We start from the raw sequence: 71,412 nt of genomic DNA, 5'->3' as shown, positions 1-71,412 counted from the left end.
GGCAAAAACTGACAAACTGACAAGCTTTTCTGGGGATACAAACACAGCCTCCACTGACAAGATGCACCAGTGTGCTGGCCAGCTGTCCCAGCAGTCTTGGGAGCTGGCGCTGATAAATTCACACAGGTGTGTTCACTTGTTCTTTGTTCTCTTTAATGTTTTTTTTCCAGTTACTCAAAGCTGGGAATGCCTCTGCTGCCCTTGGCTGATTCTCCTCCCTTAGCTGTTACACTCCTTTATGTCTACAAGGGATTTTTTCCTTGAGTTTTCCTTAGGGGGCCTTAAAAATCCCACAATGACGGCTACTCTCTGTTTGGGTGAGGGAAGATTCCCTCTCAGATTCCTTACATTAACCCTCACACATGCCACCTACAGACTGCTGGTACACAATGTGTACCTAAGAAAACCCCCAGTGATAAATCTCCTCAAGTTCATGGCACTTGCCAAAGTGGTGAACCTGGTGCACGAACATAACTTTGATTTTGCATTTCATATGTAATTGGCCAAACACAGAGGTCAATATCTTCATAAAGAGAGCTCACCTCATCATTTGTAAACAAAACAGGGCATTAAAAACAGCAGGTCCAGCATGTGCGCACATTCCCATTATTTTTTATTTGGAAAATCTGCAATTTATCCAGTCTGGGCAAGCTTGAATCAAACCTAGCAAGAAGTTTGTGGCACCGCTTTGCTGCCCTCACCATGTCTGTAATCACTTTGATGGCCATCTCAGTCCCAGTCTGTCACAGGTGTCCTGATAGAAAGCTCTTCTTTCTGCACCCATTTTTGAGGCTGCTAGTAGATGCACCTCAATGTAAGAACCTTAAAGCAGCAGTTCTTAATCAAACAAAATATGAATACACTAAGATGGAATCCTCTCACAATACCAGCACCTGCTGTGTTGTGAAGAATGTGCATCTCCAACATCATAAACCACTGGGAGAGGGGGAAGATTTAATACTTCACATCCAAACCAAGGGCTGCCATTGTCTGCTTGGAAAGCACTTCACTTAACTTTCTGCAGTGTTAACAAGCAATCTTCTCCAGGCTACAAAAACTGCATGTGTTGATGGAGCTGAAATGCTTGGAATAGTTTCCTGTCAAATGGGCTTGAAGAAGAGTGAGGCAGCAAACTGCTCTCCTTGTTTATTTCTCTTTTAGCAGCTCCTCAGAGCATTGGTGCTGTCTGCATATAAGTGATTGATGTATCACCAAAAGTTTTTTCAGTGCAGGTGAAAATGGTAGATCAATACCTAAGTTTAAGAAACAATCTTCAGTGGGCAGCCACAATTCTTCAAATGCCTTTATTAAACTTACTTCTTTCTATTTAGATGGCAGTTTTGCTCAGCGTAAATGAATTTCTAAAAAAGTGTGTGTAAATTCATTTCTAAAATGAATTTCTATAAAAGCTGCTGGGTAGGTACAGCATTCCTTTCAGCACTGCAATTCCAAGAGAAATGCAAAGGCCAAGACTAGCTGGAGCTTGCTGCAAAATGGAAAAACAGTTCAGTACCTCTCCTTACTCTGTCATTCCCACCAGGGTTTTTTCACTGCTTAACGCCAATTGAGAAAGCTTGGTCATTTCAACTATTTAAGCATCGTGGGCTTTTTAGAGACAAAATACTTTTAACAATAAAAGCATGGGGACTTTTAAAACTGATATATTGGTCTTGTCAAAACAAAACCAAAAATAAAGGAAAGGTGATTGTTAAATCACTAGCCAGCTGAAGTTCAAAGTCATCAAAGACTGAAATTGCTCTGATGTTGTAAAAAAATGGAGCCAAGGCTTGATATGGTAGTGTTTATGAACTATTACAGATATTTTGAAATGCAAGATGGTTTTTTATACCTTCTGTCTACATTCAGGCAGTTTTATTTTAATAGTGATGTAGTAAATGGTGCCTTGTCATTTATATCAACCTGCAGTTACTTTGTTTCTTTCCCTTTTCCTTGAAATACAGTCACATTGACCATTTTGTACATTTCATTGCTTTACACATTTTCAAGACAGACAAATCTTTTTCTGAAGATTTCTCCCAAATTACCAACTTTTAGTTATTGAACTGTCTGCAGGATGGAGACAGTATGGCATAAAAAGAGTTCTCAGATTTCAAAAAAATCTGTAATAGCTCAGAAACTGCTGAAATAATACACAGAATGCTGATTGGAAGAAACCTTTGGAATCCACCTCCTGCTCAAAGCAGGACTGTCACCAGCACCAGATCAGGTTAGGCAGGGCCATGTCACAGTCATATTTTCTGGAAAAATCCCTTGGCCCAGGATTTGCTCCTGGGAAGCTGAGAGGCCTCAGAGAAAAAGGAAAACAAATTCTTATCTCATTTGCTTCTCCTGTGTTTTGCTGCTTTGGAATGTGTTTGGAGATTGTTTACCAACAGGTGGTTGTTTCATTGGTTTCATGTGAATTGCTTTGACTCTTTGGCCAATCAGTGCCAAGCTGTGTCAGGACTCTGAAAAGAGTCATGGGTCTTCATTATTATCTTTTTAGCCTTCCGTAAGTATCCTTTCTGTATTCTTTAGTATAGTTTAGTGTAGCATTCTTTAATATAATATAGTATCAAAAAACAATAAATTAGCCTTCTGAGAACATGGAGTCAGATTCATCATTCCTTCCTGCCACGGGGCTCCCTGCAAATACAACAGAGCCACACTCCAAAATCCTCCAGTGATGGAGTTCCAGCAACCAGCCAGCTTCCCCTCTTTGTCCTTCTGCATACATTCATACTTTGCTTGTGAGCACAGTGATCTCCAACCCTGCACACTTCTAAGCAAATGTGCTGCATGGCACAAGCACGAGGAGGATACAGCAATGTGCCTGTCAGCTGTAGTGTTTTGGAAATTGATGGGGTTGTGTTTTCCCTTTCATTCTGCTTCAGTATTCCCATCTTATTTTGTTGACGACTGTTTCTCCATCTGTACACAGCCACGGAGCCTAATGAGCCTGTATCAGTCATCACTTCTCCAACAGAAAAGGTCTTTAATGCAAATTGGTATTTTAACTTTAACAAACAAAGCCTCGGCAGGACAGCACTGAACGCTGTTCATGTCTCACTGCAGTTCCCATACAATTCGGGGTACACTGTGACTAAGGTTGCTGACTAATTCACATTGTTTCTGCCCTGCTAACAATAGCTTGAAGTGAAAAGGGAATCTGGAGGCTTTTACAGTATTTTTCTCTTCATTGCCAGGAAAGATTTTCACATTCCTGAAAAAACAATCCTTTCTTTGCCATCCTGTGGGTCCTTAACTCATGGCCAGCCTGTTTTGTACCACTGCTAAGCACAAACTAGGCACTTGGATGTTTTAGCTCCTAGAAAGGCTGGGTAATTTTCTGTATTGTAAGCTGTGAGCAAAACCATCACCCATAAATGCAGTGTATTCATCAGTTGGGATACCGGGGCCAAGGTGAAAAACAAATCTTTTTTTACAGCTTCAGGAAATCCATCTGCTGTCTCATGCCTGTGGCCACAGGGTGGCTTCCTCTGTCTGCAAACCTGCTCACGGTGCTCGGGTAAGGTGGCAGGGAAACCCAAGCGTTACATGCCAAGCAAACCCTTTTCCATGTCACCTAATGTGTAGGGAGAACTTCTCCAGCATCAGCATGGGAGGAACTCAAGCAAACACACCCAAGCTCTCACATCTTCCCCCACATTTCATGGAAACACGCAGAGTCAAATTATTTCTTCCCTCCAGGTATGTGTTAGCTGGAGAAATTAGGAAGAGCAGGCAGCACAGTGTAAAAACATGTGTACATTTCCTTCCACTGGGGAAACTCCACATAAGACAAATAATTCCAGAACAGTGACTTCCCATTTCATCTCCCACCTCGCACAGCACGGTGGGAGACACACAAGGAACTCCTGTGTGCCCTGCTTTCCACCACTGATTAAGTGCTATCCCCCCCATCAGCTGCTTTCCTTTCTGCCCTGAAGTTAAGCCTGGCAGTGAGATGTCACAGCTCCTGCTTGCTCCGTGCTGTAAACCCAGCTGGAAATGAAGCATCACAGAACCTCTCACTCAACCCCCTCTCTCTCCTCTTCAGCCCAGTGAAGTGGGGAGCAGAATCAGAAGTAAAACTTTTAGGTTGAAATAAGAACAGTTTCATGATTGAAAATGAAGTAAAATGTAATAATAATGGTAAATAATAATCATAATATAAAGGAAAAGGGGAAAAAAAACCAAAAACAAAAAGAGTGAGCACAATGCAATTGTTCAGCACCCCCTTCCTGAACCCAGATTGGTCCCACTTCCAAGTAACACCCCAGTTTATACACTGGCCATGAGTTCTGTGGTGTGGAATATCCCTCCAACCAGTTCCAGTCACCCATCCCAGCAGGGCTCCCTCAGAGTTTTCTTTCATGCAGCTCCTCACTGGCAGAGCATCACACACACACACATTATCATATTATCTAATCACATATTTTCATTATTATCTTTTCAGTATTCTGTAAGTATCCTTTCTGTATTCTTTAGTTAGTTACTATAGTATTCTTTAATATAATACAGTATCATAAAATAATAAATTAGCCTTCTAAGAACATGGAGTCAGATTCATCATTCCTTCCTTCACCAGGGATCCTGGCAAATACAATCAGTGTGGAGCTCTGCACTGGGATGAGTCCCAAAACCTCCACACCTCACTCCAGCCATGGCAGGAATACAGGCCTGAGTGTCAGAACAGAAATTGAGTAGCCAAGGTAAAGAGCATCCATTGTAGGACCCAGATGCAAAAATAGGCTATGACAACAATAAAGCCAAAGCCCTGGGAACAGTATTATGCATTTGCAAAGCCTCTGTGGAGTTCCAGATTGGGTACCCTCCATGCCTTGTCTTAGTAAAGCTGTGGGCATTGCCTACAGGAACCTCACACACACAGATGATCTCCCTGTTTTGGTTTTCACGTTCAAGCACTAACTCTACACCCAAGGCTATGCTTCTGCTAGTAACAGATGAAATCCCTGCAGGAGTGTCCCCTCTGTTGTGCCCTCCTTTCACGGAGACATGGCTGTGATCCTGGCAAAGGAGGAAGTTTTTTCTTCTTCCTGACTACCCTGTTCTATAGAAGTTACCTGCTTCCTGCCACAGCAAATCTGAGCATTGCAGCAGTGTGCCAGTGGCAGCCCGAACTAGGAATTTTTGCAGGGTCAGAAGGGAACTCTTCCTTCTACCCTGCCTCTCTGCTGAGATGCTCCCCAGGGCAACAATTGTTGGGCATTTGTCAGGTGCTGGTATCACCTCTGAAATACTGATGGATTTGCTCTCCAAAGTTCCTGTTTGCTGACAGCTTTCAGAGCAAAACCCTCCTGTTTCTGGTGAGCTGCCCAGGGGGAAATATCTGTGTTTGGACAGGGTTCTGACTGCAGCTCTGGAGCAGGGGCTGCCCATCTGGTGCACCTTGCAGCATGGAAATAGCTTGGAGAGGCAAAATCCTGGGAGCTGCAGGGCTGCAGAAAGCCACCTCCCTTTATATATCAGCTTGGAGCTGCTGGAAACAATCCATCTGCACAGGTGGCCCACTTCAGCATTCAGCAAATATTTGAAGTAGGGACTCAGATTAAGGTGGTTTTTTAAATTATTTTTGCTAAAGCTTTCATTTTGCTCATCTGTTTATGTTTTCCTTCATGATTCTGCAGCTCACAATTGCAGCCTTTCTCTTTTGCTTGCTCACTTTCCTTCTGTCCAGCTTTGCCATGGAGAATAAAAGATTTCAAGACTGGTGGCTTTGCAATCCCTGGCATCTGAGGTACAAAACTGTCCTGTTCACCTGAGCTGTCTCCTTGGTTCTGACACTATCCAATCCCTTATTCCCACAGTTAAATAGCTGGTGGTGGATGGAGGGGTCTGGACACCCATCAGTTTGCAGTGTTTTGCCCACCTGTCCAGTGAGTCAGTTCCATCTGGAGCTTGAGCGGTTCTGCAGCATCTTTGAAGTGATGAAAACAAGTAACTCTAAAGATTAAAAGCAGTAATGTCTTAAAAGCTTTAAAAATATTCCCATGAGTGATCTCAGCTTTAGCTGTGGTACACACCACTCCCTGCTCCTAGATTTATCCCCCCAGCATCTCTTTCCTGCTATCTTTGATTCTTACCTTTTAAAATAAAATGGGATCTTTCTTACCATTATATTTTCCCTGTCTTCTGCTTTTTTTTTCCTGCAGCAGCTGCTAATGCCAGCCCTCTTGATTCTAACTGCTGCTGCTTACTGTTTGGCTGGTTTTGGCCTCAAAATAGTAAATACTGACAGACAAATTCTTGTCTTGGGTGTTGATGGCATTTGCAAGGGCAGCCTGCCCAACAGTTGCATTCATGGTGGCTGTTGGAGCTCAGTAGGGATGCCAGGCTGGGAAGTGACAGAATCCAGCAAGAGTAGACAAGACATCAAATTGGGGGGGGGGGGGGGGAGTTTAGGCTTTTCTGCCTCCGACTGAGAGTCTTGGAGGAGAAAGAAGAGATAGCAAATACAAAAATCAGGTTTTGGTGTCTAAGAAGTAAACTTCTACTTAAAATACTTTTAGGAGAGTAATAAGACTTTTGGCTGTCATTATTGAAGAAGTAAGTGTGGCTGGGTTTTGCTCTTTTCTGACACATTTTCAAGTATCTATGATTACTGTCAACCAGTTCTGAGCCCAGCACATCTGGTGCATGTTCTGACATGCCTCAGTAGTACACAAGATGCCCATAAATGTTTGTTGCTTGGTTGACTCCATTTCTTTAAGTAACCACTCTATTTGTTCCCAATATTCAGCAGGGGCAGTAGATTTTGAGACCTCTTGCTGAATGTTCAACTAAGATTGCTTTTGTTTGCTCCTGCAGGAAGGGTTCCTGGTTGCTGAACCTGATGGAACTGCACAGATGGACCAAGGAGAAGAGCAAGAATACAAAGCCTTGGAGGAGACACACGTGGGTGAGGAATAAGCTATGTAAGTTTACAAACACAGAGCAAGCAAAATGCTCTCTGGGCTGCCTCAGTGCTATTTGAGCCACTCTGCTTTATGCAGGTCACATTGAGACTTTGCTCTTTCCCCCTCAGGGAAGGCAGGCTGCTTGCCTTTGTCAGCTTGCAGGTAAGGGTGTGCAGGAAAAGGGAATATCAGGAATGTGTGAAGGTTTTTTGGGGATAGGGAGACACCTGTAGCATTGCCCTTGGCTCTGCTGTTCATGGTACCTTCAAGGACAGAGAGAACCAAGACATGTTCGGAGGATCATGTGTTCCGAGTGTCTTTTTCTGTTATTTCTAGAGATGAGTGATTTTTATCCCAGTAAAAACCAGCTAAAAATTGTACCTGTTTCCTGTACCAGCTGCCTGTGTTTTCCCTCACAGTAAGGTCACAGCCTGGGATGATTGCTTCCAGTAGAATCCACATCTCCCACATGCCAGTACGTGGTATTTTTGGGGTTTCTAGGATGAAGGAGGAATTCGGAATTTGATTCTATGTTTTTAGAAGGTTAATTTATTACTTTATGTACTTATATTAAAGAAATGTTATACTAAAACTATATTAAGGATTATAGAAAGGATACTTACAGAAGGCTTAACAAGATACTCATTAAAAACCTCTTCCAGAGTCCTGACACAGCTGGATTAATTGGTCATTAAGTTAAAACAATTCACATTGTTTTAACTTAATGTTAAACAATTTCTAAACTACATTCCAAAGCAGCAAACACAGGAGAAGCAATCAGATAATTATTGTTTTCATTTTTCTCTGAGGCTTTTCAGCTTCCCAGGAGAAGAAATCTTGGCAAAGGAATTTTTCCAGAAAATATGACAATGACACCAGTAGTCTTGGTTTTAGATGATGTTTGCATCTATTTATTTCAAACCCCCACAATGCTGTGCTGGGTGCCTCTGTGTGCATATTGTGGGTCCAGCTGATGCTGTTCTGGGGCCATGGCTGTGGAACAGTGTGTTTGCTGGGTTGTTTCATTGTTAAATTGACAATTCCACAAATCACGCTGCTGTCTGACAGCTTAGTCCTAAGCAGCAGTTAACTAAACTAAAATCCTAATAGGTGTTTCTCTCAGAGTTTTGTTTAGGTGTTTTTGTGGGTGGCACTTTATGAATGTTTTTATAAGTCTTTAAAAAGTATTTAGGATGACTTTTTCAATTCTAATCTTTTAATTGTCTGATGAACTGAAAATGAACAGGAAAATGATGAACAGAAGAATGATGGCACTTGAAAAATAAGCTGTGTCAAACTGATTTTCTATTAAATGTTCAACATTTTCTCTTGGATAAAACTTTTGAATTCAAATACCATGGTTTTGCATTGTTAATGACTACAAAGAGGTAATTACGATTTCTTGACTGACTCCGTGCATTTCTGTGATGTTTCTGTGAGTGGTTTTGGCAGTTTTAATAATTACTTTCTAAGGAACATGAAGGATGCAGGATTCTGAGAAAGCAGAAGGATCTGACCTCTGAAGGGATCTTCTTCACTTTGAGGAGAATGCTACTACTGGAAGTGTGTCCTTAACAGGAATTCTAGCTCAGGCAACCGCTTGGTACGGGGGAGGAGGAGGGAACTGGCAGTAATAACAAAGATGTTAATATATCTAGCATGGAAGAACTCCCTGTAATGAGTGTGGCAGTATAGACTGAAATGCCTGTTCCACCCACGAAGACAAACAGGGGAAGAAATCACAGTGTGCTTCAGGCAAGAAAGCGAAGCCATCGAATCTGTTGTGCTGCAGAATTTTTATTTTCAGCACCGCACACAGGCCTAGTGCAAACAGTGATCTTTCACACAGGGGTTGGCTCCCAAACAGGGGAGATCATTCCTCAGCATGAGGAGCACAGGATCCCTAGGAAGCAAGGAGGCTGTGACCAGAATATGACTGGAATATCAGTCTGAGTAATGTGGATACTTCCATGCCTTCCTTAGCCACCAGCTGCTGCCACAAAGGGCACAACTTCTTGCTCCACTGGCAGCAGATCTGGTTTAAGTCATTTGGTCTCTACTCCCACCTTCTCCCTGAGAGCCTGAATAATACAGTTGTGCTGAGTAAGTGCTCAAATGGCTGTGCTCTTAAGATCCATGAGATGATCCAGGCTTTTTAAATGACACACTTCTCAGAGTTCAATTAGCCCAATTTGGACCACAAGCTCACGAGGAGCAGGGTATGTATCACTGAGAGGTTTGGAGTCAGAGAAAAGACTGGTCAAAAAAAAAAGAAATAAATAATGTGGCCAGTATTGCTGTTAGTTCCCAAAAAATACATATTTTAAGAGGTTTGTTGCTTTTCTTCCTCTTTTTTTTTTTTATTTCCAAGAAGGGCTAGACCTGAAAAATCCTGTCACATTGTCTTTGTTTCTGCTTTCCCAGACCCATCAGAAAGTCCATTGCCACCAGAAGATGGAAACTACAATTCATTTTGGTGCTGTCCTTGCTGCATAAGCTGTTACCAAACCATTTATTTATTCTGAATGGTAATTCTGCCCCCATAAAGCAGCTGAAATGATGTCTCTTGCCTCAGAGCTGGAGTTGCAACCAATTGTGTACATTTGTGGAAGGGACAAAGCAAGGCCAAGGGGATGACGCTTACAGAGTAAAAGGTGCCAGGGGCACAGAAGCCAAGCAGTATTAACCCAGGTGAACTCTTCTGCTATAAAATTGTTTCTGTTCAATTTTCAAATGAGCCCACAGCATCCAATTCAGCTTCATTGCATGGTTAATTCAGGTTCTCTTAGCTGGGAGCCAGGCAGAGTGGGAGAGCTATGAACAGCTGAGGATATTTTCTGTGCCACACTTTTCATGTTCTCTCTTAGTCATTCATTGAGGTACAGGAAGAACAGGCAGAGGGACATTTTGGGATCAGCCTCTTTCTAGAGATGATGGCAAACAAAACTGCTGTGAGGACTTGCCTGACTGCATGACTTCTCAGAGAGATGGCTGTCATGTTCTAAAAATGCCAGGTTGCCACCCAACTGGTTGTGGCTTGAACAACATGTTGGCTTTGGTGCACCTTGTGCCCCCATGGACAGCCTGGCAATGAGAGTGACTGAATGCGGGCTGTGGCAAACAATTTTACTCCAAAATATACCATACATAGAGAATATAGTACACTAATACCTCATGCAGAGCAGATGGGCAGGGACAGCACCCAGGTTCACTCCTTGGGGCTGCATTACACAGGGTGAAACAACATAAGAGTCCTGATCAGCTGAGTGTGATGATCAATGCTCATGCAGCATTTTTGTGTTGCCACTTGATGTCTGAAGCACACCAGCATGTTACCCTTCCCTGTGTTTGAATTTAGTGCTCATCTGCAGGCAGCTGTTTTCCTTTTCCAGACTCTCCCTGCTGGCTGCTTCACAAACGCCAGTGTTCTCTCTCACTCCCCTAAACTGTTTGTCCTGTATTTTGACCACGACTTTTTTTGTTTTCCCATTAATCTGAACTAGTTTAATCATGAAATCAAGTGTAATTGAGATGCTCAAACAGGAAATCAGTTAAGCTTATCTGCAAGGGCAGCTTTTCAATTGATTTTCTTGCAAGTGAGGTTGAGCTTTTCACAGAAGTGTGTGGATCTCAGATGTTCCCAGCAATACTTGGGATGCTATCCACACTCTGCCTTTCAAAGATCTGTGAAGCAGTACAAACTAGGCTTCTGCTCTTCAAAAACATTTTGAAATGTGTTCTCTGCATGCTGCGCATGCTTCAGTGTTGAACTTTTAGACTTATAACTCTCTTGAAATCCTCTTAAGCCGCTTGTTGTTGGGAGCTCTGTAACTCCAGGCTCATTGATATGACGAGGGAAGTTGGGACACAGGAATGTTTCATCTACAATGCAGCATCTTCTCTTAATTAAGAAGTGTCTCTCATCAGGATGACAGTCTGTCCATGGAGACCTCTTGATTACAGAGCTCTGCTACAGCAACTTTCCTTTTACAGCTATTCACAAGAACCAGCCTGGGTTGCATTTTACTGAAACTGGGGAGAGAGATTTTTCATGCAGGCACATTACTGGCCTGAACAGAAGGCAGCCTCAGATCTCTCTTCTGAGGAGTGAAGACAAATTTATATGTATAAATATGTATTTCTATTTAAAGAGGAAAAAAAAAGAAGGAAAAAAAATCCAAACACAGACAGACTGGTCCTTAAGAAGGACAAAGCAGTGGGCAGTGTATCTTTACACCTTTTACACACTTTACACATCTCTTACACACTTTACACAAGGTAAAGCTTTTAGCTTTTTGTGCTACTGCTTTACCTGATCTCCACCCTACTGGATGTTAAAACTCCTTGCCAATACTTTAATTCCAAGGTGAGCAGGCCTGAGGCCTGTAGAAACGCACATTCTGGTTTTGCCAGGAAGCAAAGAACTTTCAAAGACTAAATTAATTAATGATTTAGAAGGCTCTTGACTGTGAAATGCAACCAGTTGGAGCCCTGCCTCTCACTACCCTGGAGTACCTATTCAGAGACAAGTGCACTGAGTGATTTGTTGCTCCAAGAGAAGATCTGATAACTGGGACATGAAAATCACTCCCACCTGCTCTGGAGAGGCTGATGGAAACAACATGACATGTAAGCAGAAAGGATTTCTGTCACATAGCAAGGACTAAATGAAAACACTACACCTGCTGTAATAGGTGGTCCTGTGCCATTTGAAGCAATTTTTTCAGACTCCTTTCTCTAATTCAGAAATGGCCCTGAATCACAAACCTGTACCTACAGCCAAGTGCTTATGGATATGTGTACAAGCTGTAACCAGGAATTGCAGTGGGAGCTGCAGGGCACCTCTCCTTGGCTGGCACAGACACTTTCCCATCCAAAGTGATTTCCTGCAGAGCTCTGAGCTGGGTGAAGCTCTGAAGCTCTGTTGTCAGGTCTTCCTCACCCTCATTAGTCTTTAATGTACGGACACCTTTCCTGCTCCATGTTGGCTTGGAGACTTCTGCAGAGGGGGAGCATTGAGGGATGGACAGAGGAGTGATAAAGAAGCCCAAAGAAACACTGAGCACTTTCACAGGGGGTAAAATAAAGGATGAGTGACAATTTTCAGAGCCAAGGGATGGTCTGCCTTGCATAGGGAAATACAGGGCAGAGCTGGGAGCTGCTTCCCCTGCACCTGACTGCTGATAACACCTATCAGACACGATCTAAACATGTAAATGCTGTTTAGGTTACACCTACAAACGATGTGAGTCTTAATCCATTATTTACAACACTGAGACAGGATCCAAATGAAGTTGTTTGTTTGTGTCACAAAAATATTCAGTCCAGAGTACTGCATATCTTAGGACAAAGAAACCACAAGAATATATTTGTACTAAAAAGATAAAAGTTTTCTGAATAAAAGTTTTACATCTCCAAGAGCAGGGGAGAGTTTATCTTTTCTCTGAAGGAGTGTGGCTCCATAGAGTACCTGCATGGATTTTTTATATAAAAAAAATACTGGGCAGAATGGTTTTTTGTATGTTATCCTGTGAATGGTATGAGATTTATAGAGGGTCTGCTGCTCCACTGGAAAACATTTGGTTTATTGCCCAGTAATCAAAAAAATGGATTGAAAACTACTCATGTAAACTGCTCATATCTTAGAAAAAAATGGGCAAATTATTTGTCTGCAGGATAATAAAAAGGCAGATTGGTGGGAGATTTTCCTGCTTTTATTCTCCATGGTGACAACTCAAAGGCGATGACTTCGATGCTGTATGCATGGCAAATGTATAATGCCTGGCAATTGGGGATGTGGATGTCTCCCAAAAAGCTATAAAAGTGTTACATTTTCATTATGGAGTATTGTTACGTCCTTCTCCCCCTCATATTGAAAAAGTTCATTACAGGGGAGGACAATCTAAGTAAAATGACAGCAGCAAAGAAAGCCACTCACTCCCTATGTAATGGTTGTGGTAGGCAGCAACAGAGGCAGGAAAAAAGCCCAGGCATTTGTAAACAGCAAGAGAATTGTACCCCTGGGCCAGGGCTCAAGCTTCCCTGGACTGAATTTTGCTTTTAAGCCAAGCCTGTCAACTTCTAGTTCACACTTCTAACTCACCTGCAAGTAACAGCACCCTGGAACTCCATTTGCTTTCTGAGTCATTAAATGCTGCTCCTTTTTGCCACTGCTCTCACCAAGGACAATGAAACCTGAATGCATTTGCTCCTGCTCTTTGCACTCCACACCTCTGACTGCAGCTGCCCTGGGGATGGAAACAATACGGACCCGTTTTGAAATTACGTTCAGCTTTCATTTTTAAAATGTTTCCAGTAACACCACTGCTTAGGCTTGAGAGAATATCTGGAGGGCTTGGGGTTTTGTTGTGGGCATTCTGTAATTTTTGTTTTTATAGGGGGTAAAAGTGCCTTTTTACAAAATGCCACTCATTCTACATCCAAACATCTCCATTGGAACCCCTAGGCACCACACTGAAGGCTGACTGGAAAGAGCCAAAGGAAAGCAGAGGGGTCAGAGAGGCACTACAAGCATGACAAAAAATGACAGGCAAAAGGGAGAGGAGGTGATGGCCTGCCCTGGCACAGCCCCTGTGCAGGCAGGGGAGAATGTCAGAAAGAATTATAAAGGTCACAAGAGAATTCATATGGGAATCATGGCAGGTTCCTTCCTTTGGTATTAGCTAACTTTATTCTTTAGATTTCTGCTCTTTCTAATGCTGGTAAATCCAGCTGGCATTTCTGAGATCACATCAAAATGATTGCTGTTCCTTCACATTATGCAGTAGATACCTTCTCTGATCTTCCAGGAAATGAGAAAGGGACTTTATGAGCCCCAGGTGACATGAGGGTGGTTTCAGCATCACAGCTGTTGTAGAAAGCATGTACAGCCAGCACAGCCTGATGCAGATGCTACACCACAGAGGTTTCTGGAATTATAGAGGCAAACCTGCAGCACCTGGTAGATGCCAAAGGCATCTTTGCTCCTGGATTCTACTTTGCTCCAGTAAAAAATGAGCTAAAGCCCCTTTAGCTTTTATTGCCACGCGCCAAACCCTGTAACTGGTGACCAAGAACAGATCCTCATGCACATCTTGTGAAAGCTACCTGGAGAAACAGCTCCGTGCAGCTTCTCGACAATCTCCACACCAATTAAACTATTTTCAGAATAGCCCAGGCATGACAAACACTGTAGTGCTGCATTTATGTACCTGGAACAGTTTGTGGCAAGGTTTGACTGCTGCAGCATTTTGTGATTGCTCCTTCTCAGAGATCTCTCCCAGCAGCTGTCCTTTATCTCTCAGGGATGCAGCAGCTCTGGGGTGCTGATGGCCACTTCTAATCCAACTCCAGTAACAAAGGTGGGGATGTCACAGCTCCAGTCCCCTGTACCAGCACAAAGACCTGAGCAATTCTGGCTGCCTCTTTCAGCTCATAAATGTTGAGGGTTTCTCAAAAATTTAAAGTATTCAGAGTGCTAATTTTGTTAATTTTCCATTTCAGTGGTAATGGAGTGTTCTGAGGGTCTTCACACTGAAGCCACCCATTGGAACTTTTACAATGTACTTTGAAGGAATAATGGGATTGATGAAAAGTCATTACCATTGATATTTATTTGCCCATTCCATTATATAAAAACCTTTTTTTTCCTCTAGTAGCCAAGATTACTTTTTTTGACAGTACAGCCAAATCTACTGCTAAAGCTTGATCCTGCTTTTGCTCTAGGGGCTCTTTTAAATTTTTACAGGATTCTTTCTCAGTATCTGTTTTCTTAGCAAACCACTGTTGTGATGCTGTCATTTGAAGACCACAAAACTCTCCATGTCCTTGACATAACCCAGACATCCATATCCAGTAAGAAAAGGATTTTAATTTTATGCCAGCAATAAAAATTCATCACTGGAAAACTTATAACTTAAGACCCCATAGTAACCAGGCTCATTATTTCCCAGCACCAGCATTCTGCAGGTGTTCTGAAAGATGGCATAGACACAAACCATTACTCCTCTCCTGAAAAATGAGCTGTCTGTCTGTCTCTGGCCCCCTGCTCCCCTGCTGCAGGAGTCACAGGTCATTAGGGTTGTGTAGCTGTGCAGATAGTCACCCCTCACTTCTTGATTTGGTCCATTTGCTGCTGCTGCTGCAGACACATTTCTAATGGGAAAAATAAAGGTGGCCTGAGGACAGACATGATCAGTAACTGAAAATTCCTGCAGATTTGTACAGAGAGATAGGGAATCCAAAATTGTAGAGCAAGGTTGCTGCTGCTCAGATGTGACTTCAGGAAATTAAGACCTCCTTTTTTTTCTTCAGCTGAATCTTTTATCATCTGGTTCAAACTCACAGAATCACTAGTCATAAAATCTTCAGTACTTTTCCAGGTATTTGGATTCAAGAGATGCTTCCAAATTCTCACAAACAGTTGTTTGTACAATTAAAACAGTTTTCTTAAAAGAATTGGCTTGCAACTACTATAGGCTTGCAACTATTTATAAGCTAGATACACAAATGGCAACTTCTTACACACAGTGTACAGATGCCCTAAAGTACCAGCACTGAACAAACAAAACTGCCTCAAACAAATGAAGATTTGTATTTTTAATACACACAGCTCATTCCTGAGGGCTTGATCAAATAAACTACAGTGACTGAGATAAGGGACAGAACATAACTGAAATGAGAAGATTGTAATGCTCAGGCTTTCAGTATGAGCTTAAAATATAGAGGTATTCAGAGACTGTAAAACCACTGGTTTGGCCCCTTTTTGGGATAGTCAGATGCATTTTAAAATTTCTGTCAACTGTTTCCTGGGTCTGATGGAAATGATAGCAGGGCTAAGCTGCCTTGAAATTCATGGCACAGGGGTTGCCAAGATTGAAACTTTAAATCTTTAGATCTTGAAAGGCTACCTCTGCACAAACAATTCTGCAATTCCACAACTGTATGTTCCTGCTGGCTATTCCCTCTCTGGCCAGGAAGACCCAGGACAGAGATTTCCAAAACTACAGCCATCACTAGAGGAGTGTGAGAGAAGAACATCATCCTTTTATCAACTCACCTTCTCACATGAAAACTGGCATTAAATCTATGGAGACTATTTCTGTGGAGAAACATCAAATCTATGGAGATTATTCTTCCTCTCCCCTGACCATTCCTGGTGGGTAAATTATCTGGCAAAGGAGTAACACAGAAATTAATCTATCATTTTTATGGAGAACTGCAGTGATGTTAATATACCTTGTGTTCCAAACGGTACTGCCAGTATGAGCATCTGAGGCCAGACAGCTTTGCAAATTCCCAGAGGAGCAACAAAGATGTCATTTCAGAGGGTGATAATGTCCATAACACAATAGGGCATTATGTTGTTTCTAGGTGTAATAGGGATCAAGATACTGGACCTTAAAATGTTCTCATCAGCTTCCCTCACATTGTGATTTTAGCAGCTAAATAAATGACTGTATAATACCCTATGAAAACCAGAATGTCAGGCTTCCACATGGTGTGAAGCACTCACTTCTAAATAAAGCTATTCCTGAGACAACAGCCACTAAAACCACATCCCAACCAAAGTGGATGGAATGGTTTTAAGTGAAAAGGGTGACTTTCAAAGCTTGTAGCCATCCACAGTGCTTGTTCTTTTCCCACTGCTGTTACTGCTCTCTTCAGTAGTAGCTTCTTCTGGGAAACTATTCCCAGAAAGGAGTGACACCAGTGGCACAGGATGAAGGTCTGCAGCTGCCCTCTCACAGAGACTGTCCCCTTTTTGCTTCCTTGGAACAAAAAGGCCACTCACTAGAGTGGCAGAAGTGTCTGGTGGTGCTGGAAGCAGAGCACTAGGAAGGCCAGAGCACTGCTTTTAAAACAGTGGAGCAGGTGCTCCAGCTTGAAGCTCTACAGGCTCACAGCTGAGCTGCAAGGAAATGCAACAGCATCAAAACAATACATAGTTGGGGAGCAGGGGGGAAACAAATCATGCTCTCATCACAATAAAAGCTACTTTGACCCACTTTCAGAACAATACATCAATCTCACCTGCAACTCTCATCACACAACGAACAGAACTAAATATATTGAACAAACCAGCTCATAATTGTCTCTTTCCCCATTCAGCCCTTATCAAGGTAACATCTCATCAGTCATTTTCTTACAGTGTCTGAAAGGATGTGGATTTTCTTTCGTGGTTTAGGGCCTGATCAGCTGGAGGCAGTCTGCAGTTGTAAGAACAAGGCCTCCTCCCAGCACAGGGGTGATACAGAAAAGGCTTTAGGTATGGAGACAATTTTGATCCAAACAGAGAACCGAGGAGACAGAGAGAGCAAGAGGTGCACAGGCCTCCCTCTGCACATGGGACAGGGCAAGAGGCACAAAGGCAGCCTCACTTGTAGTTCAGGGCTGCAGGGAGGGCTGCAGAGGCAGTAGGGACGTGGCTGCCATCCAGAGCAGAATGGAGGGCACTGGAAAACAGGGCACCAAAGAGAGCCCCAGCCTCGTTTTCCTGGCAGACTCCCAGAGCCTCTGAGAGCGAGTGCTGTCCATGGGAGTCTGTCTCTTACAAAAGCCTCGGCTCCCCTGGATGGAACAAAAAGTTGAAATAGTCCATGGCTGATGGCTGCAAAGGTTCACAGAGGCACGTCTTGCTTGTTGCTCTGCATCTTCTCCACTGCAGTCACCTCATGATATCCAGCCCATCAACATGACAGGTCCACAACAACTTCAAACCACAAGGGACATCCTTGTTGGGAAATCATTCTGAGAGGAAAGAGAGAAGATTAAATGTCAACAGGAAATCTCCCATTGGTACAGACAAAGGGACAGACAAAGCTTTGACAGAGACAAAACTAACAGCAACAGCTTTGCCCACTCACAAATCCAGTCCTCTCTCCCACAGCCAAGTTATTCTAATGATAAGGTCTCCCTCATGGTGCAGATTTCCCCAGCTGGGTTGGATGGGGAAGATCCCCTTCCCCAGCAACCATGAACTTATCAGTCCTCAGCAGCTTGGGCTGTGGCAGGATGTTTTGCACTTGCTGGCATCATGGGTGAGGAATGCCTTTGGCATGAATGGCCCCCATGGGCCCACGCACACATGGGAGTCTGTGATCTCACCCCTTTCAGAAAGATCTCCTTACATCATCCCCTGCTACCAGCCCTGTCCCAGTGCAGAAGAACAAGAGCCTGTCAACCCTTCCTTAACAAGGATCAGGACCAAAGCAAAGCCCTATAATTTCTGCAACGTCTGGGTAACTTCCCTACCACAATCCTCCTGAACTCTAGATAAACTCCTTCCACCTTGGATTACCAGGCCAGATATCCCTTACCTCCCCAGTCCCAGGCACATCTGGCTTTCCCCTCCATCATGGGCTCCTGTGTAGGAGCCATTACCCTTTCCAGCTTCTTATCCCCCCATTTCCTTCCCCCCTTTCTACAGGGAGTGACACCCTGATGTCGCAGACATCTTTTATGAAAAATCCTTTCCTTAGGATTTTTCCTCCTGAGAAGCTGAGAGGCCTCACGAACAAAATGTAAACAATGGTTATCTGCTGCTGTGGGATGCAACAGGTGCATCCGTGATTGGCCTATGTTGGTTGTTTCTAATTAATGGATAATCACAGCCCAGCTGGCTCGGACAGAGAGTGCGAGACACAAGCCTTTGTTATCATTCCTTCTTATTCTGTTCTTAGCTGGCCTTCTTATTAAATCCTTTCTTCTTTTAGTATAGTTTTAATGTAATATATATCATAAAATAATAAATCAAGCCTTCTGAAACACGGAGTCAAATCCTTGTCTCTTCCCTCAACCTGAGACCCCTGTGAACACAGTCACACCCAGACTCCAGGTGTCACCCTCCTGGAAAACCCCCTTCCCCATCAACTCTGGTTAGTAACCCCTGCCTGGTGGCTCTCCGCTCAGCCTATTTGGACCAGGACCACCAGACATGGCCTCACTGTTTTCTTGGGGTCCTTTTTCCTCTTCTTGTCAGAGGCATTGAGGTAGGCCTGTTCCCTGGCCCTGTAGGAAGGGCCTCGGCTCAGCTCCCTCTCGCTGTAGGGAGGCAGGCTGTCCTCCTCCTCCTCGTCCTGCTCAGGGGACGACGACTGCGGCGGCGGCGGCTGCGACTTCTCGGCTTTGTAGGTGGAGGGGGGCGACCAGGCGTAGTAGGTGCTGCCTCCCCTCTGGCTGGGCTGCGAGCTCAGCTTCGAGGGGGTGGCACAGTGGTCACCGCTCTCGTCGTAGCTCCGCGATTTCCTGTCCAGGACGCTGCTGAGGTAGGAGTGATCGTATTTCTGGCTCCCTCCGGGCGTGCGGCTCACCAGCCGGGGAAGGTGCTTCTCCTCGTGGGCGCGCCGGCGGGGCGGGCTGTAGGACCAGCCCCGCTCCGAGTCCGTCAGCGGCTCGCGGCTGGCCCTGCAGCGCTTGCTGTAGTATTCCTCCATGGAGCTGTCCTGGCGGGGCAGGGCCCCGCCGCGCCCGCCGTGCGACTCGGAGCGCTCGAAGCGCCGCAGCTCCTGGCTGTCCGCCCGCCGCGGCCGCTGCTGCTGCTGCCCGTAGGACTCGGCAAAGGCCGCCAGCTCGTCCATGGACACGGCCGGCACGCCCACCGAGAAGCTCTTACGGGACAGCATCTCCGACTTGGATCTCTGCTGGCTGGAACAGGGAGGAGGTAGAGTTAGATCCAGCTGCACTCGTCCTCCCCAGCTGCCTGCACAGACAATGGAGGGAAACACGCCCTCCTGGGGGCATGAATCATCCGAGCTGTTTTCATCGTCTTCCACTGGAAGAGAATCTATCACATCCTTGAAACCTCGGGTTCTCTCTGCCGAGTGTAAAGGCAGCTTAGTGCACATAGCTCAGGTTCCTCGTGTCTAATGTTACCTGAGGTTATCCCCAGGGTGCACCTGCCCTGTCCTCCAATATGCAGGGCTGGACCTGCTTCTCCTTCATCCCAGAGCTTGTAGGTGTATATCCTGCTGGAAAAACTCAAGAGCCCAGCCACAGAAGCTCACAGCAGGGCAGTTTTGAAGCAGGTTTAAAGACAGTGAGCTGGTACAATAACCCAGTACCGAAGGAAGAAAATCCCTGCCATTGCTTTTGGAATACTGGGCTGCTTGAGGGAAGGTTGGGCTATCTCTCTTTAGGCACCAGAGTGCGAGTCCTTCAGCCTGGAGCACTGGTCTAGCTGCACCAAAGCAGGAGGGTGTGACTCCTATATAATAAAGCACACCAGCATTGGGAAGTGCTGCATGCATCAGGTACAAAGCTCAAGAGAGAGATTTGCACTTTCCCACCATGGGAAGAGTGGCTTAGTTCCCTATTGATCTCACTTTTACATCCCACTGGGACTGGGGTTTGTACCTATCTTTACCCAGCTAGGGAATCTTCAGCAGGCTCATTGTTCCTTAATGGATATGGCTTTACAATACTCAGAAGGGGCAGAAATAAGAATAAATATCTACTTCAGGAAGAAAAAAGCATTATGACTCTTAATATCAGCAGGAATAGATGATTTTTACAGATCTGCTTGCCAGTGCACAAGCGCAGCTCTTGTTACATGTTAAGAGTTGCAATCAGCTTCATTCTGACCTCATCTAATAACCCATCCAGATTTCCTATTTCTCCCTAGCCCCTCTCTCCCACTAAGCAGAGCAAAGGCAGCAGGAAACAGGGGAGAGCTACCAGTCCATCTGTCCCTTCTGCTTTCTTCAGCCCTTTGCCAGACAGAGCTGCCCCCTGCCGCGGTGTCCCTCACCTGTGCCAGTAGCTGTCCCGCTCGTCCCTGTAGTCAGACACAGCCTGGGAGCGGGAGGTGCTGCCCACCATTCCCGCCCAGTACTCGGCGTCGCCGTCCACGTCCCCCGCGGGGGGCAGGGGCTTCCTGCGCGCCTGCCGGTAGGGCTGGCGGAAATTCAGGTCCTCCTCGTGCAGGGAGCTCAGCTCAGACACGGTGTTGTTATCTGCAGGGGAGAAATGAGATGGGCACGGACTGATGGCAGCCAGGCGGGGATTCTGAGGGTATCACAAACAGCGGGAGATGCCTGCGTTCCACATAACTGACTTCAGCCTTCAGGAAGAGCTTTCCACCTGTGAGCTCCCTGTCCTTGCAAGGTGGTCACCGAGCTTGGTGGGACACCACTACAGCACAGAAGTTGTGCCCCCTCCCCTTTTCCTGGCTGTCTCTGGATTTGGCCTGACTTGCCCAGCTGAAACAAAAGCAACCCCCTCAAAAAAAGATTAAGGAAAAAGTAAAAGTCTGTCTGAATCACTGTCAGTCTCTACCCCATCAAGCACACTGACATCTGTAGGCCTGACATACCAATCTGCAGAGGTCTTTTTATAGTAAATCTTGTGGGTGGAGAAGACAGTGTGCTCAGCAATGACTGTTTTAGAAGTATATATAATTTGTTCGTTATGCCTAATCTGTACAGAGCTTTGATGTAGTGTCATTCCTTAAAGCCCTTCCCTTCAATGATTTTCAGGATCCCACACATCTGTTTCAAGTGAGCCTCTAGCAGTGCCTAACATGGGTTAGCTCTGTGTGCTGCCCACAGGAACTGAGCCCCCAGCCTGCGCTGTCCTCTGCACACAGCAGCCACAGGACAAGGAGCAGCACTGCAAGCCCTTCCCACACTCCTTGTTCCATTCTGCACCTCTGCCTCCTAATGTGGAAAGATCCTCCCTTGGGTTTGTATTCTGACACACATTAAGTGCAGCCTCGGCCTTTATTTAAGGAAATAAAGCTTACCAGAGGCTATGGGAAGTTCCACAGAGAAGCTCAGTTCTCAGTTTGCACCATGTCCCTATTCACCACCCTGGACCTTCTGCAGGGCAACAGCCACTCCAAACGAACTTCCTGCTTCCTTCAAGCCACACTGTGGTCACTGAGCCCACAAAAGACACTTTCAATAAAATCATCCCTCTCCTATTTTGCTATGCTGGGAATATACAGACACCACACTCTCAAGAAATTGTGAAAACAATATCCCAGCTATTATCACACCACAGGCTGTAGAAGGTATGAGTAGGATTTGGTTTTTCAGATGCTGATGATCCCAAAGTTTAATTATACAAGTGGACAATTTTAATGAGCTTTTCAGTATCCCTCATTTTGCTGTAAGAATGATTAGATAAGCACCAGACTTTTAAAATCAGAACATACCTGTAGATACCTACAACCTAGACTTTATCTGTCCCAACTAGCTTATCCTGGATATCATATCCTAGGGGCTGACTCTGAGACAAACCAAGTGAACTTTTAACTATGAATTTTCCAGTCTTCCTTAGGTCAGTGGGGAAAAAAAAATCAAACCATGCTTGTTTCTCACATCGTTCTCGCATCCTCCTGGCTGGGTCAAACTGAGCCAATTCCTTCTCCACATAGTACAGCACCTTCATGGAGTCCCTGTCCTTGTCAGCCTGGATCCTGTACCCTTTGCGCACTGCTAGGGAGACAAAAAGAAAATATTAGAGGAAAACCCATGTAAGAACAAGGAGCCCTTCCCACAACACTGCTAATTCTATAGCTGAGCTCACGTCTGCAGGCAGGTAGGCTGCGTCAAAACACACTGAGTCAGCCGCTGCTTCACAAGAAATTCGTCTACAGTGTGGGATGTGAAGTTGTAAGAACTTGCATCATTTTAGAGGTTTGCAGGAACAGCAAAAACAGTTTGGAAATGCCCAGTTTGTACAACCCAGTGCATCCAGTGATGGACACTGAGCATGGTGGGACATCCTCACAGCACCTCAACCTCCCTCCTTTGAGACAGGCTCGCTCTGGAGTTGGTCTGCTTTGCCCAGCTAAAACAAAAGCAACCCCCTCATTGCCACAGAGTGATTCCAACTTTCAACTCCCACAGATGATGGCAGAGAGAAAAGCAGAACTCTTTTCTCCTTCCTCAGCACTACTGAAAGGATTCGTCATGGTATGGGAGAAGCAGTCTCAGAAGATCAGGCTTCCTCTAAGCTCTGAGTCTGCAGGAGAAGCAGGTGGCTGAGCATTTGGGAGCTGTCACTGTGCAAGACCACTCCACCCTCCCACCCCCAAGAATTCTCCTCACACAGGTTGAAGAGCATGTGGCAGAAGCTCCAGAGAATATAGAAGGAAACACCAAGTCCCACAAAGCACACCACTGTGCTTTGAGATTTATACTGACTCCAGGGATGACGCCAGCCAGGTCACTGGTAGCTGTGAAACTGTCTGCTCTGGGATTTTTTACAAGCTTTACTTTACAGAAAGGTATGAAATGCTTGACTTCTGGGAAATCTGGACAGCTTTTTGACTTGTCCATATACCTGTGTGTAAAAAAGAAGGCCCTGTACACCTGGAGCCAAAGCAGATTTAACTCTGGCAGGTTAGCTCCATGCACACTTTACCTACTAATAATAGCTACAAACAGCCTGACTACCTTAAGGCAGATCTATGATCAGCAAGAAGAGAACTCCACCTTTCCACTCTTTCTTTGAAGAAAATAAGGGTTTTACAGCAGATTATTTAAGAAAGGTGTCAGCACGGAGCTATTTCAGGATCGACAGAAATTCAGGTCTAGGTACAAGAGAGGACTACAGCCCTCAAATTCAGCCTTATTAGAGAACCATCTTAAGGACAATTCACTGAGCACTACAAAATGGAACCTGCCTGCCTTGCATGGGCTTAACATGTTCCCTTGTGGGAATACTGCAGTGTTGCATGAATGCTCCTGCTGGGGAACAACTTAAACACTTGCACAGTGGTTCTGAGCCAACCTGTTCCTTCTGTTTTATCCCTCACCACCGCAACACATCGAGCTATTACCATATGGGTTGGGTAGTACGTCGCATAGTATGTGCTGTGTGGGCTGAGCAAGGACTTGGCAGAGGTATTCTTAGGCACCTCCTGCCCTAAACTGCTGTGCATGTGTCTCTGTGCACTAGGAAATAACCATGCTGTGCTTCAGGAATGGCTGTGCCATGGGCAGACTTCAGAAGCAAAGTGCTTCACTGTGGGTTTGACTGTGTAAGATAAGTGATTACATCTTGAGATATTACCTTGTGTGTCTGCACTCGGGAATGGTATAGGATGTAAAAATATAGCAGAGGTCTATCAGGGTCCTTCTTTTAATGTGCCTCCAGACAGCTCAGCTGACAGCAGTGTGTGCTTTATTATCCCAGTGAGTGAGTGAGTGAGTGCACAGTGCTGGAAATGCAGACAGTGGTTTACAGAACACAAGGAATCCTGCCTCCCAAAGTGGAAGCACAGCAGGTCTCCTCAAGTGAGGCTGCACTGGCTGGCCTCAGAAGTGACAGCTCTGGCTGTACTGCATGAGCAGCAAGGGCAGTTCTCCACCTCACCATCATGGCTGGTACCTCACTTCTGTCTGGTACTGTGCCAGGAAAGGCCTCTCTCTATTCCTTCTTCTAATGTGTGGGCTAGGAGCTCAGCTAAGCTGCCACCTCATTTATACACAGCCAGCAAACCACTCTGACCTGCTCATAACCTCTGGGGAACTTGAACAGGCAGCTGCCAGACTCTGTCTCCCCAGAGCCACTGCTCACACTGAGGCTGTGCCAAACACTATTTGGGCAACCTCTACAGCTCCTGGAACTGATGGAGAATTAGCCAGGCTTCATGCTAGCTTCATACTAAGCTTGCTACTGCAGCTGTGTATCAAAAAGCAAATTTCTTGGTTAATTCTGCAAGCATCTAGAAATCAATTTTGGATTTAAATCTGCGAAGATGACTGTGAACAGCTCATAAAAAAGTATTTTCCACTACAGAGGAAGTGGTTTTGTCTCTATGTTTGTTTATCAAATATTTCTCATAATGATACTAAATGTACAACTTATTAAATCTCTTCATTATTCCTTCAGCTGAGAACCAAAGATATTGTTTCTTCCTCACACTCTTCATCTGTAAATTGCCATAATCCTTTAATCAGGTCTGAAGCATTTTAAGCTCATTTTAATTATAAAGAAATAAAGATGCAGAGATGTTGACCACATGTCCAGAGCCACTTGCTGAAGTGAAAGGGAAAGGAACATTCTTCCCATATTTTCTTCTCTTGAACAGTTAATAAATTTCTAATGTTTAATTTGTATTTAAGTGGACACTATTTTTATTCTTCTGTAGGTGGAACCAACTCAGCCAAAACTCTAAGCTGTCTCCCTCCCCAGAAAGGGCAGCACTAATATTTTTTTTCAGAGAAGTATGTTTAGGAAGTAAATGATGTCTCATCCTTATACCCTTTTCATGTTAAAGATCTAGGACCAAAAGCTTCCCTGTGTGCAGAGTTTAAAGGATCTATGCAAGAGCCTTTAGGTAACTACTGCACTTAAAAGAGAGCATAAATTTTAACTTATGTGGTGTCAACACTTCTAAATAAGAGAGCTAAATATTTTGGGAGGTTTTTTGGTCTTCATTCAGCCCTAAGTTTAGAATAGAGTTCCTAGGTTTAATCTGAGCTTTGCCACATGGCGTTTATGTAACCCCAGAAAATTTTCTAAATACCCTCAGGCCTGAGTTTTCCCATTAGATCCCCTCAGAGGGGTCATTTATAAGCATGGAATCTATCTAGGGCAAAATGTAAGCCAGAATTACAGAACCTTCCAATCTCTGTCCCCCAGCACTTCCGATCCCATTTTTTAAATGGACTTGACAGAAAGGTGGAAGTCCCAAAGATACACAGCTTCAGATCAGACCTACACCAGCTGTGTGGAGGACACAGAGGCTTTTTATTCTCCTTCTGAGAAAGGCTTTTATTATAAACTCAACCATTACCTGTTTTGTTTAGCTTGCTGCCTGGTCAACAAGCAAATAAGTAGCTTGGAAAACCCACACAATGTTTTCTCTTCTATAGCCTGTCATTAGGGGATATTCTGGCATTGTGGAGGACCTTAAAAGAACAGAGTCCAGGCTATAACTCTCCCTTAGCTTCATAGCTCAAGCACCTTGAACAACAGATCCATGATCCAGACTAAGAGTTTGTCCACATTATTGCAAAAAACATTAACTAATTTTTTAAAAAGCTTAAGAATCTCTGTTGTCTTGCTAAAAAGGTTAAAGCTGTGATATATGTACTACTTCCTGTCAAGTCCTGAGGTGAGGGATTGAGTCCAAACACCTGATTTGGCTGCATCATCTATTAAATGCATCCTTCTGTGTAAGGATCATAGGATCCTAAGAACCATTCCATTTGGCTACCAAACATATCCACTGTTTTTTATTCTGAACTTGTGCTCTGCTAGCAGAGACAAGACTGGGAGCTGTGATCTGACTCTTAAAAATCCCTGGAGTTCCCACAACCAACACCACACTCTATGTGCAGTGACATTTTTCACAGGAGAAAAAAACTGAAGCACTGGGGTGTCATTCATCATTTTCTGACAAAGGTTTTTGAATTGGATACATTCTGCGTTGGATCAGTGATTGATTTATTTCCTATTTCAAAATAGGAAATTTCTCCATTCCAGAGCTCTGTTTTGATTTCAGTGACCAAAAAAAAAGTATGACTGTAGAAAGAAAATACTTTTTGTAATTCCAGAAAGATTAATATACTGACTGGGGCAGCAGAAGCACGCATAGGGTTGTTCCAGAAGCTTAATTAATTACGCTACCTAATCTTGTCTTTTCAGATGTGTTTTATCAACACACTGTTGTGAGTTAATTTAACAACTGATACTTAGTGTGGTGCTTTGAAATCAGCCATGTAGCTGTGTCAGTGATGACTCTACATTGGTGAGAGTCGTTTCTGCTGCAGAATGTTTGAATTTAGACAGCCACTCTGATCCTGAAATGCGTGTGGTTAAATAGCTGCCCTCTTTTCTCCTTGATGGCAGCTTCCTTTGCAGCAGCAGAAATGACCCTCCCCGAGACAAGAGGCATCACACTGAGATTCTAGGTCTGCTACTGCTCCACAACTCCTTTCTAGTCAGAAGCCTTTCATCATTCACATTTCACAAATGCAAAGGCTGAACAAAAAAAGTGATCTACTGACTTCTGTGAAGTAGAGGACAGGGTCCAGCTCCAAAAGATCTTGGGCAGAAACACCAAGGGAATGGGTTACTTTGCCCAAAATGCCACAGGGACAGTAAAACATGCTGCAGCAAAAACTGCTGCCAGAGTCCAAACAGTGCCCTACAGAGGGTTGGAACGACAGTTTACAAAGAGAAAGCAGCTTGCAAGGCATTAGCTCTAAGAGGAAAATGCCTCCTGCCTCTGCTCTCCTGAAATCACCTTCATCCTTTTGTCCCCTGCAAGCGAACATTTGCAGCAGTAATGAGAGGGGTCCTGTACAGGAACTTGGCTTCCCATTCCCTGCTGACCTAATTAAGCACCCACAAACTGACTCTGTGTTGATGGCCCTAGAAAAGTTAGAGTACGTACCCCAGTGCAAATGTCATTGTCAGAGACAGGATTAAAATGCAGTTTCCCTGTGTTTCTTCTCTTCACACCACTTGATCAGAGACAACCGTTCCTCCCCTTCCCAGCCCGGCTCCCAGTAAGAGGACTGAATGTTGTGCCTGGCACTGCAAATTACCATTTTGGCTTCCTGCACTGGCCTCACTTGGGGCTAAGGGAGGGGGGTGTGACTTGTCCATCAGCACAGCAGGAGATGGGACACCAGCTACAGGAACACTGGGGATGTAGTATGGACCTGGCATGGCAGAGACTGCAGGAGGGTACCCAGCTTTTGCTGCTTTGCCTGCTACATACACTGAAAAAGAAAAAGAACAAGAATCAGCATCACACACCAGCCCCTCCAGACCCACTGGACACATGGATAAAACCTGCACCACCAACCCCACAGGAGACAATCAGACAAAAGAATTAACAAGGACCAACCTGAATTTCTCTAAGCCTCAAAGGGTACTGAGGGGAGTCTAAAATATGTGCTGCATATAATAATAGTGCATATAGTAATAATGGCACTGAGAGATGCCCAGCATTACCGCTGCCATGATTTAGTGGCAGTTCAGCTTTAAAAATAACTGATGACTCAAGCAGCAGGATGAGGCTCATGGAATCTGACAGATCTGACTGAGCCTGACCAGGAACCTTGCTGGGTTGCAAGGATTTTGCACTGTTGTAGAGGGCAACTGATTTGCATTGCCAGGAAGAAACCTCCCAGGATGCTCTTAGCTCTGACCCGCAACATTCACTGACACAACAACAACTTTGGAATGGGAGCACGACACTTTGGAAAAGTAGGCACAGCTGCCAAGGCAGGGAGGGCTTGGGGAATTACATTTGTAATTAACTTTGAGCATTCAACCATTGAGTAATAGGTCAGATGCTTCACTCCCTAAGAACCAGTTCTTTAGCCAAGCAAAGTGCTCAGGGCAAAGGAAACAGTATTAGCAGATTCTCCTCCTGTTCTGCCAGGGAGCAGAAGTAGCAGGGCAGATTTGCAGCAGGGTCACTCACGTGCCCGGGGACAGCAGCAGGACTCAGGACAGCAGGGGCAGCGGACGTAACAGCAGCAGCTGTGTGGGCAGCACTGGCACCAGCAGATCCCCACCAGGAGGAAGAACAGGAACGCCCCCAGGATCACCAGGCCCACAAAGACCCACTCTGGAAAACAAGGGGAGAAAGGGAGATAGTTACAGGACTGCACTTGGCTGTGGAAGAGAACGTCAGCAACATCCTCCCAGCAGAGAGCATGGGGACAAAACACACAGGTGAATAACAGAAGCGGACCGACTCCCTGTGGGTCTAGGACTGGGTCTACTCCTCCTCTTATGTCAGAGTAGAAATGGCACATGACAGTGAGAAATGAGCTACCAAAATGTGGTCCCTTTCCTGCAGCACAGAGGCAGGAGCCCTGGCTCCCCAGCCAGAAACCGTTCACCCCACAGCAAACCTGCGCCAATGCCGCAGGACGTGCTCCATTAGCACTTGGCCCTCATCAAAGACTCATTCTTCTTGGCCATGTTCATGCCCTGCTTATGTGTTTGTTCCCTAGCCACATTCTGGTTTTAATGGGACAAACCATGGTGAAAAGCAGGCTATAAATAGCCCAGCAAACGAGCCAGGCCTGCCCCTTCGCAGCGAGGCCTACGCGCGCAATTATTCTTTTGAATGCGCCGAGCGAGCATCCTATTCAGGCGCCACTGCCAGCCAGGAAACCTAACAACCACTTTTTTCTTCCCCCATTGAAGCCTCAGATCATGTGTGCCAGGCCCCAGAAGGGAGCAGCTGAAAAACCCTACAAGTGAAAGCACGCAAGAGCTGGCCCACAAAAACCAGGATGGGGCTTAAAGGGGAAAGGGAGGGAGAAAACGTTTCTCAGACTTTGCTGCTGGAAAATGTGGTGGGAGCAGGGCTCAGCTTGTGCCAGGGCAGCACCTACTGCCACACAAGAGTTCCACAGACCAAAGGAATGATCAGTGAGCACATCTGGATCAAGAAATTACAAGACTCTGAACATACAGGAGGCCTGGAGTTGGTTTTAAATCAGAGAAATGCACCAACCCATCTCAAAGCAAGAGACAGGAGTTAGCAAGAGATTTTCCCCACTGCTGGTGGGGAAAAGACTTCAGGTGTACCCAGGTCGTTATTCAGCCACCCAGGAAACATGGCAAAAAGCAAATAAAGACATGGTGGGGCTGCAGAGGGAAAGGATGTATCCCCACTTCGGATTAAAAAAAGCAGCAGACCATTATTTCCAAGCAGAAGTCCAGAATTCACTAGAGTCTCCTGGTATGGTATTATTTGAGATTAAGAAGTATTGACACAAGGATTGCAATGTGCATGAATAATCACACTGGAAAAACAGTGCACTCCTCACCTGTGTTGCTAAGCTAAAAAGTCAAGTAAAAATGTTTCACTTTGACCATTCAAAATAGAATTTTTCCTAGTTCTTAATACAATACAAAAATAAGAAGTGTCATTTTTGATCCATCCACAGCATTCTGTTTGAACAAAAGTATGATTCTTTACTTTGCTGAAGTTTTCCTTAACTCTTTTACAAACAATTCCCCTTTTTAAAAACTGCCATTTTGAAATCTAGAATTTAAAATTTCCTTTGAAAAATGTCAGTCAAAGATCTGGCATCTACAAATCAACACTTCAGAAGTGTGAAGTGAAATTTTTTTAGTCCTTTAGTTCTTTTTTGGCTGACACACACGAATTTCATTTAAATTTGCATTTAATTTTGGTTCCTGTGGAATAATATGTTGGGGTTGAACTTACTATATGCTGAGAAAAATTCAGCTAACAAGTAAGGAAAGGGCAGAAGGGAAGCATTCATGAATGGGAAAGCAAGAGTTGAGAGATTACTGACCCAGTCCCTCAAGTTCTGCTTCTAGCAGCTGTTTTGCTTAATATTTTCATAAATTACCTTGACATAGAAAATAAGAATGTGCTAAAATATCATGACAGTAAGCAGTAGGGATGCACTAAAGGCTGGGACAAGTTATACAAAGGGCCAGTTGTCCTTGGATCTAAAATAGGAAATGTGAAATGCAGTATTATCCTGAATTTCAAAGTATGCAGTGTCACAGGTTCAAAGATAAGAACAATTTATGTTCTGAACAGGACTTCACTGGTTGAGAAAAACTGAACAAGAGAAATGATCCAGTATACATAGCATTACTGTCACCACTCATGCAATACAGCCACAAAAAATGGCAAATGTAATGCTAGGCCAAATAAGGGAAGAATTTCCAGCAGTATTAAGAAAATATCTGTGCCATCACACAATGCCTCCTCTGCACTTAACTTCATCTGGAGTTACTGATGTTATACAGCTCTGGTCATCTTTGCAGCAGAAAAGATGAATTTAGGCCAAAGCCAACGGAGAGCTGGGATTTTTTTGAGGGATGAAGGGACTCTGGAGCCTGCCTGGCAGCAGGGGAGCTGAAGCCTGCTGAGTTACTCTATTAAACAGAAGGCTGAGGGAAGATGTAGCTCCTGCCTGTAAATATGGTAGGAGGATAAATGCAGCAGGAAAAGCAGGTATTATAGTTAAAGATCTTACATAAATGGACAGAAATAGATGAACAGTGATGTAGAGAGAGAAGCTAAAAGAAGCCCATCAAAGAAAGTGGGCCAATGGGAAAGAGAAAGGCCAAACCTTAGGCCACTCCTAAACTTGCTGATCTTACAGAAAGATGAAATTACATGGTACTGGGGAGAGAATGCAAGATAGTGAGCCAGACTATCCTTTCCAGTCCTGTACTTCCTAATCTGTGCCAATCTAAGCAACATCTTAGTGGCTTTTTCTTTGTTCTGCTCTCATCTTGTTTTCTGCAACCACCATGGACACAGAGAAAGAGGTGAAATGGTCCTGCTTGACAAAGTGGCCAGCTACAGCTATCCAGTCAAACTCAGATGTCAGCTCTCCAGAGCTATTAGTGAACAGTTCACAACCACTCCATAAAGGACAAAAGCCTGGTAGAGGAAAAAACAGACAGCAAGTCCATTAGAAGTGTATCTGTGGTCTCCCTGAAAGCATCCTAGGAGTACAAAAGGGGGTCAGATTAGTGTGCACACTGCACATTGCAGGATACTCACTAAGCATATAAAGTGGATGTTTGAAATCAGTGTCCCAGCCACAGGGACCTGTGAGTCAGGATTTTACTTCACAGGAAGTTAGACCATTTCCTTTTCTGATGAGGTTAACAAAACAGCAAAAAGAGCCTGCTGGCTCTTCCTTTAAAACAAAACAAAACTGGGATTTAACCAGTTCCCAATACAACTGTGTAATGCCGAGATTCAAATGACTACCAAGCTGACATGCTCTGTGTCCCCCTGTCTGGAAACAACTGGTTTGTGTTCACAGAAGTATCTGCTTTTCTTTACTCAGACAACACCAACAGCTGAATTGTGGTCTGCTGCTGCATCTTACACTTTCTTGTTGTCTACCCATGCAGTGAGGGTGCCAGAAAGATATCTGGCCTACACACCATAATTTTATACCCATTCAATAAAATTCTAAATAATGGGGGGAAAAGAGTTAGGCAATAGAGAATCAACTGTTATCTATCTGTGCTGAAAAGACCAATCCCTCTCCTGCCATGCAGGAATTCTAGGGAGCTTTGGTTTACACTGGAGGTGGGTGAGTGTCTGCCTTCTCTCTGTTTGCATCTCTGGGACAGGCTCTATAATAGCTTCACACATTTATGTGGAGTTGCATTTTTGCACAAACGTGTGAAAGAAACGCTCCTCGGGCACCACCAGGGAATGATCAGATGACTCGAGGGCTAAGTATTCTCACAGCTTTTCCCTTTCAAGAACAATCTGTTGCACAGCCTCTGTCTCTCTGTCTCCTGTGCAAGCAGTGCCAGCACTGGTGGCTCTCGCTAGTTTTGGCTAGCAAGGGATTTATCGTGGGCACGGAGCTCTCGCGTCGGGCCCAGCCACCTGATGCCACCAAGAACATGGCCTGGCCGTGCAGCACGAGAGGGGCTGTGCCACTGATGGGGTGCTAGCCAATGCTCCATCCCCAGCACCTGCTGTGCTACCATCTGTGCTGATGCTGGAGCAGAGCACAGGCCAGCTCTGGGGAGCTGAGTGACTGCACAGCTGACACACAGAGCCACCATGCAAGGCTGAGGGGTCTCCCAGGCTGAAGCACATTTTCCTCTGTGCTAGCAGGGGGAGAGCAGAGAGCTTGAGAGAAAACGTCCCCAGAACAGCTCTGGCATTTCTGCTCTCACACTGATGCTGGCATGACATCACCCATCTCTGTATGTGGCTCCCAGCATCAGCTCCCTGGGGTCCAAACCCAGCACTTTCCCAGTAACTGAAAGGCTTTTCTCTTTAAATCCCCATGTAAAACACACACACAAGTGAAACATACACCACATAAAGATGCTGCAGAAGGATAAACAGACAAGATGACAGAGGAATGGATGATTAAGGGTGAAATGACTGAATACCTGGCATAATCTCCACAGCAAAACTGGGCAAGAGATCAGCAAGCAGCCCTGTCCTGCCTAGAAAAGACAGAAGGAGGAGAAGAAGGAGAGAGGTTACTGCAAGAAAAACACACTCCCCAGCCCCTGCCTTAGCCTCCAGCTCCCTTCCTCATCAGCCCACTTGCACTCTGTATTATGTGAATTCCTATCAACCACAGATGTCATCCTGCTCGATGCCTCTGCACTTCTGCCATTTCTGTGTCCTTGCATTTTATCAGCAGAGCTGGGGGGAAAGAATCTGGAACAGAGCTTCTCCAATCTAGGCACAAAATGACAAGATAAAGGAGTCCCTTTAGCATGGTTACACATGGTAACATCTTCCTGGAGTTATGCTCTATGCATGCAAAAGCTCCTGGAAATGCATAACAGCCCTTAAACAAAAGGACACAGTTTATTTTTGAAACATACTGATGTAGTTTCTACAGATATGAAACATCTTTAACTTAACCCAAGGCTATTGATAAATCAGCCTCATGCTTCCAAAACCCATGGATGCTGCTCTCCATGTGGGGCTCTGTGAGTGCACTGACAACTCCAGGAAAGGAGCCTTGGAGGAATGCTGTGCATATCTGCTAATTATTTGGAGATGCACGAGAATTATTTGGTGAGACTGCGTGACAAAGCCAACACCCAATGGAAACAAACCAGCCAGGGAAGGATTCGTGTAGAAATTTTGGGATCACTTTGCAAAAGAAAAAGGAAACAAACAAAAAACAAAAAAAAAGGCAAGTCAGCTTCAAATTTATAATTTACAACCAAATACAAACAAACAAACTCCAAGCCCAAAGGCAGCTTGGTGCCTGTTTGTTTTGGCACAGAATGCCTGGGATATTTCCAGTACACAGCAAACATCCTGCACAGTGCTCAGCTGTAATTTACTCACACCTGTGCATTGGCAGAACAGCCCAAAGTGCAGCTGTGCTGTGAACTCTCCCATAGGGCCCCAGGATCATGCTGGGATTTTAGAAGACATGCATATGGTAGGAGAGCTGCACTCTGAAGAGACACACGTTGTGGGCATTACAAAGGAGCAGCTAAGGGTAAGCCAATGCAAAAGTGGTAGAAAACTACCTTTAACCTCCCCACACGCCCTCCAGGTCCTGCACTAGCAGCACTCAGACACAGTGATGAACTGGATCCCAAGCTCCTCGGCCTCTAGTCTGTCCTTGAAGGTTTTTACAATCAAATTCCCACCAGCCGCTTTTTCTCAGTGCTTCAGCAGGGGCTCTGCAGAGATCAAAAATCCACAAGGAAGCCTGCTGGAGCCATAATGAGTGTACCATGACTACAGGCAGTGCTTTGCAATTCATCAGAGCTCACTAGTACTCACAGGAATGCCCGTCCTGATGAAGTGGTCCAGAATCCTTAGCAAAAGGTAGCATGGTGATGCTTCACATAACTGCTCCCCATCTACCACTTTGAGGGAGGGCTCCTGCCACCAGTCTGCTGCAACATTCTCATCTACATTTACAGGGAGTTTCATGACATTGTTTGCAGTCCATTTCCTGGAAGGATTAAGTGTCCAAGCCGCTCACAACTAGCTTGTTATGTTCCACGTGCATATTAATTATATTCCTTTTTTTGATAAATCAATATGCAATTCTTTTGCAGGCCTTTTGTGCATATGTGAACAGCACCCACATGAACCACATGCATGCAGAATATGGGCAGACATGAGCATGTAGCTCACCTCCCATGTGTTATTACCTCTGCACAAGCTCACATGCAGCCCTGGTGTGAGAGCAGATGCCACCAGACAGATTGCTGGAGGTACACAGCTAATTTAGGGTGTCTATTTGCAGTAAAAAAGGCAAGGAAGTGACACCTTTAAACAGCAGAAACTCCTTCCCAAATGGTCATTAATAAATGGGTGCCTGCTTTATTTGGAACCTACCTGGAGAGCCTCAAACCCTGCTAGTGCTGGGTACCTACTATCTCCAAAAGGAATCACATCCCCAACAGGGAAAAGGCATCCCTTAATACAACAGTGCCTGAGAGCTTGGTTAACAAACAAACACAACCAAAGCAGCTCCTCTGTGCTACCCACAAGCAGCCAGTCTTCCTGCTTGTGCAGCCTCACTTGGCTTGTCAGAGATCTGCCTGGGGAATTTGCATCCCTGCCTTGCCAAGGGGACTCACAAAGCCCTGGGGGCCCCAGAGCCCCCAGCAGGGATGCACAAAGCCTGGGAGGAGCCGAGGCAGCAGCAAATCCCACCACAGCTCAGCCTGAACTCTGCCTGCCTCGCCCAGCCCAGCTGAGCACAATGCCCACCCCTGGACTGCCTGCCCCAGCAGCTTCCACAGCTCAGCCCCCTCCCTGCCCCAGGCTGGACAAATCCCCTGATTAACCCTTCCTTCAGGGAAGCCAGCAGGCTGAGGCTGCCTGTGGTTGCCTCAGCAACAGGAGGCTCCCTCCACTGTCCCTCATTGAGGGCAACTTCCCTCCCTCTGCTGCTGCTGCCAGCAACAAGTGGAGCAAAAATCCCTCTGTCCTGCCAGCCAGGGGACACAGGGACAGCACTGCCACTGGCTCTCACCTCCTGCCCTCTGCAAGCCTGGCCCACACAGGCACAGCCCAGAGCCTGTGGTGGCCACAGAGAGGATCCCAGGGCAGCAGCCTGGTGGGTCACAACTGCCCAAAACAGAGAGCAGGGCATCCTTTTGGATCCACAGCTGTAAGAGCAGGCAAGAGGCAGTCAGAGCACCCATGGCCAGCATCCACCCATCTCTCCATGCCTAGGATGCTCCTTCCATGGGCTTTAAGCTCGCCTCCTTCTCTTGTTTCTTTCAAGTTTTTAAGTGGATGCTGGGGGTCGGTAGCAATTGGTGGAGAAGAAACAATTCAGTAAAACATGCTGCCAAGAGACCATCTGGCCACACCACCTCTGCACAGAGTTCTGCCCACCTGAGAAGGGGCTGCAGGCACCCTAAGCCATGGCTGGGCACCACTGCTGGGTCACAGATCTGTGCCCCCACCCAACACAAGCTTTGTGTCCTCTGTGCAAGCTCCCACCACCGAGGGGACAGAGGGAACAGACAGTGGCCCCGTTTTCCAGGGTTGTCCCGGGTGACTGTGTCAGAGCTAGGAGCTTGTCCTCATTCTGCAAGGATCTGGGACACGTGGCATCTCTATTCCCCCCGTGCTGCTGAAGGGTTTTACCTGCCCACAGTGGCCTCTCACCAGGCACCTCACACGCCCCAGGCCCCTGCCAGCCTTGAAATGCAACGGAGCTTGCAAGCACCCCATGTGCACTGGCAGAGCACAGGAGGAGGGATGGGAGAGGAAAAGCTGAGGGGATGCAGAGCAGCTCCAAGAGGTGCAGACACACAGCAGAGGCCAGCGAGGACAGGAGTTAATACACAGCAGGCAGGCAGGCGACAGAGCAGTGAGCAAATAGCAGCGGAGCAGGGAAGACCTGGAGTCAAGCACACAATTAGCAGAGACTCTGCAGAGAAGAGACACAAAAATAATTAGGGTAAGTGGTGCAGCTGAAAAGAAATGATGGCATGAATAAAGTAGGCGCAGGTGCAGTCAGAAACATGGCAATTGGGTAAATATGGGAACATGGCAAATACTGGCAGTTGCATAAATGTGATAAATATTGGGTAACTATGGCAGGAACTGCTGAACTGTTTTCCTGTTTGAAGGCTGCTTCCACAGCCCAACCTGCTGCAGTGTGATCACAGGACACAGCAACTACAGAGGGAATTATTTCCTTCTCAGTGGTGGAAGACTTTGCCAAGCCATGTCACAGCAAGAGGCCCCTGGCAAGGGACACTGGCCTGAGGAGAGGCTGGAAAGCACAGGAGAGGAAGTGTGGCCCTTGTAAATCAGCCACTTTTCCAAGGCAGCTGCTGTGAGATTTACTGGGGGAGCACGGCTCTGCAAAGCGTCCCTCTGTGCTCACTCTGCTTGGAGTAAACTTTATCCTTTCTTCCCATCCTTCCCTTCAATTGGAGGGAGAAACAGCAGCAGCCCCTTTTGGAGATCAAAGTTTTAGCAGGCAACAAAGACCTCCGAGGAGGCTGTTGCCATGGCTGCCTTGGTAACCGCGGTCTTTTAATCACACCGGTCTGCTTTGTGAGCAGCAGCGTGTGGCTGTCGCTGGCAAATAAGAAGGAAAACAGGGGTAAAAAACCTTGGTAACAAGTAGCACTTGTAATGGGTGTGAAATAAATAATCAGGAGTAGGCTGGGCTAGGATGAGGGGAACTGGAAGCAGGTTGCAAAGGAGGCAGCACAGTGGTCTGGGGCAGTGCATCCCCACTTTTCCAGGATTTTTAAGAGGAAGTTTGCAATCACTTCCTTCCCCTGCTGGCACCACCCACCTCTGGTCACAGCTCAGGGCTGGGGAGCCCTCTCCATGGAGCTGCTCACAGACATTTTCCCAGCTGAGATGTGGGCCAACACATCCCCAACACAAGGCCACCAGCACAACTCTGCCAGCTCCTGTGACCGAGCACTGGCTCGGATGCTACTGGCAGCTCTTCAGCAAATCAGAGCAAAATCCTAAAACCAACATCATATAAGGGAAAATTCTGCCAAGAACTTTTCAATCTCCGAAATCATGTCAAATTTCATTATACAGTCTCTCCTGGCATAGAAGAGACTCCAAACCTGGCTATATTTATACCAGCTATTGAGTCATTTTGCTGAGTAAGAACTGCCTTATTAGCATTGCACACCATACAAACGTGTCCCAGTGGAGATTTATCCCCACTGAAAGTCAACACATGTCTCTATTAGCACATTAATTACTGTACAATATGCTGTGTGGATATGTATCTACATTCTTTACTTTACATTCTTTACTACTATTACTATGGGTGTGAGACTTTTTAAATTTTGGGTTTAGCCTACATGGATACTGGCTGGTTATATAAACAGCAGAAAATGTCAGCTTACCGATGTTATTTGCCAGCTGTCTCCAGAAATTAACACAAACCTCAAGTGCCAATTGTTGTTATTTAAAGCATAACAATGGGAGAAGCTTCAGCTTCTTACTTGGGGAATTTCAGGTCTGTCAGACTGACCTTGGTGCTTGGGAAGGTTATGGAATAAAACACAGCACATACAGGACAACTAGAGGATCAGAAGGATCCAGCATGGGTTTAGGAAAGGCAAGTCCTCCTTGACCAAGCTGATCTCCTTTTATGACGAGGTGACCCACCCAGAGGATGAGAGAAAGACTCTGGATGTGTCTTCCTGGACTTAATAAAGCCTTTGAGAATGTTTCCCACAGCATTTTCCAGCCACAGGCTGGGGAAGAGTGGCTGGAAAACTGCAATGAAAGAGGACCTGGAGAGCTGATCAACAGCAGCTGAACATCAGCCAGAGCATGCCCAGGTGGGCAAGGAGGCCAATGGCATCCTGGTTTGGATCAGGAACAGTGTGGCCAGCAGGAGCAGGGCAGTGATTGCCCTGTGCTGTGAGGCCCATCAAGTCCAGTGTTTATGTTTGGGCCCCTCTGAGAAAGGCACTGAGGGGCTGGAGTGAGTCCAGAGAAGGGAACGGAGCTCGGGAAGGGCCTGGAGCACAAATCTGATCAGGAGTGGCTGAGGGTGTTTAACCTGAAGAAAAGGGAGACTCAGGGGGGACCTTACCACTCTCTACAACTACCTGAAAGGAGGGTGTGGAAAGATGGGTTGAACTCCACTCCCAAGGAAGAAGCGACAAAATGATAAGAAATGGCCTCAAGCTGTGCCAGGACAGCTTCAGGTTGGACATCAGAAGAATTCTGTCACTGAAAGGGTGGTTAAGCACTGGAATGGGCTGCCCAGGGAAGTGGTGGAGTCATCATCCCTGGAAGCGTTCAAGAAACAACAGGATGTGGCACTTAGTGCTACGGTTTAGTTGAGGTGGTAGTCATCAATCAAAGGTTGAACTCGGTGACACTGAAGGTCTTCTCCAACCATAATGATTCTATGATTCACCATAAAATAATATTTTACTGATACACAGTTTATGTAAAATTAGCTGCTGAATTGGATGGAAAAGAAAGCTGGCAATATCTGTCTAGCAAAGTGCACAGATCACTAAGCAAAGCATCAAACCAACAACTGGAATTAGTGGAGTACTTTCTAGCCTCTTCCAGAACCTCCCAGGGAATGGAGTCACTGTTTTGTGAAGCATGTCTAAGCTATGTAAAATCTCAGAATGCAAACATCACCGAGCTTGCACAGACCTATGAGTTCCAGGGTGCCCAGCTGTGCTGAGCCGTACGTTCAGGCACTGCTCTTTAGCTCTTCCAGCTTGGGAAGGGAGCAGTGTAGCAGCTTCCATAGGTCCCTGCACCTGGTTAGTGAATTCCGGCTCTTGGGAAGGCTTATTGGGCTGTATGCAAGGCCATGCAATGAAGCTGGACTGCCTCCATGTGTGAGCTGGTGACACGAAGCCAGGATGACACTGCCACTGCCCCGTGGCTCTGGTTTGAAGGTTACTCCAGGCACGCTGCATCCCTGCACTGGCACACGTGCAGCTCCCTTCAGAAAGGCTGCAATGAATTACTTCACTGAAGCCCATTGACATTCTCATATAAAAAAGCAATACACAGGGGCTACAAATAACAATATGATTAATAGCACTGCCTGTGTTTCAAGAAGCAGGACATTAGCTGCCAGCTACTACAACAGCAATGTAGACTTTCATCAAGTTAGGATTGAGCCTTTTAGATTCAATCACATTAAAAAGTTTAAAAATTAAAATGTATAAAGTTTCAAAGGGATTCATTAATGCAGCTGTAATGTCAGCAAAGGTTCTCCTTTTCTAATAAAACACATGAGTGCAGGGAGATTCACTTGATTCCTGCTGTGGAATTGCTAAGTTCTGCACTAGTCTGCAGCAGAAGCAGAGTTCATACAGCTTCCACCACACTACATCCTGTTTGGAGATTCCAAATGCCATCAAAATGCACATATATCAGAGAATCAGAGAGTCTTGTAGTTGGAAGACCTCTGAGATCTTCGAGCCCAACCTGTGATCAAACACCACCAGACCATGGAACTGAGTGCCACATCCAGTCTTTTCTTAACCACCTCAGAGACAGTGACTTCAACACCTCCCTGGGCAGCCCATTCCCATGTTTAACCAACCTTTATGTGACAAAATTCCTTCTGATGTCCAACCTGAAACCCCTCCCAACAGAGCTTGAGGATGAGGCCCAACCTTGCTACAACCTCCTTTCAGACAGTTGCAAAGAATAATAAGGTCTCAAGTACATTTTTAAAATATAATAAATATGTATTTTTTATTTAAATTCTCTCCTTACTCTAGAAGAGGTTCACCATCCCAATCTCCTGTGTTTCTGAGACAGAGGTTGCCACTCCTCTTCCCTCACCTGCATTGATTCCCTTAGAGAGGGTTAAAGTCCCTGACTAAACAGAAGATACTGAATGGTCTTTTCAGCAAAGTACATAATAAACACATGCCTAACATCAGGTATGCTTTACAAATCCTATCAGCTTTGCTGAGCACAAATGGATATAAATAAATGCTTGTATGCTTTTCTGAAACAGGCGTGACATGAGGACAGCACATGGGATTCTCTGATGCTGACCAGCAGCTCTGAGTGTCAACATGACACATCCAGGTAACAAAACCCAACTTGCAATCCCACCATGACCCAGGCTCCCTGGCTACTCAAGAGGCCACTGAAGGTCTCTGTGATTGCTTTCCTAGGAAAAAAGGAAATGCTGTAATTTGCCCAGGTTTTAGATTTTGCTCTAAGTCGTGATAAAGTGCCTTTTGATCAATTTTTCATGGTATGATTCACTGTATAATAGCAGGCCCCTGCACTTCTAGCTAAACAAACTTCCATTAATTTATTGATGCTATTAGTATGATATCTACCATTTTTGCTTCTCAGTCCTTTCATGGTTTCAACATGGTATTAAACTGCCCTTTTATCCTGGCATTAATATGAAACCACTTGAAGGGATATTTTTTTATTTCCTTTTCCATTCTGATTTTTCTGTCACCCCAAGGATAACATGAGCGGATAGAACCTCTGCTCTATTCAGAATTCTAATTTATGCTGAAATCATGCAGCAACCCCAAAATAAGCAATGTAAATTGTATCTGAGAGACCACTGTCAGCAGGGAGCAAACAGCAATGTGCTCTGGGAATCATGGCATCTCTCACACACCATCCCTCTGCTGCTCCAAACACTCTAACAGGGAATCTGGGTTCCACCCAAAGAGCAGCAGAACAGCAAACAAAACCCTTTTATCACATGTCCTCTAGGACTGTAAAATTGCTGCAACCTACATCTGTATTCAGTGTCTCCCTCCAAGCAATGGGAACAAAAAATATCCCAGAATATGCAGAATATTAAGAAACAGTATTTTCATCACTGGCTGTTTCATCCTTTAGCCATCAATAGGGAGAGATAAAGGAAAACAAAGAAAAAAGTAACAGCAAAGGCAGAAGGAGAAGGAAAAGAAAAAAGTGGGAAGGGGAAGAGGGGGAAGGAGGAAAACAGGCAGGTAATCCCGGATTGCACCAAAAGCTGGAATGTTGCCTCTGCCCAGGAAAAGCAATATACAGAAGCTGCCTAACAGCATGAGGCAGAAGGAAGCCCACGACAAGTCTGCTCTCATGCTGCTGCCAAACTTGGCAGAGAGCTGCATGGAGTGCAAGGTCAGCCCCAGGGGTGGAACAGAAATGCAGATGTGGTCAAGGGTGATGTAGCCTAAACCACGTGTCCCCCAACATAACCACAATGAACTGGGGGCAGAGACATCAAGCCAGCTCCAGAGGAAGGGATTTCTGCGTTTTCTCCCCACAGCCCTCTGCACACACTGAAAAACCAATTTTTCCTGTTACCATGGTACTGTTTCATCACTGGTGTCTGAGCACAGTTGTAGATATACAAGAGGAAGACACCAAATCCTAGACAGGAAGGTGAAAAAGGGACAAAAATTCAGCAGCTCATCACTGCAGAGACACAGGACTTCAGGAAAGGATTTTAAGAGCTACCACTGCCACCTGGCAGAGATAACCTCACCTGAACTCACACAGGCTGGTCCTGGGCCTGTCACCAAGTGGCAGATGATACACAGATGTCACACTGTGGATTTACACAGGAGTGTGACACTGTTCTCTGGAGTGACCAGACTGACCTTCCACTCTCTGACCTTCCACTCCAACTGTCCATTGTTTGGCTGACATTAAAGGGGTGAGGAGAGGCAATGGCACTGTGACAGCCACTCACCCATTCAGTCTGGTTTACCTGGTGATGATAACTACAGCTCCAAATATAAACACCAATTAAACTCTGACCTTTGGTAGGAGATCAAGGGAATGCTTGACATGGTCTACTGTACACCTCCACAGATCACCTACACACTATCAACCCAAGCTTTTTAATATTTCCATCACAAGATGCAAAATCTGTACACACAAGAGCCATGGTGAGGTCTTAAGGTAAGCTGAGAAAAACTCAGCTTGCTCTCCTGAGGCATCTAGAGTTGAAGTACTACAGCTGGCTCCAGGCATGTCAACAAAAGTCCCTGAAAGGCCCATTCCACTCTGCTTTTCTCCTCTAGCTGGAATGGCTGCTTTTCTGACCTTTACATTAAGCTCTATCACGGAAGCCACCACTGAAAGCAAACCATGCAAACAGGGAGAAACTGATCCTGCTCAGCACCCTGCTCAAGGGAACTTAACAGAAGCAGAGCCAAGCACACACACCACAGAGAGGGCAGGTCCTGTTAGTGGCAGCACCAGGTCAGACCAGGTTAGGATGACTGTGAAACTGCACCTCTAACTGGACAAGTGTTATCAGGCACACAAAAAAATCTCCCAAACTGACATGTTCAACACAGCGCTTCTTGACAGCCTCACAGGTCAGCAGAGTGGGATGAGGACTGCAAAAATCACAGGACCTGATGTCTTCTGGGTGTCTGCTGATAAAAGACTCTGTCTCAAGTGTTCATTTTGCTGCAAGTTATTTGTTTTATCCCTTAAAAACAAGGGTTCTGCCTTTCCATAGCCCCGCACTCTCTGCAGTCATTTACGCCTGTGTAATGTGTGAGCAGTGTGGGTGTAAACATTACTATTCTGGTTTGGTAGCATTTGCCACCCACTTTGCCTAGGTGTGAATGACTGCACAAGGTGCAAGGCAATGGTGACAGCACTGCAGGGACTGTTTTACATAGCTCTTACACCCATAGTAATACAGTACATGGGGATGGAGAGACAGCAAGAGAGCAGGAGGAAAGATGCATCAGGTATCTGCTGGAAAAGCAGCCCGACAAGAGGCCTCACCAAGCACAAGCAGCTCCACTGATTCTTCATTCTTGCCCTCCACATCATCTGGTGTGATAATAAGGCAGTAATAGAGGCCACTGTCTCCCCACATCAACTTCCCAATTTGCAGGTCTGCATCTGGAAGGCAAAAAAGAAAAGTCAGGTTTTCCCTCCAACACTTACAGGAAGAATGCACTGGATCCATCTCTGTGCCCCAAATCCATTTCATTTCCTTTCTAAGAAGAAGGTTTAACCTCATCCAGAATATCACAGTTTTCAGGAAAAAACAACAGGTCAGGACTTCTGGCTGTAGCTGGGAAAACAGACAATGCTGCAGAGGCAGCTCACCCTGCAAGTGCCAAGAGCACAAGGGGTCACTAATGTCTGTCTGTCCTTCCTGTCACCTAGGGCATGGGTCCCACACTATTCCTGTCATGAAAGAAGAGCTTAGACAGTGTCTCCTCACAGCACCTCAGCCATTTGTGAACAGGTTACACAGAGACAAAGGAAAACACTCCCTCTTGTGAGGCTGATCACATTCCCTCCACACCAACGAGTCTCCACTTCTGGCTAGGTGGTCTCCCTGGTCAATCAGACACTTTGTACTTTGGAGGGACAAGGTCGCTCACACAGCCTTCCAGACAAAAATGTTTAAGGACCCTGCCATCCCTCATCTCCACCCAACCTGACTTCACCCCACAGAAATCTCTTCCTTCCACTCTGCCCAAGGCTGTGTGAGTTCAGGTTCATGACAGGGTAAGTCTGTGGCTGAGCAAACATGAGGTGTAGGATAAGCTTGGTATTTCAGAACTAAGAAAACAGCAGTGGCATTTGCAAGGAAGAAAAACCTATTCTGCAGAGACTGAATTTGTATCTCTTGCTGCCACCCCTTTGCTAAGGAAAATCTATATACACAGCAATATGCAGAAGTCAGGAATAAAAAGCTTCCACTTCATGGAAGGGAAAAAAGGATACTGTTTTTGAAGACCTAGAGTTAATTTAAGGGAAGTGCCAAAGGAAATTATCTTTGGATCTAGGACTGGTTGGCTGAATCCTAAATGTCTGACATACAGACATCTCTTCCCACAGCCTTTTCTGAGGGAGTCAAGTGAACAATTTCTGCCAGACTCCAGTGTCCCAAAGTGCTGAGGGTCCATTCCAGCCCCCACTAAGCATCCCTGGGGTAGGAGAGTTACCATGGACAATGCTGACATCTCTTTCCTTGTAGAAGTCTCCTATGGTGATGGCAGATCCCTGCTTGGAGGCCACGACACGGACTGTCCTCCTGCTGTCCACACAGTCCAGGTAGGGATCCCAGTCCAGGTTCCTCTTGCTCATTGTTTGCAAACCAGAAGTCACCATTCCCAGAGCTTCTCCCATCCTGTCCTGGCAGTAGGATTTGTACCTCCACTGTACCACAGCTGGCTGGGTGGAAGAAGTAGAGAAATGGCAGCGAAGCAGAGCAGGCTGGAATAACATGGCCACCTTCTTCTTCTCAGGCACAGTGACCTGCAACCCTTCCACCTCAGCTAGAAGACAAAAACATGAGTATCATATGCCTTGGCACTGCTTGAAGAGGGAGCTACTGCATTTTATCCCAGCATTATTCTCCTCACATACATAAAACTGTCCATCTGTTTCAGGTGCTAGGGAGCAACACTCCTCAACGTATGTAAGCACGGATGCCGGCAGCAGAAATAAGTTTGCTTTTTCATAGCTTACAGTCACAAAGAAAAACACAGCATGATAGGGCTGAAGGCTCAAATTGTGTTCCTTATGCTATGGAAGCCCTAACAAAATGGTGTGATGATTCACAGCTTCTGGAGCAAGTTCAAACATAAGGAAGAGGTATTTTAGGGATGGCCATGCTCCACTTGTACAGCAGGTCAGCCAAGGGGCCAGATCCTGAATTCATGACAATCCCACTGCACAAGTCACCTCTCTCCCCATTTCAGTGGCACCACACCTCCTCTTTACAAGTCAGGCAACACACAGTGCCTGGACCAGCACATTCTGCACTGGTGCCCAGCTAGTGCTGCCTGCTCTGCCAAACTCCAGAGATGCACAAAGGAGCGGATCACACAGCTCTTCCCAGGGCTGGCAAGAACCACTGAGACAAACTGCTCCATGTGGGAGGTGTGGAGAAAAAGGGCCCAAATCCTGAAGTTTTCCCAGGGAGGAGAGGGATCTCAACATGTAATGTTTATCTAGCAGCTGACAAGGGAGCTGCAGCCTGGACCTGATGCATCAAGGCCCCAGAGAAGATGCAGGGGACTGCTGTTAGACCCTTGTGCAGCTGAGGGAGAATCAGTGAGCAATGTCAGCCTTCTAGAGAGTGAGGCACTCCATCCACCCACAGGGATATGGCCAAAACTCCCCCATGAGCCCTTTGTGGCTTCCCTCCTTGTGCTGCAGGCAGCGATGTCTGGGAGCACTCACACAACACCAGGAAAAGGGAATCAGGTTCAGTATGGAAAATGTTGGTGATACCACACCCCTCACCCAGAGCAGGTGGAAAAGAAGTAATACACAGGGAAACAGGGAAAAATAAGAAAAACAAGGAAACATTCAAGACAACAAAGCAGAAGAGAAAGTCTACACAACATCTGCAGAAGGGACTGGTGGACTTGGGGAAGCTTAGTGAGCAATAAAAACACTGAGGACAAAGAAAGACTTCCTGATATCAATAAGCAGAAGAAAAGGGAAAATGCAAGAAAGAAGAAAAAAGAGTAAAGATAAAGTATCAGGGCAAATATAGGAAGCAGAATGATGAGCAAGATGACAATCAGGAAGCTCATATTCAGTTGGAAGAAGCTGGAGAAGGTGTCTCAGCCCAGGTCAAAATAAGTACAAAGGGCTGCAGTCAGGTTGCAGGAGATTCAGAAATGATGTAGAGAAGAGAGGAAATGGAGTCAGCAAAAATAACCCACCCACTCCAGAACGCAGAGATGAAAAGGAGATGGAAATTGGCAAAAGAAAGTGAAATGACAGGAGATATCTTTAGATGGGGAGGGGGGGAAGGCACAGACTAAAGCACTGGAGCTTGAAGCAGACAGAGAGCAATAAATGCATCAACTGTATAACAGCAGGCATGAAGAGACAAGGTCAAGCTGGAGACAGCTGCAGACCTGAAAAGCAAGAGTGAGCAGAGACTGCATGATCAGGATTCAGAACCAAAGGGAAGTGAAGAGGCTGATAAAACAGTGAATATTAAATTCAACAAGTTATCACTGTCTGCAGTGATACACTGTCTGCAGTGAACTGCAGAGCACAATGAAGTCTATAAATCCCAGCTGGAAATGGAAAACACAGCATGGACAGAACCCAGGGGAAAGCTAATTGCAGAGAGGCAAGGTGGTCACTGCTACTAACAGAGTTTTACTAATCTAGACAGGGTTTGACCTGGCACTTGCACAGAAATGCTGTGTTAGTTATGCACATAATGAATGCAGGACACCATGCACATTGTGCTTGTGCCATGTGGAAGTTGCACAGCAGGTTATCAGTTTTGCCAGAAGTGCCTGGACCCAAATCCAAACACTGATGTGGCTGCTCTCCAGAGTACCACCAAGCACAGCTGAGGTCTCCCACAGGACAGGCAGGGAATGAGGCAGCTCCTGCACTTTCCTGAGACACAGGCAGAGAGATTATTCAGGAAGGCGCAGCTGGGACATTTCTGCCAGGCTTCCTTTACCCAGGGACCATGTGGCACCAAGGGAACGCCAGCACTTGCTTCTCAAGGTGAACCAAGTGGTGATGCCCAATCCTCTCCAGAGATTCATACTTTCTGGGTTGCATCTGAGTGCAAGAAACATGAAGAACACCTTGAAAGCCCAATGGGTCCATGTCAGGCCAGTGCCTGGCAGCTCCAGGACCCCTCAGAGTGTGAGGCCACAGCCAGGATGTGGCATGAGCTGATCAAGTGACTCATCACGTTACCTCAGCTTCAGGCATAAAACAGTGACACACTGAATATTTAAATCTTTCCCTTGTGAACCAAGTACACTGCTTGGAAAACACAGTGCCCTCAGCTAGCCATGCACCACAGCCCTCCTTCCCTGTTAATGAGATTAATGAGTTTGGCAAGCCAGAGACTGCTTTAATAAATGATTAGCTGAGCTTTAGCAAATTCTCATCTGACTAACTTTCCCCACCCTACCCCCATGTGAATGTCTATATCAAGAAAAGAAAAGCAGCTTTTGGGAAAATACAGAAATTCTTTTTCTACCAAAAAGTATTTTGGAGATGTGCAGAAAATTATCTGGCACGTTCTACATCCTACCCCAAGCTCTTTATTAACTTCTTAAGTATTATTTTCAGATTCCGTCCAGGAATAGCATTTAAGAGCAACAGAGTGCCTCAGATTGGGAGAGTGGAGCAGAGAAAACTTTAGATCTATTTAAGTCAAATTATATATAATTACATATGGCTGAATTGGGAAATTATACACCTGTTATTTCCTCTGCCAAAAAAGAATTACTGGAATTGATTCGTGCAGTATGTCACTGCTGTAAGAGTGTCCACCCTAAAGGCCACCAGGATGTTTGACTGCCTGAAGACAAGATGGTGGCTTTACACTGATCAGTTATGTCCAGGCATGGGAATTACAGGACTTCCTCACCTCCAAGAAGAAACTGCTGACCTCAAAATGCAGTGTAGCCAAGACAAGAAAAGCCTCAGATGTATCAGAGGGAAGAATTCCGAGTTGTTAACAGAGCAGAGAAAAAAAAGAGTGAAATATGTGAAAAATCATGAGAAGCTTAGTGACAGCACCATGGTATCTCTGTCTAGTTTAATACAACTAGGACTAAAAAGAAACTGAATTGTGTTGTGCTATGTTTTGACTGATGCAGACAGAGCAAAATTAGCCTTTACTTCAAAGTCATGATGGAAATGCAATTCCTGCACTCTAGAGAAGGAACCTGTTCATTGTGAATTTCACAATGTTTCAAGTTCGACAAGAATAAAATCCAGCTCCTGGGAATCTCATGACTACATGACTGTTCTCTTTCCTCTCTTCTTGCTCTCCTAAACCCAAAGAAAAAGGTCTGAAAATATTAATCAATTGCATCTTATAAACACAGTTATCCTTTCTCTTAGAAAATAAAAAGAATCCATGATTTTGTGTGTCTGTACAAATATATACACACACACAGACTCCCGGAGAAAGAGCTTAAAAATAATCACACTTCCGAAATATAATTGTATGGGGTTTGTCTGTTTGAATTGGCAGTGTGCATTTGTCTCCTTGCTCTGATTCCTTCCCTGAACTATCCTCAGATTATGCATTCAAACTATGCAATCAACACTCCACACAAGCTACCACTAATACATTTCACTGGTGATTAAAGAAAATTCCAGGAAGCGATTACAGAGGGGATATTTGTAAGGGCGGGTTTGAGCCTGGTGAGCCTGATCTTCCTAAGCCACTTCCCCGAGCAAGAGAGACAGCAATTGAGAGGTGATAACTGAGGCTTCTGCTTTGCCATTGACCTCCAGAGAAGCCTATGCCTCCCCGAGATGAAACGAGCCCCAGGAAGATTTAACTTCACTACACAGCCTCTAGGAATAGCATCACAGAATGGCTTGGGTTGGACGAGACCTTAAATATCACGTGGTTAGAATAAAATTGATCTGAAGCACTAAATCCTGGAAGTAATGGCAAGGCCAAATTCTGTGGTTCAGTGGAACATGTCTCAGGCTGCATCCTTCTGGAGCACACCAGACTGGAGTCCAAGAGAAGGAAGGCAGCACACATTATTCTTCAGGTCACATGGGTCTCCCTATCTGTTCGTGCATCTCATCTCTTTCTTTGCAATTATTTGGCTCATGCTACTGCTTGTCTGAGGTAGTACAGCTGATTCTATGAAACTACAAAAATTTCAAATTTTCATGTACCTTTATTGACAGGAGTGGCAGCTGTGCACACAGCAGAATGGAAATCACTGGGTCCTGAACCAGGCACCTCAGAAAAGCTATTCCTAGACTTTAACCTCAGGGCTTTGGCAGAAAAGCATCCATTGCCTGGTAAGAGACAGTGCCCTTAGGGTAGCTTATACCACATCCCAAATAAAATTAACTGTTGGGCAAAAGTATCGTCGGTTTTGGCACCTCGGATACTCTGCATCATTTCAAAGTGCTCTCTCCCCCACTGCTGAATACTGGCACACCATTTATACTTTCATATGTGGATCAAGCTTGAATCAGGAAGGGCAAGATCTGGGCTTTGAGACCAGAAAGTCAGAAATTACAAAGAGATGCCTAAACAGATGAATGGAGAGCCAGTGGGATCACTGAGATTGTATTGTACAGGTTCTGGCCTACTCATGTTGGACTAAATCCAATCCATGCAATTTATCAGCAAAAGCCATCACCATCAGACTGTGTCCAGTGCTTATGGGAAATTAATTGGATGTCTTGGTCTGGTTCCTATCAGACTTGTGTTCTCAGCAACGTGACCACTAATTGTCAACTTTTTTTGGAAGCAAGAAACCAATGCCTGAACAAGTCAGCTGCAGCTGAGGTGAAAGCATGGCTCTGTATTCAACAGCTCCACAGCAAACCAAGAATTTCAGCTCTCCAGCTACTTAACCTGGAAAGGGGAAAACCCAAAGCAGCTGCAGAAGAGCGTGGCCTTGCACAGGCAGCACTCACAGCAGAGCCCCCCCAACACAAAAGCACTCCATGTAGGACAGCCCAGGCTGTGCAGAATGACTGCAGCAGGCATTGGACTATTCCTTGCCCTTCCCCATTCTCTGTGGTGCTCTCCCCAGGCACCCCCTGCCCCTCACTTCACTCTCTTCATCAGCTTCCCTGTGCTCCTTACACTCCCGTACCACAGCCCCTTTCACACATTCACAAAAGTTACCCTGGATGCTTTCAGGTGAATTATCTCTGCCCACCAGATCAAACCCACCCTGTCTTACTGCTGTCTGAAACCTGTTACAGTTGTCAGATGCCTCCTGATCTAGACCTGGTTCAGCATCCCAGAAATCATTCCCGGAATTATCACTCATCAGAAGCCTGAGAGCAAAGCAAAAGAAATGTGAAGAATCCCTCCAAGCCTTGTAACACCAAGCCATAATACCCGTCCTGGGGATGGCATTGGGATTTCCACTGCTGCCAGTCTCACTCAAGGTGACCTCACAGGAATACAAAGTAAGAAAAACACGAGATTTCTTCCCAGTTATCCTACACTGCTATGCTCTGTGAAGCCAGGCAAGGGAAGTCAGATGAACACTTTAAATCAGGACCAGTAAAAGAGTCCAACCATTTCCCTGCCTTCCCAAGAAGTGTGGTCAGCTGGCCAAAAACAGCAAAGACACAACTGTGCTTCAGCATGCCCCCTCTGCCTGCCCTCCTGAACTGTGACTGGGAAAGAACAGGTACAGCAACAGTATACAGGGACTGAGTGCTGAATTACTGGTGGAAAAGCACTTATCAGAGAGAAAAGATCTCATTTTAACATGGACAGTCTTCTAATTGTGATTTTTCCAAGCTTGGTCCAAGTTGTGAGGCAGGAAAAATTTGATCTGCTTGTTCTGTACTAAAACTGAAGTTCAGTAGCCAGCACAGCACTATGCTCTTGTTTCAAATGCATTAGAAATTACAGCATTAATAAGAAAATGGTAAACACAAGGGGAGGATTCATTCCAGAATCAAGCTGCACTTGGTAATTTACAAGAACAGGCTTTACACAGGGACTGAGGATGCTTGGCAAATTTCGTCTTCTTTTTATAGAATGAGAGCACAGTTCCACACATATCTTAACCCGTGTGACCTCACAGGAAGGAATAAAGAACGACCCGCTCTTCATCCATTTGCTGTTGTTATTAAAACACTCGCTTCAGGCACGTGGGAGAGCAGGACAGGAGGGGGAGAAGCCAAACCAAATCCATTGTGCCTCACACAGGATTTTCTGAAATTGCCCTAAGAACTCACAATGCGCAAAACCAAACAAAAGATAAACGCAAGAGGCAAAAATTAAAGACAAACAAAGCACAGAGAGGAATTGCTGCTGGGAGGAAAGGGACTGAAAGTGCTGATTAGAAATTTCTCAGCCCACCTCGAGGAGGGAGGAGGGGAGGGAAGGGAACGAGAGCCTTCTCTTTCTGGTCCCTTTTGTCTCCCTGCTTCTTCCCCATCCTGCACGCTGTCCCCTGGCCCCTCCACCTCCCAACCCCCACTCCTGTTCCCCAGAGTGGAGTGTACCACTCTGGCTGGATTAGGGCTCCTTACCTCGGCGCAGACCTTTCATTCCTTCGCACAGCCACTGGGGAGAGGAAAATCTCGAATCCATGTTTGCTAGCTAGCCCCCTCCTCCTTTTCTGTGCACACACACGCACACACTCACACACCTTTGCTTATTTGCCTTCTGTCGGCTGTGCAAAAGGACAGCAGCACCTGATTTATGGCTGGGCAGCAGCGGCGGGAGGCTGGAGGGGAGCAGGGAGCACGGAGTGCCTCCATCCCTCAGCACACAGCCATGGGTAACCTGTTGCCTGCCGGAAGCCTGTGCCTGCCAGCTCTCCACAGCACCAGCTGCACGCAGCCCTGTCTCCAAACCACAGGGCTGGAGGAAACTGGAAGGTCTCCCCACTGCAGCGGTACCTCTCTGCATTGACCCTGCATGCTCCAAACACTGCTCGCCGCCAGGAATCGCGAACTGCCCTCAGTGGAAGGAGAAAAGTGTCAACAGCCCGGTCTTTTAGCTTGATAAAAAAAGTCCTGATTAGCCTGACATGTGCAGATAAAGAAGCTCTTCAGAAAGAGGGAGGAATGTAATGTCATGGGTGCTTGGAGGCTATTTATCAGCACACCACTGTGGCTAGTAGGAAAGGAGGGGCATTGTGGGTGCGCTGCCGCTCCGGACCAACTCAATGAAGCGGGATACATTTGGAAGCAGCCAAATGGCAGGGAAGGACGAAGGGAGAGAAGGGAGGGAGAATGAGCTGGAAGCTGCTGAAGCCCCAGATGAGGCCGTGAAACCCTGGAAGGGAGCAGTAGGCAGGCACCGGTGTTGAGGATGACTCAGAGTGAAAACGCAAGGAAAGGGGTGGGTGGCTGGTGGGAGAGAGGTGTTATGACTAAAAGCCGAATTTACTGCTTGTGAATCCTAAATCTGAATAGGAAGAGGGAAGAGGCTGAGGTCTTTTGTGGGATACACAGGTGACAGTGGGAAATATATGCCACTTAACCCAAGTGTGTCTGTTTTTCTTCTTTCATCCTGCCTGGCTAAGTCATCCTACTGCAGCTTTTCCTATATCCTGCTGCTCCTGCCTGTGCCTGGCTGCTGTACCGGCTCACCGGAGGCAGATCTTGCTCCTGACCTGACACGGCTTTCTCTTTCTCCCCGGCTGCCCCGCCGCTCTCACCCTGCTGTAACCCCTTCCCTCTTCTCGCTGCCCAGCTCTCAGACCCAGCCCCTTTTCAGCTCGCCCCCCCTGCCCTCTCCCCATCACTGAGCCCTCTCTGCTCGCCTCTCCGGCTCCCTCCCCCTGCCCTGGGGGTGACTTGCCCAACCTTTAGGGGAGGCGAGCGGCGGGCTGGGCTGGGGGGCAACCGGGCTGACAAAGGCCTGGGTGAAGCTGCACCGTCACCGGGAAGGCCCCCCTGGAATTCTGCCCCTCTGGAAGCAGAGGCAGGGCAGCCCCCTCCTCTCACACCTCTGTTTGGACGGCGTGTGCGGTCAGGACACGGGGTGAAGGAGAAGTTCCTGCAATTGTTCCCAGCCGGGGGTTCGTCGCCATCCCTCTCGCCAAGGACACTCCGACACCCCCGGGCCGGCCGCCCCTTCCCCGGGACGGGCGCGCTCCCTCCGAGCGCCGCCGGGCCGCTGAGGGAAGGGAAGCGCCGAGGGCCGCCCGGAGCTGCCCCGAGCCCCGGCAGGCACCGGCTGCCCCCCGTTCCCAATCCTCTCCGCCAAGTCCTCGCAAACTGCACCGCGGGACGCCCCCGAGCAGCTCCCGGCCTCACGCCGGCTCCCTCAGGAGCATCTCCCCAAACGCCCCCTCCCCAGTTTTCCCCCTCAGGAAAGCAGCGGAGCCCGGCGGGCTGGGCACGGCGCGGGGACGTCGGGGCCAGCCGCGCCTCTGCCCGCGGCCCTACCTGCGATCCACAGGAGGACGATCCATCCCAGGACGTGCCCATCCATGTTCCCAGTGGTCCCGGCGGCGGCGGGAGAGGCGCGGGGGCGGCCCCGCTCGGGCAGCGCCTCCCCGCAGAGCCGGCCGGGCTGGCGGGGCGGGCGCGCCGTGCGGCTCCGCTCGGCTCGGCTCGGCTCCGCTCCGCTCCTCCCCCGGGCCGGCTCCCCGGGGCCGCCCCCGCCGCTGTCCGGGCTCAGAGGGGAGGGGGACGCGGCTGCCCGAAACTGCCTCTCTTCCCGCCCTCCCTCCCTCCGGCAAAGGCGCGTTTCGGTTGCCTGGTGCCGCTCCTCAGCCTACGGGCACGTCCCTCTGCAAGTGCTGCAGCCCCCAGGCATCCCCGCTGCTCCTGTAACTTCTCCAGTGAGCGCTGGAAAACGTCCCCCCGCCCATCATCTGTCCTCCCCAAATTAGCCAAGTGTATACCTGGGGAAATGAGCGTAGACGGTTCCTGTTTTAGATTTCCCTGGGGTTTCCGCTTCCAGCATGGGCACGGCAGCTAATTATCGTAATTTTAGATAAAGGAGTATCATTATAAATGAGGAGGTGTTCTGTCTGTTAACAATGGGCAGCCGAGTTGCGGGGTGGTAAGTTTTCCTGGTAATATGATACTGAAAGGTGATGAGAATTTTTTTGTTTGTTTGTTTTTGGTTTGTTGTGGGGCTTTTTTTTTTTTTTTTTTTTTTTTTTTGTGAGAAAGGGGTCACAAACAGCCTTAAATGACATTTTAGAATATGGATGTTGCTCAGAAATTAAATGGTCCTGGCCGCAGCAAACCCACGTGGATACACATTAACTGTACTTAAAACTTTTAAAGTTTCTGTGAAAACTTAATAAGTCAGTGGAATTATTCATGGGCCTAAATAGCTGGCTAAAATAGCATCACGCTTTCTTTTGTGGCTCAGCACCGGCGAGAAGCACAGAGTGCAAAATGGCACTCCCCATTCACAGCAGCCAGCACGGCTTCCCTTTGAGTGTTGTTCATCCTCAGGCACTTTTCTTACGGGGTTTGGCTGGTGTTTGAACCAAAGCTGGGATGCTGCAGGCACCAGTGATCCGCATGAGAGATGGGACGAGTCTCCAACTTCGTCTCATCTGGAATCTGCCAAAAAAACAAAAACTATTCTGATTTTTCTAAAGCAAAGTGCTTGGTGTGTCCTGCTGCTGAAGGCTCAGGGACGCCTGCAGTAAATCTGAACAAGTTGTTTACATTCTAGCAGGTGTTCTCCGGTTGCTTGTAGATTTCTCATCATTTCGCCTTTCAGACTGAACTTCTCTGCAGGCAAGATAAGCTCTTCTTTAAAAGTGCAAATAAAAAAAAGATCAATAATTTCTGAAGGAAAACCAAACCAGCATGTTTGCTGTGATAAAAAATGTGTTGAAACATCTTTGGTTGTTTTCAGACAGGAGTAGTCCCTCTGTTAGTACAGTTAAAATGGAATTGAACAAGGAGACAATCCTTAGGCAGTTGCTCTGGTTTTAAGTGTTTTATTTGGAGCTATTCAATGCTATTTAAAAATATTTTTTCACATGGAAGTTTATTTTTATTCAGCATTGCTTTAAAAAAACAATACACACCCACCCCAATCAGTGTCCTGATGTTCCTCTGATCTGATACGTTACGAATTTAACTGTTTTGCAGTACTAGCTAAAAGTTACTATTTAGAAGTTCCTGTTACACTAAATAATGTATATATGTGCAGCAGTGCTGTTCTCCTTCAGCACACTGATCTGACACTCCATTGCCTTCCTGCATACTCGCAGGTGGAAGACAAAGTAGAAACTCTAAATAGAGAGTTTCTAAATAGGGGCACAAATTCAGCCTCCAGCAACGTGGGGCTGCAGAAAATTCTGATGGAACTTTGCATCACCACTGTTACCTATCTATAGGGTATAATCCATGAAAGTTTGTATGGGTTGAAATAAGACTCCTAAAAGGTAAATGCAAAGCTATTTTTCTCTCCTTCCCCTAACCGTTTTTCCTGAAAACCTTCCAAAATTTGAAGTGAAATCCCGGTTCCTTGCCTTTTTGTAACTTAGCTGGCCAGGATTCTGATCCAGAGTTTCCTGAGACAATGCTGATGTTGATATTATCTCATCTGTTTAACACTGGGAGCAGTACAATCCCTTATGCGTCACTATTGTTAGCTACCAGTGGGGTTTTTTGTTAGTTGTTATTTTTTAATCTACTCCAGCTTTTGCAAATAAATTTGGCATGCATCACTTTAGCTAAACTTTTGACTCACGACAAAGGAAGGAAAGATTTTCAATAGAAGGAAGCACCATTGTTTCACATGTAACGTTGGATTTATATCTGCTTTGAAATTCTCATAAACTTACTGTATGGTCCTTTCTCACTTAATTTTAGCTGTCATTTGTATACATCCACCTAAGATGGATGCCCAGGCCCTGAATTGACGTTCCAGATCTCTGTAGACCTTTGATCTCCTGATTGCAACATCCGAGCTGGCTTAATAGTTAATGTTGGGATGTTGTCTTTCCTTTTAGCCCAAGACAGAAAGCTGCATGACTGCAGTTAGCCCCACTTCACCTTCAAACGGTGGGGAAATTCCTGTGCAATTAGCCAGATGGCTCCAAGCCACAGCCCAGCAGGGATTCTGTCCTGTAAAAACAACACACTGGACTTAAACCTTCATCTCCCTCAGTCACTAGATAACCTTATGAGCAAATTCCCGGTGTTTGCCCTGCGTAATTTAGTCCCCGGCAGAATCGGAGGAATACCACACTGCAACCCTGTTTGATTTCGCTGCTGACTCCACCTGAGGGAGTTCTCTAAGCCGTGGGATCATGAACAAATTCAGCCGAACAATGGGGAAACAAACAAACTAATTTTTACTCATGCTGTAGCAGCTGCTGGCTCTTTTATCTCCGTGCCAAGTACTTCATTCCTCCCTCCCTCCCTCCTCTCATCTTCCAGTACCAATCTTTTGTGGTCGCTTCCTCTGCTGATAAGCAGAGTCAGCTTTTTAAGCTACCACCACCACGTGGAGCGATTTACACCAGCACCTCAGTCAGCATGACCCATCTCGGCAGCATCCCTGCATGATGATTTTCATGCCGTTCAGCCCCCTGGATTTCCCTGGCAGAAATTTCCATAGAAACAGTGATTCCAACAGCTTTTCTGGGATGCCATGCTAGACTCAGCCATTAGACACTGCTCTCTTGATTTAGTACTGGGATCAGCACGTCGCAGAACTGACGGGGTGACACACCATCAGTTCATAGCGTTCAGTGACTCTCTTCAGATAGCTACAAAGTAAAACTTTTCCTCGTTTGCCGCGTTACACTGGAATCTCCTATTAATCCTTGATAGCTTCTCAGCAAGACACTGTGGAAATATATTCACTCTCTGTGTTGTTTTTTATCCAAGCTGCCTGGTTTCATTTGATAGCACAATAATACAGAGCTTTTACATCCCATTAACATCAGGAGTGAGTGATATGTATATATAAACTGCTACTGTTTCTTAATCATGATGTTTGTACCAAGAAATGCTTCGAATATTTAATGGAGAAATTTGGCTTTCTCACTACAATGAACCTTCAAGTCTGTAATATAAATTCAGCATTAGGAAGAGCCCAAGAGAACAGCATTCTCCTATAGTATTTACTCCTCTGGATAAATTTCCTATGCTGCTCCTGACTCATTTTTAGACACCAAAAATCACAGCATGCCTTTGCTACACTTACAGAGTGAACCTGAAATTTTCATTTAAAACACTAATGGCATGTCAGCAATAATGTTTTGTGAAGTTATCACATAGGTAAATGATTACAAGTGAATCATCCCAGCTTGCCATCTTTTATGTGTCATTACAGGCAAAAATACACAATGGGACAAACTCTGCTTGCATATCTACAGATAACCTAGGAGGTAACAAGCTGCTAAATCCTCTGCAGTTTTGGCTGCAGAGGAACTGTGGGCAGCACAAATACCTCCAAGGACTTTGAGTTCACAACCTGGACTTTTGTGATTGTTCAATCCAGCTTTCCCAAAATAGGCCACATCACTTCACCACACTACATCAATTAGTCTGAACTACAGCCTGTATGTTACAAAAACGAATCACAGATTACTTTGGGTAGGAAGGGACCTCACCCTGCCCCAAACTGAATCTAACTTCACTTTCTAGTACTGCCAAGTCAGAGGGCAAGGCATCCTTAAGGCACTTCTGAAGAGGTAATGGCAGGCTGTGATTAAAGCATCCTGAACATCCTCTCTGGAAGTTCAACAGACTGTTCGTTTGTTTTATTCCTGAGCTAACACCAGAACTGGAGAGAGCATCCCAGGCCCAGTTGCTAAAAGCATGAAAGCAGAAGTATTACAGCATCATCATCCCTGCTCAATATTTGTTTATCCATCCAGGGATGATGCTGTTACTCCTTTTGATGTAGCATCACTTAAAAAGCTCCTCTTTGGTCAATATTCCACTCTATCACCTACATTATTAAGTATTCCTTCAATCTTTGTATTTTTTGCAAGTAACTGTGATGACTACATGTTTTGTTGAAAGCTACCAACAAGTATTTAGTAGTATGCAGCCAAGAAACAACCTAAGAAAGACGTTAATAAGAAGTGTGATTACAATTCCTCATTTAAAATTACATTTTGAGACACCTTAAGATAATGCTTTAACCAGGGACTGGATGGTCTTTGTATCATAAATCTGTATCCTTAATTCAGTGTTGTGTGGTCGAGTCACATGCTTCACATGTCTGAATGCATTACCTTTAGTAACAACACTTAATATCTTTTTGATGCAATTACAAACCAATGTGACAGAATGTATTTGCTGCTAACCCATGTTGATTGGCATTAATTACATTACTTTTCCTTAATTCATTATTGAAGCAAATCCTGTATCAGTGATTCTATTATTTTGCCTGGGATCTCTGTGAGTCTAACAGGTCTGTAATTACTCAGGTCATCCTACTTAGAGCCAGATCCAAATCAAGACTTTGGGAAATTTTTGGTACCTAACATTTAGAACTCAAATCTAAAAAGAAACCTCATTCAGCAGCAGATTGAGACTGAAAGCACACATGTCCTGTCAAAGTTGCCTAAAGGCTTACAGTTTTCCTTCTCTGCACACCCAGATAGCCCTGAGCACAGAGATGTCTAACAAACACCCACGGCAAGGCTTTCACACATTTGGGGTGTCACAGCCAGGTCCTTCATTCCTACCTAAAAACCTGGTCTGATCTGATGCTAAGGATTTCCCAGACTTTGTCCAGGGTGCTTGGAACGATGTGGTGGTTTCACTGGAGCCCTGGCATGAACAGTGTTTGAAACTGATGGCACAGAGGGGATGCAGCTGTAGCACACCTGGGCTGCTGGCTGCCATGCACCAGCTTTAGTGCTCCTGGTCAGCAGGGTTACAGCACTTGCCCAGCAGGTCCTGTGCATCCACAATTCCATGACTGCTGCACTGGAACCCCAACACAAATGCTACCATTTCTGGGGAGAAGACAGAAGCATTATCAGCTCTCCTTTGAGTTCCATGAGAAACCTGGAAGAAAGGTGCTGATACCACTCATGAGGCCTGGTCCAGGACATTCTCAACAGGTCCAACACTCAGCAAAGCCCTGCATGGGAACAGGGCAAGGGGAGTTCATGTAAAAAGGCCTCCTGACTCCTAGGTGTACCAAATTACATCCTTGATCACGTAGGTGAGGTGTAAGGCACCCTGCACTCTTGCAGTCGTGGCACTGTTCAAAAAGAAACCCAGGATTCACTAAGTCAAAAGGTCAAAAAAGAAAGCTGACTGGTTAAATCATTCACCTGGGGAAGGGAGGCCTGCAGGCTCTCATCCCTGAGATGTTTATGCATTACATGTGGAACAATAATAATTACTGGCCTATACTTTGTATCACTCTCCAGAGAATTTGTATGTTTTTTAATTTCCATAACCAGGCTGGGAAAGAAATCAGCCGTGAGATTATGTGACAAAAGCTTGTTTCCAAAGCACACAAAGGAGTGCAGAGGGACAATGGCAGCCCAACTAACAGCCTGCCCTGGCTCGTCCCACACCCACCACAAAAGCTCATCAATGGCCCATTTTCACAAGTCCAAAGAAGCATGGGGACACAATGGCAGATGGGAACCCTCAGATAGAAACTCAGAATAAAGGAAAACCATTCCAGGCTCTTCCTAGGGCTGTCCCAGGAAAGTATCAGCTCCAGGATAGCCTCCAGGATACAGACTGGAGCCTGTCATGATGAGCCAACACCACAGCAACTTTAGAACTGAGGGGACTGCATCCTACAGATTTAGGACTCATTAGGGGATGCAAGGGAAGAGTGTCGCTCGAGGACACGAAATAAAACAACGCAGACACTGGACTCTCCAAGGTAAAAAAGAGGGAAAGTTTAATTCTGACTCCAACGTTTACAGATTTCCAAAAGTGACAGTGGATTGCAGGGTGACAGTGCCACCTCTCCAATGACACTGGACAAACCAACAGTCCATCAAATTTCTCCTCCTCCATAAAAATGCAAAACAATACGTTATTTACAGAAAGTGTCTGAGAAAGCTTGTTACAAGAATGTAAACATCAGAAGGCTTAAAAGAACTTAAAAAACCAGGGTGACAGAAGAGCATCTCAGGATTGCACAGCACTCCTCGTGGGATGCTTAGGGAAAGAATCAAAGGCAAAGAAAGGGAGAGATCTAGGTGATTTAGGAAGGAATAGGTAAGATAAATAGATGGATAAGGGGATCGAAAGAACCAGTTGGTGTGAGGGAGTGACCAGGGTTACTGTCCCCTAGAGCAGACCAGCAGCCCTCATATCAGTGGTGCCAGGAGGGAAGGACAGTGACAGTGTTAGTCACAATCCAGCTGGACTTCTCTGTGGGAAGGTGCTGTGCCCTGAGAGCCAGGGAGGGAGAGAGGATGGCCCATCCCTACTGGGAAAACCACAGCAGGAGCTGGGTTAGGCTGGGAACACATATTTGACCTCTCCTCACTTGGATCTGGGACTGTGGAGTTGCATCAGCCCCGCCTCTCCTGGGCTGATGGATCTGGCCTGATTCCTCCAACATAAACACCAAATATTTCCCTTTGTGAGGGAGTGCTGTAGTCCCCAGAGCAGCAGGTAAGTGGGCAACAGCAGATGTAGTCACTGCCATGCTTTGTAGAATAACTTTGCTCATTCTTTCTGACAAAAAAAAAAAACCAAAAAAACCCAAAAACAAACAAACAAAAAAAAACTTCAAAGAAATATTATAGCCTTGAATCTTGAATTTATGAGAATACATTACTGGCAGAAAAGTTCCAGATAGTTTTTCTGTCTGTATAGTGCCAGGGTACATAGTCCCTATTTTGAGATGCTGGCAAACTCCATGCATTGATGGAAAAGCAAAGGCTGGCAGAGGAGTTCTCTGGACCATTTATACTGATTTTGTAAATACTGGAGCTGTGTTTCCAAAGCCAGGTATAGAGGATTTTAAGTGTTGGCATAACAATTAACTAAATTAAGTGCTTAAACAAAACAACAACAACAAAAAACTCCCAAGTAATATATATAAATACTGGCACAAGAGTTGTTGTTATCTGCTGGAAGGGCTCCAGTGGTACAAATGTTATTTTCAAATCAGTGTAAATGGTCCAGAAAAGTCCTTTGCCCGCTAAGTTAAACAGAAGGCAAATGAAGATTTAAAACATGAGCTCTTCAGAGGCACTGGGCTCTCCTCAGGGCCCTGGGGAAGAATACTGATGCTATGATGCTCTGAGGATGATCTGTTCCCTGTTTTCTTAATCTGACCCCCACCCCACAGAGGAAACTCCTTTCTCTCTCTACTGCTTATGAATTTTATTTTCCAACCACACCTCTAGCCCTAGGAGAGCTATCACTGGAGCCTTGTGTTTTTCAAACAGTTGATGCACACATTATCTGAATTTCTTTAGAAGGAAGGGCTGCTGAAGGGTGGGTCCCAAAGCTGCACATGAGAGAAAAGAATATGATGTGAAGAAAAATAAAGCACAAGTGCACAGATGCACTCCTAGCAACGACTCTTACAGTAATATAACAGTAAACACTTGCCTTTCTGCCTGAAAGAACTAGGCTCTGTGCAGATGTTTATATTTACAAGATACAAGTCATTTCTTGCAGTCTTTCCTCAGAGACTTAGCATTAATGTATCTGGCACTAGACTGGAATATAAATTATTTTCCACAGTAAAAGTGACTTTAAAAATGCTTACCTTGAGGTTACATCATGATTTTCTAAATTTTTAACAATGTGATTGACTCCTCCTGCATGTTTGACTGCAAATTTCATAAGTGGAACACAAACCAAACTGTTTCTCAAGATTTGAGCACGACAGAACTGCCTCCAGAATGAGCCAGCATTTTTTAACCCTCAGAGAAACCAGTCACCAAGGAGATGCAAGAGCAATCTGGTCTGAGCTTACCTTTCAGCAGTTCCAGCACTGACAAACATAATCAGCTAAGTCAAAGGTTTAAGCCTGAACCTCCTTTGGAGCTGAGCAGATTTACCCAAAGATGAAAAAAAGTGGCTAGATTGAGGAAAAGAGGTAGATTTTCCCAGTGATTTGGAAATGCATGGATGTGTTTCATCGCTGTTTTTATCCTCATGTCTAAGTTTATAGTGAATTCAAGAAGATTCTGGGATGGAGAATTGCAAAGACTCTTCCAAGTCAGTGCTGCACCATTTATTTTCATGGAGACTGGATGGCCCCACTGAAGATGGCTGCATGAGAAGCAGATGGATACTGAAGGAGATTCCCCAAAAGACAGGGGAACAGTGAGGAATGTGGGAGACATCACATGCCCTGGTCAAGGAAAACCAGGCCAGAAGTTAATCAGGGCCTATGCCAACATTGCCACTCCAGTAACCCTGTCTCATGTCAAATGTAGGGTCCTCTGGTCCAGGCAACCAGATTTCTGCAAACTTATTAAACTTTGCTTTAAAGCAAATTGTGATTATTGACCTGCTGTGATTATTGCCCTGCTAGCTTCTCTTTATTTGTTTAAATTTTTTTACTATGGCCAGTGAAGATAATTTGATTTTTGAGAGATCAATATAAAGCTTAAGGCAGGAAGCAACTATGTGCCACTTATCAAGGTGATGCAGATCAGATTATTTCCAGCTTTTATTTTACCTGAACTGTGGTTCCCTATGCAATTTCAGTGAAGGAAGTGTCAGTCATGTCAATGAGATAGATGAAGGGAAAAAACCCCAAGAACCACAAAAAGCAGCCCAAAACCACAAAAAGAGAGTCTGAACAGCAACCTCAGTTTTATGTAACATGAGCTCTCAAATAATTTTTAATAAATGAGTTTGCCATTCCAAGTGCACACATGCCCACTCACCTCCTCCACTTTCCTGCCATATATCTGAAAATTAAACCCAGGGCTCTTACCTGCTCCCATGGGGTATTTATTATCCTTCAGCACCCAAAGAATATTAAAAAAAAATTAAGAAGAGCAGCCACGCTACACTCTCATCAGGACCTGCTGTGAGGTTGTAGTCCATAAAATTCAGATTTGTCTGTGTGGTGTACAATAGGACAATAATTACACACTTGAGAGAGACATCGATTATTTACTTATTTTGGAGCTGCACAAGCCTGGATGCCTGGTGGTATTTCACAAATCAAGCACAGCCCACTGGGCTTTCCATGCCATTACTTACACACAAAAATGTTGTGTTAGTAACCTCCCAAGTATGATTGCTAATAATTACCATACAATTACATAGTTCCACCAGACTCTTATGCATGCTCAGGGGAAGGATCTTCACCTACACAGGGATCTTTTTGACCTGGAGGGGTGATTTTTAATATTGTAATGAAGGTAGTTCACCAATATCCAGGTGTGTTTAAGATGCACCTGGATCTGACCCTGGATGATGTGGTTTTGTGATTTAGGGGTTACAGTGATAGTGCTGAGTTAGAGTGGTTCATCTTAAGGCTCTCTCCCAACCCTGATTTTAGGATTACACAGGATGCAGGGGCTTTAAACCTTTTGCCAAGTTGGCAATAAATACATCAACACCTTGATTTACTTCATCCATTGAGCTTGTTTTCTACACAATGTCCTTGACTAAGGGATGCTAACAGCTTACCTGGTTCTACTGACATACAGCATCTTGTTTTATTTTATGAAAGACAGGAAACCTAGGTTGGATATTAGAAAGGAATTCCCTTTTCTGAGGATGGTGAGGCACAGGAACAGGTTGCCCAGAGAAGCTGCCCATCCCTGGAAAGCGCTCAAGGCCAGGCTGGATGGAGCTCTGAGCAACTTGCTCTGGTGGAAGGCATCCCTGGAACTATATAATCTCTAAGGCCCACCCCAACCCCTTCACATTCCATGGTTCTGTTCACATTGCATGGTTCTGTTCGCATTCCATGGTTCCTTGGGGCTTGTTGGCCGCTACCTGTCCCACTGATAACTCTTCTTTATTGCTGATAAGTAGCAGGCTATGAAAAATGTTAATCACTTGTTTTTAAAATTTTAAAAGTTTAATAGTCATAAAATGGTTATAAAAATAGCAATATAATTAGAGTAATAAAGAATTTGGACAATTTGAATTAGGACAATATGAGACAATAGAAACAAAGAGTTATGGACATCCGGGTACCTTTTTCTGGGCAGCACAAGCCCGAAAAAGGGTACACGTTCACAGAGGATTAACCCTTAAAAACAACAGCCTGTTGCATATTCATACACCTCATACATGATGCATAAATTCCATTCAAACACAGGATTCTGTCTGGTCAGTGTCAATTTCTTCCTCATAATCCTAATGGTGTTGTCCAGCCTGAGCCAGGCAGGAAGTTCATTTCTCCTGATAATGGGGCAAAAAACTCTCTTCCTCTGAAAGATTTGGGTGTCCCGTGACTGCTATATCGCTGTGAGTCCTTTCTTTAGAAAAAAAAAAAAAGTATCCTACATAGCACAGTTTCTATTTTAACATTTTGTTATCACCTAAAACTACATTTAACATGCTACTTAAGAGAATTAATACACCATCACTTTCTAACGCAACACATAAAATATTCATTTTAACATTTGCGAAAAGCCAAATCATAAAATACGCATTTTTCACACTGGTGAGGAGCAGGCGAAGCTCAAACAGGGCAGCACGGACCAGGCCCGGCGGGGCCGGAAGGGGCCGCCATGGCCGCCCCGCCCCGGCCCGGGCACCGCGCCGGCGCCGCCCCGCCCGCCCTCATGAGGGGCCGCGCCGCTGGCGCGTGCGGGCAGCGCTCTTCGGCGAGGCCATGGCGAGGCGCGGTGGTCACCGCACCGCCTTCCTGTGGTTCGTGCACGATCAGCTGCCCGGGCTGGAGCGGCGCGGGCTGTCCGTGGCCTGTGTCGGGGACGCCGTCCCCTACTGCACCCAGGCATGGGAGGTGAGGGTGGGATGCCGGCAGGGCCTTTCCCGGAGGGTGGGCTCGGCGCCATTTCAGGTGGATGTGCCGCCCTCCCCTCAGGGAACTCCGGTTCGTGTGCCGTGGGTGGGGTGGTGGCGGCTGCGTCCCCGGCTGGGAGGAGTGGTTCTGGGAGGTCTCTTGTTTGTGGCTTGCTCTCACTCGGAGGTTCTTCGCCTTCGCTTGTTGTGTATTTCTAATCAAGGCTTACGGCGTTTTTAGGAAAAAAGCGCCTGGGAGTGTTTGAGTTATCTTGGCGGCCATCGATAATGTCCTTTGGAAGGGCAGGAGTGATTTCTTACACACGGAGTTTGTTGGTTTGTGGGACTACTAGAAGGAAGCAGAGAAAAAGGTAGAAACCTTTGTGTAACAGCTAATTTTTCTTCAAGTCCCTGACAGAGGAAGAGAAGACGATGTATGCAGAGAAGGCTCGTACATGGAATAGCAAGAAGCGCTCTCAGAAGACGGTGAAGGAGGTAAATGCTGGCAATGGATGGCCCTCAATAAGGAGGAGGAGTAGAGGGTATTGGGCTCTGTGTGCTCAGTTCCCTAGGATGCTGTGCAAGTTCCACCTGCTCGCCACATCCTCCAGCCTCTGGAGGGTATGGCTGCACTAGTAGTACCTATCATTATACAGGTCATGCAGGTAATTGTTTTGGCTTGAATTGAAGGTGGAAATACTTGATTCCTCTTTAAACCATCACAGCTTGTTCCTTTGGGCTCTTTTACCAAGTAAAATGTAGTTCTCTAACACACTGGCTTTATGTTTAACAGCATTTTGCAGTGCTTGACTTAATTAATTTCTTTATTTTTAATTTATGCTGAAATTGGCATTACTTCTTGTCATAGGTTCATGTTGCTTTTGCTTTTTGGTTGTCATTGGTTTAGGTAGTTCTTGTCTGATGGCCTGAAAGCGCATCTTAGGAGCAGCTGATTTGTTGTTCTGGAGGGGTTGTGTAGTGAACCAGGTCAATGAAGTGTTGTGGCCTATGCACAAATAGAGTAATTACACCCTGCCATTATTTTTAAGTTGGTTGGATGTGGGAGAGTAGTAACAGTATTGTGGAGAACAATACAGAAGTAGGCAGTTGGTTGAGTGTGTATGGTTGTGTCTGAAATGGTGCTAAACAGATAATTTCTGCTATTTACTGCCTTGAAGAGGTGTTTGTCCCTTTTGTTTGCTTCTGTCTCTTTTCCTCTCCCAGCACTTCTTTGAAGCAGTTACTTAAGAGTTTGAATTATGTGAGGTGTCAGCTTATTTTATTTAATTTCAGTGTTTGTTGGTAGTGTAAAAAACGGTGTGTCCAAGGAAAGAAAGTCACATTTACTGTCTGAGCAAATGGATAATACTGCATTTACTTCTTAGTGCTCTATTACAAGGTAATGACTGTGAACTATGAATTAATGGTGAGGATAAATTCCAGGACTTACATGGTGATAGAGGGAATGACAGGATGAGTGTAGTTTGCAGTAACTAGTAAAAATGGATTAGTTAAATTAGTCTAGACTAGAAGGGAGGTGTTAGGCAATGTTTTCTGGTTTTGAGGGCCTGCATGTCTGGGAAAAAGCTGTTTAAAATGTGATCATCCTTGTGTCGAGTAGCAGGCTGTGTGTGTGAAGAACTCAGAGCTCCATTTTTATATGTCAGAGAGAACTAAGTGAAATGGCAGCTAACTCACAAATGGAGGCTTCTGTGTTTCCTTCCACAACTTGTAGCATTTTAGAAGCTTGTAATCAGGGAGTGATATGAATAATTGCTTTACCAGAGTAAATAACACCATCCTTACTGTATCAGTGGAAACAGTCAAATATGGACATATGAGATTATGTGCTCTTGTTTTATTAATCCCTGTACATAGACAACCATGGTCACTTTGTGTAGTGAAAGTCCATGTTCCTCTTTTGGAGGTGGCCAAAGCTTGCTTAGATGGGAATAATTCCTCATTTTGTTTTAAATAGTTCAAACTGATAATTAACTTTGGCTGAGATGGTTATCTGCAATCAGTGTACCTGGGTGTGGATGTTATTCCCAATCTGGGTTTGAGTGATCAGATCTGTAAGGCTGCCAGGTTTCTTTTCCCTTCCTATTAAAAGCTTATTGTTCATGAATGGATTTTCAGAGCAATCCAATGACTTCCTTAAGGCTTTATCAGCTTTTCATGAACCTGTTTCCTAGTCAAAGACAACTCACACATGTGCCTGGTGCTTTTTTCATGAAACTTAGGGAGAAAAGTTATAGATTCCAGTTTGAGGAGTTCCTTGCCTGTGGCAAGAGGTTGAATTTAAGAAAATACTTCTTTTTTTCCTTGTATTACATTTTGTAAGTTTAGCTGTAGTTCTTCAAAGCAGTAATGGGTTGACAGAGATACTGAAGAGAAATCTTGCTTTCCTGGCCTGTAAGGATAAAAGCACTTTAATATGTTAAACTTTTCCACCTAATCACAGCTATTAGTGGATATTGCATTTTCCTCTGATATAAAGAGCTGAAGGACTTTATTTGGAGAAAGAAGACTTTTGTTGTTGTTGTTTTTTCTTTTTTTTTTAACTTTCTCATCTTTTCCAGACTCGTAATGTGCCTGATCCAGTTCCTGCTCCTCTGACCACAAAGATGGCCTGTGTTACTCCTTTGCCAGATGCCTCTGCTCTCTCTTGGAAGAATGATCAGGGTATGGTGATTTTAGAGCAGTTGATCCTGGCAGATGAGAGCTTGCCCTTTGAGGGTATTCTCAGTGGTACCTGTACAAAGACTGTTTGCATTTTGCTAAAAGCCATCTGTGTCAGTTATTTTACACTACTGGGCTACTGCTGTAAAAGGTAGAAGAACATCAAAGAAAATACTGTTCCCCCCTCCAATCTCCAAGAATTGTATCCTCTGTTTTTTACCTCAATGAGAGTATAGCCACTAACAGTTTCTTAACAGTTACTTCAAGGCTTTAAAGAAAAAGGTAATTTTTCAAATCCTGTATTTATGATTTGACAAGGTTAATCCAAGTTCAGCATAAAAGAATACTTGTATTGATTTCAAAGGGTTAAGAATTGCTAGACATCAATGTTCAAAATTGGTATGATAGAGGTCAATGTTCAAAATTGGTATGATAGAGGTATTAAATAAAACAGGGGCCTGGCCTCATTGGGAAAATAAAAGAGGGAATAAGCACTTTATAACATCCTGACTTGCTTCCTTATTGAAAGAACTCTCAAAAACTAAACCTTTCTAACCTGTACCTATCTTCAGATGGTTGTAGTGAACACGTTTGTAATCTTCTACCCACTGAATATTACATTATCCTGAAAAATGATAAAAGGTAGTGCTTACAAGGTAAGTCAAGAAGCTAGTTCATACAAGCTGTGTCTGCTGTGTGGTTAAGTCTCAGCTCCAGCTTTTTACCTCAGTCTCTTGAACTGTTTTCATGTTGTCATGGTTATGGGGGAGCAAGAAACAGTAGCTCCATAAAAAGTGAAATGCTTATTAGTGCCCTCTGTGCCAGGGGTCATGCTCCCCTGTCATTGTGATGCAGATTTGATCGGGCTGATCATGCTGGCTGCCTTGAGTTGGCACAATTCATCTTTTCGCTGAATGAAAAGCATTATGATAAAGGATAATTGAGATCCATTTCATGATGCTGCTCTTAATATTTCCCAGTTGAAGTTCTGTATGGTTCCCTGGAGCTGTATCCATTTTTTCATAAGGTAGGAGAGGTGTTTTTCCTATGACCCCTGGGCTTGTACAGTTTAAAACCCACATAAGAGGGAGCATGACCATTCAGGCTTAGGGCAGCTGGTGTTAAATGTCCTAAAGTCTGGCATATAAAATTATTTATGTATGAGTTACACATCTCTAGTAGAGCAAGTGGGACTTTTTTGATGAGGGGCAGTAGAGTAAGGTTTAAATAGCTGTGTTAAACTTCACTGACAACATTGTGACAATCATGAAGAGAAGGATTAAGGTGTATTGTAAAATATTTGTCATAGTTGGATACTTTTTAATTAGTAAATGATAAATCTGTTCCTTAACGTTTGTGTTGGGTATTCTTGCCACTTTCTTTGGGAGCTCATTTGGTGGAGAAACAATCCTTTTAATTACGAGACTTCTCATCTTCTTGCCCCACAGGATTACTACCAGCTCGTTTAAGTGGTGTAAGCTGCCAAATTTAGCTTGTGAGGCTGTTTTACAGCTACTGATTTGGTTTTTCCCTAACCTTATTTTATGAAAGAGCAAAGAGATCTATCCTTAAAAAGAATTATGGTTCCTGTTGGATTGCAGGCCTCTTAACATCATGTGGGTTTAGTTGCCTGTGCTTGTTGGGTTTTTTGCCCCATCTTTACACACAGCAGGATCTCTGGAAGGCATCCACTGTGCCTGAGTTCTGCATGAGTGTTGTTATCTTGGATACAGAGCAAGAGCTGTGTGTTTTGCATGGTTGTTACTCTTCACTCAGTCATAGGAGAAATTTCACCAAAGCTTTTTCTGGGTGATGGGAGACCAGCATGGCTTCTGTAACCTCTGAAGGTGGGTTTGTTCTTTTTCTCCCAGATATGGTTGCAGACATCTTCTACTTCCTGGACATTTACAGCTACGGGAGGCTGCCACCCCACTGCGAGCAGCGCTTCCTTCCCTGTGAGATTGGGTGTGTCAGGTACTCCCTGCAGGATGGCATCCTGGCTGATTTCCACCACTTCATAGATCCAGGTAGTCAGAAGTACTGGGGTGAGAGGGAGGCTTTCTGGGCTCGCTGCTGCCCAGCTTACACTGCTGGTATTCAGACAAGTTTATTTCTTTGACTTCTTAAAGTACCAGAGCAGTGCTGAGCTTGTTTCTGAAGAGAATTGCTGTCAGAACTTCATGTAACTCCCAAGAGGATAGGCTAAACCCAGGAGGACCTGCATGTATTTGTGCTTTATATTTCATGTCAATGAATGTTTCTTTTAGGTGGACCTAAACCCACTCTGCAATGCACTTTGTTTTTTAAAGTGCATAGAACTGAAAATAAGTTTTCCAGAAATAGTTGTGGCACGTTCACAAGGCCCCAAGGGAAGGTGAAGCTGTTCCTTTCTGTATGTGAGGCTGTGGTGTATAGTGGAGAGTTAAGGATCTGTCCTTGGTGGTGTTGGATACTGATTGTGCTTTCTCCTCTTGTTTGCAGAAGTACCACCACGTGGTTTTCGGTACCACTGCCAGGCTGCTAGTGAGTATTAATGGAGAAAAAGGATGGTGTGCAAAGTTGTGCAGTTTTAGATTCAGCTTATCTGACCTCTGTCCAAGTGTTTTGTAAGTCTTTATAGTCCTTGTGTGTATCTTCAGCATAGAGTGCTGATTATCATCAGGGTAACTCAAAGGTACTACTTTATATTTAAAAGTGCTGTTTAGCAGCTTGGCATATATTAGGAAAATTAAAATATCTGCACCATTGTTGTGTCTGGCTTGGCCTGCCTGTTTCCTTTGTGACTCTCAGTAATGTTTATAGACTCCAGTTTGTTTCTATTAGGACACTTCCTCTCCTTGTGTACAGAGGGAACAGACTTGGCCTGTGTACATCTAATACTTGGATAATGGCCTTTTAGAAGGGGCAGGAGTGTGAGTGTTTGCTCACAGCCCAGAGCTGCTGACAGAAGCAAGGTTTTGGTAGCTTAAACACAGACCCTGTCTGTGGAGAGGAGTGTGTGTGTGTTTGTGTGCATATATTGTATACAGAAAGATAAAAAGGAGGAGGGAACTGTATCTCTTAAGGAAACTGGACTTCTCACAATTTTGTGGTTTTTTGTTGTTGTTTGTTTTTCCCTGTCCCCCTTGCCCTTCCATTAGGTGATGAAACCCACAAGATCCCCATATCTGGATTTCACCATCCTCGTGCTTGTTACGCAGTTGTCCTGCGGGAACTCGTTGAGTTTGCCCAGCCAGCCAGGGGGGCTCGGCCTCGCTTCTTCTGCAGGGTATGGCCAGGGGCAAAGCTCTGAATCTCCCCTTCTGCTTTCACTCCTGCTGGGTGGCTAAGAGAGAGTTTACTCTAAAACCTAATCAGTGTGCATATAAGTGGGGAAAGACACTTTTACCAGAGTGTCCCAGTTCCATGCAGGAAGAAATGGCCTCTAGGAGCCAACCTTTTTATAAAGCAGAGACCTAATTTTCTGCCTTTTTTTTTTCAGCCTGCACTTCTGGCTCTAATCTACTGATGAACAGGGTCTTTTGTTCTCTGACATTGTTATGACTTTGGTTAAGGGCTCCTAAGATATGACTTAAATTGGATGTGCTCAATAATAGTCAGAAATCCTGCTTTTTTGAAAGGATATTTTTACGTTTTTGTGACTCCTTTCCCCGTGAGAATTACACGTCTTAAATTTTTGCTCAAGTTTCATTTTTCCAGGCAACAGAACAAAATGTTAGGATTCAGGGATGTTTAAGTTTCATAACAGGTCTATTATGTTTCAATTCAATTCAAACCTAGTCTTAATCCTTAAAAAGCAGGGAGGGACAAGATACTGGGTTCCATCCATAAATACAGGGCTCTGAAGAAGTATGCATGAAAGTTGGGTCTTCTTCAGGATAGTCATCAGGGAGATTGCATTCAGTGCCACAAACAATTTTGGTTTGGAGGTGGCTTTTTCAGACCTGGATAGAAGTCATGGAAGTGTCAGAATTCTGTACTGTACTCCTTTGAGATGACAGAAATTATTTTTCCTGCAGTCTAATGACAGATTCCGAATTAACTGGTGTCTTGGTCGAATGGCCAGCATAACAGGTAGGGAATGGATCATTTTTGTCCATTCTTTTCCCCTCCTACCCCCAGAAATAAGGG

At 45.3% G+C, this 71,412-nt stretch overlaps 2 protein-coding genes across 4 annotated transcripts in view; one reads left to right on the top strand and one right to left on the bottom strand.

Moving 5' to 3' along the window:
* Positions 1 to 14,510: 14,510 nt before the first annotated feature.
* ILDR2 (immunoglobulin like domain containing receptor 2) lies at positions 14,511 to 53,292 on the bottom strand. Of its 3 annotated transcripts, none has more exons than XM_054270493.1 (10): positions 53,167 to 53,292; positions 44,256 to 44,588; positions 43,078 to 43,197; positions 32,772 to 32,828; positions 28,315 to 28,461; positions 27,428 to 27,604; positions 22,241 to 22,357; positions 20,668 to 20,872; positions 18,866 to 19,565; positions 14,511 to 17,669 (listed from the first exon to the last, which is right to left on the bottom strand). In XM_054270493.1, the coding sequence occupies exons 1-10, from the start codon at positions 53,210 to 53,212 to the stop codon at positions 17,634 to 17,636; spliced, it is 1,938 nt and encodes a 645-aa protein (XP_054126468.1). In that variant the 5' UTR covers positions 53,213 to 53,292; the 3' UTR covers positions 14,511 to 17,633. The 3 variants fall into 3 exon arrangements, with proteins under 3 accessions (XP_054126468.1, XP_054126469.1, XP_054126467.1); XM_054270494.1 differs by having other exon boundaries at positions 22,241 to 22,354; XM_054270492.1 differs by lacking the exon at positions 14,511 to 17,669 and having other exon boundaries at positions 18,679 to 19,565.
* An 11,176-nt stretch (positions 53,293 to 64,468) lies between these two features.
* Positions 64,469 to 71,412, top strand: part of MAEL (maelstrom spermatogenic transposon silencer) — a 10,016-nt gene continuing 3,072 nt past the window's right edge. Inside the window, exons 1-7 of the mRNA XM_054270473.1 lie at positions 64,469 to 64,600; positions 65,008 to 65,094; positions 67,182 to 67,284; positions 69,153 to 69,308; positions 69,763 to 69,804; positions 70,422 to 70,549; positions 71,301 to 71,355. Coding sequence (XP_054126448.1) covers positions 64,469 to 64,600; positions 65,008 to 65,094; positions 67,182 to 67,284; positions 69,153 to 69,308; positions 69,763 to 69,804; positions 70,422 to 70,549; positions 71,301 to 71,355 — 703 coding nt within the window. The remainder of the gene's footprint in view (positions 64,601 to 65,007; positions 65,095 to 67,181; positions 67,285 to 69,152; positions 69,309 to 69,762; positions 69,805 to 70,421; positions 70,550 to 71,300; positions 71,356 to 71,412) is intronic.

This window comes from Melozone crissalis, unplaced genomic scaffold, assembly GCF_028551555.1.
Source record: "Melozone crissalis strain CALT ecotype California unplaced genomic scaffold, PUWL_Pcris_2 ptg000009l_1, whole genome shotgun sequence".
NCBI classification, from domain to species: domain Eukaryota; kingdom Metazoa; phylum Chordata; class Aves; order Passeriformes; family Passerellidae; genus Melozone; species Melozone crissalis.
This window is presented reverse-complemented; position numbering and strand designations above follow the sequence as displayed.

Bases quoted from the DNA above. Each gene is read 5' to 3' on its own strand.
- ILDR2 (XM_054270492.1), bottom strand. From the start codon at position 53,212: ATGGATGGGCACGTCCTGGGATGGATCGTCCTCCTGTGGATCGCAG. The intron at 32,829-43,077 runs GTGAGGCCTCTT...TGTCTTTTCTAG, and splicing joins AGTGGAGCTGCTTGTGCTTG to GCAGGACAGGGCTGCTTGCT. The intron at 28,462-32,771 runs GTATTCAGTCAT...CTTGTTTTCCAG, and splicing joins TGCTGTGGAGATTATGCCAG to AGTGGGTCTTTGTGGGCCTG.